Here is a 72,089-nt window from a genome sequence, read left to right on the forward strand (position 1 = left end):
ACACCGCATTTGATGGATCCATCAACATAGCAGACAGCCCATGCAACAATTATGTTGCACTGGCGTCACACCCAGCTTCTTCAGGCTTTGGCATTGCTCCATCTTCAAAACATTCTTCTAGTACCTCTTGTGTGCATCATTGCTGACTACGCGTAATAAAATTTGTATGTGGAGGGCTTTCTCTCACAGAGTGGCAATATATGTGGATAGGAAATTGGGTGAACAACAACGGATGAAATGGGATGGAATTGGGCACAACAGAACACTGCATTAATGTCATCCTAGGAGATGAATGGCGCCCGGTGGCCGATTTTATAAGCTTGAGCAGCGGAGTGGTAGGTGGGATGAGTGGTGATCAAGCGGCGTGGTAGGTGAGAGCAGTGGTGGTAGGCGGGGGACTTTTAGTCCTGGTTTGTAACACAAACCGTGATTAAAGGTACACTTTAATCCTAGTATGTAGTACAAACTAGGACTAAAAGGTCTTTTTTATTTCTATTTATTATTCCTACATAATGCCTTGTTTTTATTTCTTTGATTTTTTATCTACATATGCATTTTAATCCTACACGAGTTAAATTTCAATCCATACAAACATAATTATGATATCCATACAAATAAACCTAATAAACATAATTAACTTGCATACAAATATAATTAAAATATCCATACAAATAAATCAAATTAAACATAACCGTTCGAATAAACCTAATTAAATATAACACTACGAATAAACCTAACTAACACATGGATCCTAATAGGCTGCAACCCTAGCCTGTCTCCATTGCCAGTAGTGTATGACTCATATTGTGTAACCATGATCATTGTCTATGTAATGTAAGGCCCGCACTAAAACACTCTCCATTGCCTCACAACATAGAGAACATTGCATCCCATTGATGTAGCCTACTGATGGACTATCGATGGCTTGGTTCTGCCTAAATCTCACGCAATACTGGATGCTAGCTGTCGTCCTCTATCCCATCGCTTTCACAAAGTCCTAGACGTACCCCAGTCGCTTAATAGCTTGCGTGAGAATGGGCTGCAAGCCACATGTAGCATAGGTGAAATCATAGAGCAAAATCTGCAAGCGGACAAACAAAAAAATCAGGAAGCGATCATATAATAATAAGAATAAATAAACATTACTCTCATATCATACACGACGTACCACATTCATTTGGTTGAATGTCGCATGCCTTTCGCTTACTCGCGGCACATCCAGACTATGCTAATGTAAAGTTTCTATCTTGAAGGACGAGAAATCAGACATACAGTAGCCAGTTCGCTCAATTGCATGCAAAGAAAGCAGCACGACATCGATCTGGGCACCTATCGTGGTCGGCGACTGTCGTCCAGTCTGCACAATGTCCTGGCACACCTCATTATTGTACCTAATGGGGATGTTGAAGGTGAGACTGCTAGTCCATAACTCGCATCCTTCATCATTCATGATCTCACTTGTCGTTATCTCGAAGATGTCCCACACCCCGAGCAGCCATAGTGCTGCTTGCAGCCACTTGACTGGTTTTATAGTCTGTGACATATGCAACAATCATGTTATGAATGAATGTATACATGCAAAAATTATATTAGCATGCAAAACTTAAAATATTCTATACTATTAATGGGTCTGGGTGACGTGGAACGGTCCTATCTGGCGATGGCGCGAATGGAAGATCGCTAGGGTGGAAACCTGGTTCCTCCGCCATTCATCGTAACTAAAAAACTAAAAAACATCCCAATAAATATAGAATCCCCATATAAATATACCATGCAACAATATATATTAGAGAAACATATAAAAAATAAATCATCAATATATATATATATATATGCATGCCAAGTAAACTTAAACATTTTGCAACCATTTTGCACCCTACTCATGTTGGGACATATTTTTTTAACGATTATTAATTCTCATCAAGAACTAATGTTGCTAACAAAGATCTAGAAAACTATAAGTGTTTAATAATGGTTGGAAGAAGATTAGAAGATTAAGTTGCTAACCTTTAGAAAATAAGAATGGATGGAAGAAGATTCTAACCTTTAGAAGAATGGTTGGAAGAAGATGCTTGACGGTGACCGGCAAGAGCTGCTCTTGCTCCCCCAAGCAAGAACACACACACAAATTTTGAACTAGATTGCCTCGGGCTGGTGGCTGGGACCGACGAAGCGACCGAGATATATAGTGGGGACCTTTAGTCTTGGTTGGTGGACCCGATCAGGACTAAAGGGTGCACCTGTAGTCCCAGCTAGAGTCCCCTCCTGCAAAAGCCTGCGGCTCTAGCCGTTGGCTTGCATCTCTGGCCGTTGGGCAGCGGACTTTAGTCCCGGTTGATGGCTCCAACCGGGACTAATCCTTGCTTTAGTCCCAGGCCCAGAAATAGCCAGGACTAAAGCCTAAAATCGAAAGTCTGTTCTCTACTAGTGTCTGTTAGCAGGTCCCACCATTAAAATAAGAATAAATACAATCAATAACACTTTCCCTTTTCCAAAGATTTGTCATTATGTGTTATAAGTGCCTTTTACCAGTCATGTGCTTTGGAATTCCTATGTTACAAATTCCATTGTTCCTAACATCTCCTCCTATTTGTTTCACCTTTCTTTCCTGCGCGTTTTCTTGTTCCTATGTTTTTCACGCCTTCCTTTCCTGTGTGTTTTCCTATTCCTATGTTTTTATTCCTTTGTTCCAAACAGACCCTCAGTATTTTTCAAATGATCCTGTTAAATAACATTATCACCCTTGAACAATGATATCAATGTCATGAAAACCTCGTTGTCCCGCCCAATGTAAGGATCAAATAGCTTGCATGTCGATAACAAAACCAGGGGAACCGTTTTTGCATTACCGGTTTACAACTACACTTAGACAGTGCTAGTTAGAATAAGCCATGCATTGTAGGTAATGCATAGTTAACAATTCATTTGGATAACACTATAGTGCAAGCAACCACAAGCAAAGCCTTTTCTCGAAAAGATTCAAGTATGACACTTTGCTTTGTCATCGGTGCATGCATATGCCTGATTAGAATGTCATCTTTCATCTTAGTTTATATAGTCCTAATCTGGTTATTATTATAATATACATATACTAATGAACCAATGGCCCTTCCACGTTTTGTAAAGTTGGTCATCACTGTTGTCCCACTAGAACCGATCGTGCATAACAACTTTCTAACCCCTAACTCCCACCCCTCACTGCACCCACACCCTTGGTTTCATTCAAACACATTCGAGACCATACGTGGCATGGACTTGTAAGCATACTTTATGCATTTTTTCCATAAGCATACTTTATCTATAATCTACGATTTTATATTAAAGTACAAAATTTTCTTTCTTCATCCCCTCAGTACATCATTATCTCTCGTTCCTACCATTCCTCCATTGTTATTCTCTCGTTTGGTTTGGAGTTGCAAAACCTTCACGGGTGCTTCAGTCCCTTGGTTCGTCATCTCTCACTTAAGTGTGGCTGAACCCGAGCCTATGCACAAACATGTGGCTAGTCTTCCACCTTTTTTTAATCTCACAGTAGCTGTAGACAATAACCCCCTAATTAAGATGTGTCAACCTCTAGTCAAATTCTCATATGGGATTAATCTTTTGTTGCAGCTAGCATTCATTATAGGCCTTAGGATTTAATTAAAATGAGGTTAGCCAAATCCAATAAGATAGCTAGCTCTATGAGATCACACAACAACATGCTGTACATCATATTGCAATGCGCGGGCATGTTTGCTAGTTAGCACATATCTCAATAACACGAGGAGAGAACAAAGACCGCAGACTAGCCATAGGCTTGATGGGTAAGAAGAGGCCCTAAATTAGCTATTTCGGTAAACATATATAGCATAGTTCTTATCACTACGCCAGATTTGCACATCACTGCCGGCCTCATCACTGCCGGATTTGTGAGAACCGGCAATGATGTACCTTCACTGCCGGTTATGAGCTTGAAAATGAAAAAATGATTGGTGCTAGGCTAAAACCGGCAGTGAAGGACCACATCACTGCCGATTTTTGGCTTAAACCGGCAGTGTTTTGACAGGCACTCATCACTGCCGGTTTAAGCAAAGAGCCGATAGTGATTGGGCACTATCACTGTCGGTTCTAGCCAAGAACCGATGGTGATAAGCCTACAACACAAAAGGCTGCAGTCATCCTCTCCTTCCTCCTCTCTTCCACCCCAAGAACAGAGGTGCGCGTTTGGACCATTCCCTCCATTGTTGTGGCTGCTCTTCACCATGAAGCTAGTGCTTGGATTTTGAAGAATGGCTTGATCTTTTTGCTTTAAGGTTAGTAACAAACATCCACTCCTTTGATTTTATTGCTTAATTAGCTTCGTTTTGATGGCTACATTGCTTGATTCTCATTCTAGTTCTTTCTCCATTCTAGAGAGCACTTTTCCAATTAGACATTTGTGCAAGGCTCAAATTGTGGTGAATCCATCATCCAAAAGGTTGGTGTCTATGAACACATTTAAATTCCTAGCTAATTATTCTATGGTGGTCAAGATCATCATTGTTAGTATGTGATGCTATAATTAGTTCTTAGAAGTAGAGTAGAATAGTTGTTCTTCAATATTGTGCAATAATTGTTTTTTACTATGATTTTCAATTTACAGGGCTGGGGCTACCAATTTCAATTTTTCAATAATTAGTGTACAATAATGTTTTCCAAAAATGGTACTTTCGAGCTATAATTGTTGTTCATGAAGCTCGATTTCTTATTAATTCTTTGTAATTACTGTCTCGGTATTTTTTGTGCAGAGATGGATCGAGAGTGGATGCATCTGTCCTGAATGGACAAGCGGTACATGCATGGCGTCAGCTAGTTTATCATCGATGCCAAAACCCATGCTGGGAATGGGAACCCTGTCTTCTACCCATGCAAAGATTGCAAGAGTCATAGGAACTTTTGTCAAATTGAGTCTATACGATAGCACTTGATTACCAGGGGGTTCATGCCAAACTATACGATATGGACTATGCATGGCGAGGTTGGTGTGAATGTTCTGCTGGGAAACAATGATGATGTGGACATGCCTGATGTACCCATCCACGATGCTGACGAGGAACTCGATGTCAACACGAAACCTATGGCCACAGTTAATAATGTGTTTAGGAACACGCTAGCTGATGACACCGAGGATAACGATGACATTTCTCAGCTGCTACGTAATGTAGAGACCGGATGTCTTAGTGAAAGATAGCTGAGAAAGCTAGAGAAAATGAGACAAGATGGCAAAACACCATTGTATAGGAATTGTCCAATGATCAAACTGGAAGCCGACATCATGCTGTTAGAGTTCAAATCGACAAACGGATTGAGCAATAAAGGCTTCGATCAGTTGTTAGGTATAATAAGGAAAATGCTCCCAGAAAGAAATGAGTTGCCAGAAAAGACATACTTGGCTAAGCAAATGATCTACCCCATTGGCCTCGAGGTTGAAAAAATCCACACGTGTTCCAATGATTGCATATTGTACCGTGGAGAAAAATACAAAGACTTGGACAAGTGCCCCAAGTGTGAAGCTGCACGGTACAAGGAAGGGCCGTCAGATGAGGGTACCAAGACCAGAGGAGGTCCCATAAAGGTCGTTTGGTATTTCCCTATAGCTCCCCGGGTGCATAGGCTGTTTGCATGTGCAAAGTCAGCCAAGCTATTGTGTTGGCATGGCGAAGAGCGTAAGAAAGATACAATGATGAGGTACCCTGCCGATGGGCATGACTGGAGGACTGTCAATACTATGTTCTATAAGGACATCGGTGGAGAGGTACGGCACCTTTGGTTTGCTTTGAGCACAGATGGGATGAATCCTTTTGACCAGGTTAGAAGCAATCATAGCACCTGGCCAGTGATGCTCTGTATATACAACCTTCCACCTTGGGTCTATATGAAGCGATCGTACATCCAGATGCCACTACTGATCCAAGGGCCAAGACAACCTAGGAATGACATTGATGTGTTTCTAGAACCAGTGATCGATGAACTAGTGGAGATGTTTGAAAAGGGTGTGCCAGATGTTTGGGACGAGTACAAAAAGGAACATGTCACGATCAAGGGAGTACTTATCACCGACCTGCCGGGTCGAGGTTTGTTGTCCGAAGAGAAGACAAAAGGCTATACTGGATGTGTCGAGTGCTTGGACGACACCGATGCGGTAAATCTACCAAATAACTCAAAGATAGTTTATATGGGACACCATAGGTTTCTACTTAAGGATCGCCCTTACCGTAGGAACAGAAAAGATTTCAACGGTACTATTGAGAAACACTTAGCTCCAAAATATCGAGATGGGCCTGTGATACTTTGAGAACTCAACAAACTAGAGGTTGTCCTTGGGAAGGGGAACAATGCAGTAGCAGCGCCTGATGGGAGCATTTGGAAGAAAAAATCAGTTTTCTAGAAACTACCTTACTGGCCATTTCTGAGTGTACGCCACTGTCTTGATCCCATGCACATCACTAATAACGTGTGCGCTAACACTCTTAACACCTTGATGGACACCGGGGGGACATCGAAGGATTCACTAGCCACACGCCTGGATATGCAACACTTGGGAATCAGGAAGGAGCTGCATCCTATGGAGCTAGAGAATGGCTAGTTTGAACTTCAGGTTGCATAATGGACATTGAAGAAGGAAGAAAAGCGTGCACTTATTTATTTCTTCAATGAACTCAAAGTCCCGACAGGCTACTGTGCGAACCCGAAGAGGCTAGTGAACATGAGAGAACTCAAGTTCAACTATGGCCCTATGAAGGCCCATGACTATCATGTCATTATGACTTAGCTGCTCCCTGTTGCCCTACGTGGTATCCTCCCCCAAAGGTCCGCGCCCCAATCATAAAGTTTTGCTCGTTCTTCAATGCGATCTCAAAAAAGGTCATTGATGTGTCCATGCTAGAGTAGTTGTAGTGGAACATAGCCGAAACTCCCGTTAGGCTTGAGATGTATTTCTCGCCGACTTACTTTGATATCTCATTGCATCTGCTCATTCATCTTGTTGACCAAATTAGAGCCCTTGGCCCAATGTACCTGCATCAGATGTTCCTTTTTGAAAGATTGATGAAAGTTTTTAGGAGGTATGTTAGGAACAAATTTAGGCCAGAAGGGAGCATGGTTGAAGGATGGTCAACGGAGGAGGCCATTGAGTTCTACACATATTATTTAGACATCAAAAGGGTCGGAGTTCTAGAATCTCGTCATGAGGGAAGACTACTTGGCAAAGGAACGATCGGGGAGAAATCTGTTACAGTAGACGACCCTGTTTCTTTTAGATAGGCACAGTTCGCTATTCTCCAGCAAGCTAAGGGTGTGATGCCATACATTGATGAGCATAGGCAATCGCTGCAAACTCTATATCCGAGCAGGTCATAGGCTTGGCTGGATAAAAACATAAGGAGGAATTTGTCAGCTGGTTGCGACATCACTTGCTTGGAATAAAGTTAGGTAATCAACTGGATGCCTTAGCTAAGGGACCTTCGAGTACATATCTTAAGTACCAAGGGTATGAGATCAATGGATTCACATTTTACACAAAAAAGCAAGATGGAAAGAGCACATACCAAAATTGTGGTGTTCATTTTGATGCTCACGACGAAAACGACAATGTGCAGACGACATACTATGGTTTCATAGAGGAGATATGGGAGCTAGCCTACGGTCTGTTGAAGGCAGCTCTTTTTCGCTGCCAGTGGGTCCGGCTCGAGGAAATCAACACTGATAGCGAAGGGTTCACTACCATTGATCTCACTAAGACCGCATACAGAGACGACCCCTTCGTCCTTGCAAGAGATGTTATGCAAGTCTTCTATGCAAGGAACAACAAGACAAAAGGAAGGCTAAAAGTAGTCCTAGAAGGGAAAAGGAAGATTGTCGGTGTCGATGGAGTGACGGACGAAGAAGACTACAGGGGCTATCAGGAAATGCCTCTATTCGGGGCGAACGTACCCCTACCTATCCTTTAAGAGGGTGACAAACCTGCTTATGTACGAATTGATCACAATGAGGCCCTCATTGTTGATGCACCGAAAGATAGTTAGATTATTGTTAACTATGTAATCATTATGCAGACATTGTATCAGTAATTCGCACTGAATATTTAATTTATATTTTGTGCGCATCTCTACAATATAATTATTGACTATGTAATCAAATATTAAGATGATGTTCACAAATACTATTACTTGATAATTATAGACCATTAATTAATTATTATAGAATTAAATAATCAAGACACAAATTTTTGTGTTATTTTAGAATGTAAACTAACTGCATTATTTCTATTAATAAATAAATAAAGAAAAGCAAACTAAGCGAACTCCCTATCCTAGCTCAGCGGTTAAGGCCGCGCACTCTGTAGTCTGAGACCCGCGCTCGAATCCCAGGCGGGCCAAACTTTTTTGATTTTGCATTTATTATTTAGTAGTGCATTACGACATGATAAAAGAAAAAGAACAACTAATTCTAATGTAATCCCTATTCTAGCGTAGTGGTTAAGGCTTGAAACTAAGAACTCCGAGACCTGGGATCGAATCCTAGGCTCAAATTTTTTTTATATTTTTTATAAAAAGGCTACGAGACTGTGATTTTTTTTATTTTTTATTAAAAGGCTGCAATGGCGGCAGGGCCTTTCACTGCCGGTTTTGGTTTTAAAATCGGCAGTGATAGCGCTGCGATGGCAGGCTCCACTGATAGTCATTTTTAATATTTTTTTACTAAAAGGCTGCTGAAAGGTCCTAATGGCTAGAGGGGGGTGAATAGCCTAATAAAAATTTCTACAACAACACTTAACAAAATGGTTAGATAATTACGAGGCGAAGCAAGTGTTGCGCTAGCCTACTCAAAATGCAAGCCACTTACCACAATTCTAGTTAAGATAGTATCTATTCACACAATAGCTATGACACTACCCTATGTTAGTGTGCTCTCAAAGACTAACTAAAGAGCCACACCAACCAAGCAAGCAAGCTCTCAACAACTAGCTACACTAAAGAGCTTGTCAACTAGTTTATGGTAAAGTAAAGAGAGTGATCAAGATAGTTATACCGCCGTGTCGAAGAGTGAACCAATCAATCACAAGGATGAATAACGATGAAGACCAATCACCTCGGAATCAAAGGATGAACACAATGATTTTTACCGATGTTCACTTGCTTACCGGCAAGCTACTCCTCGTTGTGGTGATTCACTCACTTGGAGGTTCATGCGTTGATTGGCTTCACACGCCAAACCCTCAATAGGGTGCCGCACAACCAACACAAGATGAGGATCACACAAGCCACGAGCAATCCACTAGAGTACCTTTTGGCTCTCCGCTGGGGAAAGGTCAAGAACCCCTCACAATCACTACGATCGGAGCCAAAGACAATCACCACCTCCGCTCGACGATCCTCGTTGCTCCAAGCCATCTAGGTGGCGGCAACCACCAAGAGTAACAAGCGAAATCCGCAGCGAAACACGAACACCAAGTGCCTCTAGATGCAATCACTCAAGCAATGCACTTGGATCACTCCCAATCTCACTATGATGATGAATCAATGATGGAGATAAGTGGGAGGACTTTGGCTAGGCTCACAAGGTTGCTATGTTAATGAAAATGGCCAAAGATCTGAGCCATAGCCGGCCATGGGGCTTAAATAGAAGCCCCCACGAAATAGAGCCATTATACCCCTTCACTGGGCATAACAAGGGCCGACCGGACGCTCCGGTCCAACTGACCGGACCCTAGAGCCATAGCGTCCGGTCCACTGATTTATGCCACGTGTCACTCTAAGTTAAAACTGAACCGTCAGATTACAACGGCTAAGTGCTGACCGGATGCTCCGGCTAAACTGACCGGACCCTGGAGCCACAGCGTCCGGTCGAGTACAGTAAGGGTCCAAATTCGTTTTTTCTCGACCGGACGTGTCCGATCCACCTCGATCGGACACAGCCCAACGTTCGGTGCTATACCCTAGCTACTGTATCACCAAGTTAGCGTGACCGGACGCAGGCAGTCAGCGTTCGGTGCATTCAGATCCAGCGTCCGGTCACTTGATCAACGCTGGCATCTCCTCTGTCTTCTTCACCCTTGCTCAAATGTGCTAACCACCAAGTGTATCACCTTGTGCACATGTGTTAGCATATTTTCACAAACATTTTCAAGGGTGTTAGTTCTCCACTAGATCCTAAATGCATATGTAATGAGTTAGAGCATCTAGTGGGACTTTGATAACCGCATTCCGATACGAGTTTCACTCCTCTTAATAGTACGGCTATCTATCCTAAGTGTGATCACACTCTCTAAGTGTCTTGATCACCAAAATAAAATAGCTCCTACAAATTATACCTTTGCCTTGAGCTTTTTGTTTTTCTCTTTCTTCTTTTCAAGTTTAAGCCCTTGATCATCGCCATGCCATCACCATTGTCATGTTATGATCTTCATTAGCTTCTCCACTTGAAGTGTGCTACCTATCTCATGATCACTTGATAAACTAGGTTAGCACTTAGGGTTTCATCAATTCACCAAAACCAAACTAGAGCTTTCAGCTGCAATGGTGGCAGGGCCCTTCACTGCCGGTTTTAGTTTTAAAACCAATAGTGATAGCGCTACGATGGCAGGCTCTAAACCGATAGTCATTTTTTATATTTTTTTACTAAAAAGGTTGTGATGGTGGTAGGCACTTCACTGCCGGTTTTGGTTTTAAAACCAGTAGTGATAGCTTCTATCACAGTCGGTTGCTCAAACCGACACAGAAGGCCCAATTCACTGTCGGTTTTTAAACTAAAACCGACAGTGATGTGTAGATGCTCCTTACATGCCAATAGTACTCCTATGACCACAACAGTTGGAACACTGCTTCCACCTACCCCGACAACTTTAGTTCAGAAATAAAAATATACCACGATTGCTGGCCCCTATAAAATGGCCCTCGGCCAGGAGCTAGCCTCTCCATGCATGTTGGTTTCAGCTAGGCCTTATCAACCATGATATAATGTTTTCCTCTCACAACAAACCACATATATCGTTATGCATCGTAGTCCACCAAAATGGTGCACACATGAGGCCACATTCACTGTTGGTTCTATTTAAAAACCGACAGTGATGTCCATGCCCCCCTATATAAAACAAACTGCTGGCCACATACATCGATCCCACCCACCCACGAACTCTCTCAGTCTCATTTCTCATGTTTCACTCTCACTTCTCAAGACATCCATTCTCTCTCTCTCTACGTGATTTGGTCATGGCTCCTACATTTTTCAATGGTATTGATATGTTGTCTTCTCCAATATTCTATCTATATTCATTTGATCTATATTTATATTCATGTTTCTTTGCATTCTACATTTATATATTCTTATTCCTTGCATTCGATCTATATTTAATTATGTTGCCACATTTTACTTGGAAGAATTTTTTTGTGCATATATTTTATGTTCATATTTTTTTGCATTTTATCGATCAAGTGGTATGAACAACAGACCTCCCCCACCATAAGAACCAGGTTTCCACCCTGGTGATGAGCCATTCGCTCCTAATGTGGCCATTCCACGGTTCCCTGTTCCAGCTATTGTATGAAATATTTTCCAACATCTTTTGTTTTTTTATGCTAACAAATAAGTGTAATTAGTTTAATATCATTGTTGCATGCATATATGTCGCAGACTATATCCCCAATAGATTGGCTGCGAATAGCACTTAGCTGGTTCTTTATCTCGGACATCGTCGAGAACACGACATCTAATGCAAGTGGTCGGCTATGGACGTGTGAACTTAGTTTTTTCATCCCTATGAGGGGTTCAAATCATCGGAACCATATCCACAGGACGGGAATACAGAGTCTAGACGTGATAAGCGCCCAATTAAGTGTCGTGCGCATCTGTTTAGAGGCACTTCAACGTATTTGCTATGATGTGCCTGATTTCTCGCACTTCAAGGCACTTGCTTTGAATGCTGGTGATATCCCCATCCTGCAAGCAAGCGAATGGTTTGCGAGCTACAACCATGCGGATGTGGTAAAATGGTCACTTATACCTGAGTCGTGGTTATTTGTTGTTTATTATTGTAATAACATTCTCTATTTTTTTTTATTTTTCTCCGCATGTAGATTGCGCTACAGGACCTTACCTATGCTGCATGTGGCTTGTGGGCCATTCTAGACCAAGCTACAGAGCAACTCGGGTATGATTGGAACTTCTACAATGGAAACCTCGGCTAGCTCACTATAGAAGGATGCCAGTACTGCATAAGGATTACTAACAGGGGCAGTGGTCGTTTAGTAGGTTATATCTATGGCCGACCATTCTTTCGGTATTGTGAGGCACGAGAGAGTGTACTCATATGTGCATTGGACTTTATTGATACAAGTGGATACATAATCCGTGACATCAATTACCATATATGGCTACAGAGGCATGTTAGTGTGCGTGGACCGATCGATCCCGACAGTGATTCTAATAGTAATTAATGTTTATTTAGCTAGGTTTTCAAGGTCGTAGCTTAATTGGGTTCTAATTTTAATATATATGGCTTTGTGTGTTTAATTATTGTCATGCATGTAATTCGTGTAACATTTGTTGGACAACTAGAAATATACATTCCGGTGTCGTATTGGTCTCAAAATTATTCTTAGGCTTGCACATGCCATGTGCGAAGGAAACACCTAGTTTGAGATTTTCAGAGATGGTTTGCTACTTTCTGAGGTTTAATTGAATTTCCACGCGACGACACCGTTTAATTATAGGTTGAACTGAGTCTACCCACAAAAAGATCTGGAATGGTGCCAAACTTTTACATAGGCTCTAATGTGCCCTAGGGATAAGAATTTTGTGGAGGTGGATGAAAAAATCTATTGGGTCCAAGATGAAATTCACCCTCTTTTGTCTCATTCGGCACAGAGAAAAATATAATAAATAAAAAATGATCAGGAAAACCTTAGATCCTGTGTGGGATCTTAATTTAGGTGTACATGCTTGTCAAAAAAAATTCAAGCCATTTCAAAATAGGCGGAGTATACATGCTTCACAGAGGTACATGTGCCCTTTCATCGAACCATGACTATACACATAGGTTATCAAGGTTTCTGTGGTTCATAGGAATTCTGGTGTCGTATTGGTCTCAAAATTATTCTTAGGCTTGCACGTGCCACGTGTGAAGGAAACACCAAGTTTGCGATTTTTCAGAGATGGTTTGCTACTTTCTGAGGTTTAATTGAATTTCCGCGCGACGGCACCGTTTAATTATAGGTTGAACTGAGTCTACCCACAAAAAGATCTAGAATGGTGCCAAACTTTTATACAGGCTCTAATGTGCCCTAGGGATAAGAATTTTGTGGAGGTGGATGAAAAAATCTATTGGATCCAAGATAAAATTCACCCTCTTTTGTCTCATTCGGCACAGAGAAAAATATAATAAATAAAAAAATAATCAGAAAAACCTCAAATCATGTGTGGGGTCTTAATTTGGGTGTACATGCTTATAAAAAAAATTCAAGCCATTTAGAAATAGGCGGAGTATATATGCTTCACAGAGGTATATGTGCCCTTTAATCGAACCATGACTATACACATAGGTTATCAAGGTTTATGTGGTTCATACGCATTCTGGTGTTGTATTGGTCTCAAACTTTTTGTTAGGCTTGCACGTGCCACATACGAAGGAAACACCTAGTTTGAGATTTTTCGGAGATGGTTTGCTACTTTCTGAGGTTTAATTGAGTTTTCGCGCGACGACACTGATTAATTATAGGTTGAACTGAGTCTACCCACGAAAAGATTCAGAATGCTGCCAAACTTTTACATAGGCTCTAATGTGCCCTAGGGATAAGAATTTTGTGGAGGTGGATGAAAAAAATCTATAGTGTCCATGATGAAATTCACCCTCTTTTGTCTCATTCGGCACACAGAAAAATATAATAAATAAAAAATGATTAGAAAAAACTAAGATCCTTTGTGAGATCTTAATTTGGGTGTACAAGCTTGCCAAAAAAATTTCACGCCATTTCGACATAGGAATACATATGCTTCTACTTATTCAGTATATAAAAGAATTTTTTTAATATATATAAACATCACTATCGGTTTCAAAAAACCGGCAGTGATGAGAAGAAACCGACAGTGATGCTGGTTATCACTGTCGGTTTATTTTGAAAACCGACAGTGATATATATAAAAAAATTGTGCCAGCCCTCGGGTTTGAGCTCGGGTCTCGGGTTACAGAGTTCAGAGACTTAACCGCTGCGCTAGTATAGGATGTGTGCCAAGGTTTATTTATTTTTTCTTTTTGACCTTTAGACCGCTTAATTAATTATAAAATTAAACCAAAAAAATTGGGCCGCCTGGGATTCGAACACGGGTATTGGGGGCTAAATTGCGGGGTCTTAACCATTGAGCCAGTAGGAGGTATTTGAAAGAAGTAGAAAAGACAACTTACTTATGCTGGGACCGCTATACGGCAATCACTGCCGGTTTAAAGAATGGCCCGGCAGTGATATTTCTACATCACTGTCGGTTTAGACTTATAACCGGCAGTGATGCTCCCCCATCATTATCGGTTTATAATTAGAACCGGCAGTGATGAGGTCTGGTATAAAAGCCCAACGCGGGTTGAAATTATCCAAATTTCAACCACACGCCAACCGTTCCTAGCCCCGCGCTCCTCTTCTTCGACGCCGACGCCCGTGCACCGTCTCACGCCGGAGCACCCGTCCACCGCCCCCCGCGCCGCCGTTCCTAGCCCTGTGCTCCTCTTCTTCGACGCCGACGCTCGTGCACCGCCCCACGCCGGAGCACCCATCCACCACCCCCACGCCGCCGTTCCTAGCCCCGCGCTCCTCTTCTTCGACGCCGACGCCCGTGCACCGCCCCACGCTGGAGCACCACCGAGGCCTTCAGGAGCGCGCGGACAGCTACTTTCCCACCCCCACGGTGAGTGTGTGGCTCACTGCCAGCTAAGTGTTTGATGAAATGCCCCACGGTTGTTGTCTTCCCAATAGCAGCCGATTCCTATTCGATTGAGTTACATGCTGATACTCCTTGGTTTAGCTATCCTTGTATGTACATGCTGTTACATAAACCAGTTAGTTTTTCCCTGAAGAGATTATGCTACCTACTGATTTGTTGAGGACCTAGAAATCATGGCCCTAAACTGTTTGTTCCAGAAAAAAGTTAAAAACAACTTTTAAAATTGGCTATCGATTGAGTGTTAAACTGTTACTCCTTGGTTTAGCTATCGATTGAGTGTCAATTAATTTTGATGGAATGTATAGCATGCTTAAAAAAGGCATCTATAGATGTTTGTTCTAGAAAAAAGTTTAAAATAACTTTTAAAATTGGCTCAGCAGCAGCAGCAAGTATGATTACTAAACCACATTGATCTCCGAATAATAAACAGTCCAATTATTGAGGTAATTTTTTTATCATGTCAAGGATAAAGAACATTAAATAGATTTGATTTGGCCATATAACTTGAATAATAACTCTTGTTCAGTGAGTTACCATTACCACATGCCTAATTTACTTAAATGTATTGGCAACCATGGCATGGTATGTAGTGCATATTGGTCACATGCCTGGGATTTATCGAACCTAGGAAGATTGCTATGCTCAAGTCAATCGTTACCCTAGTAATTTGCACAAAAAATACAACACAGAAGCTAAAGCTTTGAGGGCCTACTATAGTTATCCGGCCTACCTTACAAACCATGGGCAACCGGCCTACTATGGTCCAATAAATGCAAACCATGGCTATCTGCTGGCACTGGAGATCGAAGAGAAGCCACCCGCCGGAGATGTGAAGATTAGGAGAATTGCTCCTTGGTCTTAGAAAGATGTCATGCTTTTATTTATGGCTATGGTCATCGCTTTTCTTATTTGAAAGTTGATGTAGGCTTAGTTTCGTAGAACAATAGGTGGACTTTGTTGTATGTGGTCAATCAAACAATGAATTTGTTCTAGGTAAACATATGCTATTATTTGACTTTGTTGTATGTGGACTTATTATTAGACTTTGCATTAAACATATTATATATATGAACATATGCTATTAGTAGTTGTCCGCGGCCAAAACTAACCATGATCGTGTCACAGCCATGACTCATCGTCGCTTGTTACCCCGTCGCCGAAGAACAGATCGGCAACAAGAAGCGGCTGATATTGTTGGGACGGGAGAGCCGTATGATCCGACAAACGATGACAGTGTCAATCAGGTCAGTGAGAACGAGCAGCCATAGACCCCGTTCGGCCTACTCGATCTGGGTCAAAATGACCAAGATGGCTAGGTAACTCATCCAGAGGATCTCCCAGGTAACTGAGGAGGTGAGGCAAGGGACTCGCACTTCTAATAGGAAGAAAGACGTGCTCACCCAAGCACTTGGAACCAAGGAGCACCCTAGTCGCACTAGAGGAACCAATGTTGTTCCTTGGAAACTAGCATTCTCCCAAGAATCTAACACTTACCGGAGCCGCTCGAGGGGTAGAGCAGAACAGGAGGCAGAGTATTTGAGGAGACTAAAAGAGATAGAAGACAGAATGGAAGCACGAATTGAGGTGACCGTTGAAGCACGCGTCGAGCAAATTTTGCTATCCAAGGGGTCAGTAGTACCACAAAACCCTACTCCTACTGCCTTTAGCCCACAGTTTAGGGGTCGCAGCAGCTGCGGATCGACCCCGCTCGATGAAGAAGAGGCGAATGTGCCTCATTCGGTGGACGACATCACTGAACCTGTCAATGTCAGGTTGTATATCCGTCAGGAATGGACAAAGGACAAGGTGGTGCTCGGCCAGGCCTGGCCTGCGGGAGACGGGACAATTAATGGCCGCCCAATTCCACTAGGGTACGCTCATGTCACCATTGACAGAATACTTGATAAGAAGTTTAACAAGATACCCATTGAGTACCTCGTAGCGGAAGACAGACCAAAACTTGGTCAAAACAAGGGCTCTCAAGTGGCCTGGCGTAAGCGCTTCATTAAGCTTGACCATCAATTGTCCTCTGATGATGAGGACGACTGCGAGTCTTCACCCACCCGCAATGATCACTCACCATCTCCCAACAGAGATCACTCTCCTCCTCATCCGGAGCCATCACCCCCGAGAAGACAGAGGTCTCCTTCTATTCATCCTCGTCCGACTCCATCTTCATCAGCCCCGAGAAAAGAGACTCCTCCTCCTCCTCCCCCTCCTCCTCCATCTTCATCAGCGTCGGGAAAACAGAATTCTCGTCATCATCCTCCTCCTCCTCCTCCACCTCAGCCCAAAACAAGATCAAGGACATCCTCACGGTCGTAGAAAAGGTCCTTGGATTTGGTTGCTAATGCTCCCAAAGTGGACCAACAGAAAAGAAAAAGGCCGTTCAGTGGCAGTGTTACCACCTTGATGAAAGAAAAATTTACAGCACACATCTCGTAGGAAGATTGTGTTAGTTTCTTTAATCTCTATGCCTCACTACCTTCATTTTTGTTGAAGTCCGAATTTAAAAGGCAAACACAGAATAAATACGCTACAACAAGAGACGAAGAAATACACAATAAAGATTTAAGGAACATACAGAAATACGTCGAAGACAACTCAGGATTAACCATGGAAGAGGCCGCGACCATCTATTATGATGTACAAGGGACGGCAACACTGGCAATGAAGTATGAAAGGGGTAATCTTTTGGTTCCCGATGAGGAGTATAAAAATCTTACAACATATATGCGCCAGTTGCATGAATATTACATGGCTCAAGCAACAGAGATGGGCGACTTTGGTTTTGAGGTTATTATCCGTTCGCCACATGTTTTCCATTATCTTGAAGAAGAGAAGTTCGATGTCGAGTGGGAGTGCTTGTTTCAGCTATACCAGAAACGCTCTCTTGATGTTCAAATGTTGATGATGTGGACTATGTAAGTACCCTACACGCACGATATTACAATTAACTACTCTCTCAAGACAAATTGTTAACTTTTGAGCACTTCCCATGGTTTTATGTAGGTGTATAGCAAAATTTTGTATTGTAAAAAGCAAATGGGATTACATAGGCTTCTTGGACCCCTTGCGAGTCAATGAGAGGACATGTCTAGGCCTCTATGGATGTGACGTGGAAGACCTAAAACAGAGATTGATTGCTGTTTTCGACGAATTCACGATGAAGAAGAAAACCCACATACTTCTAGCCTACAAATGCGAGTATGTGTTCTCGGCTTTTAATTTTATGCCAATCTTGCCAAAAATTTGATCGAGGTGTGGGACTCGAAGAAAAAACCATTTCGTCATCTGGATGCACCGGTGACAGTGCTAAATGAGTAAGCAATCCTAATAACATTATTTTCTAATCACACATACCGCTTTCTAATGTTTCTTCCCTTAATGTTGCTCAGTGTCCGAAGAAGACATCGGTGGGACATCGGTCCCATTCAAGGTTGTTGAAATGGAGGGGAAGTACCTGTCACAGCCGGCGGGAAACAATGAATGCGGGTTTTATGCAATGTGGGCAATGCTTCGCTACATCAGCGGGAAATCGGAAGAAGCCGACAAGTTGGTGTGTATAATCCATATTTCATTTATGTCTGTTAATAATTCAACAAAATAATTTAATGTTCCTCTTTGGATATCATCTTTTTGAACGACAGCGCAAGAAATATAACCACCAAAGGTTGTTAGACATGGAGATCGTCGCGCTGTAATCGGAGCTCGCAAAATTCATCTTAGCCGAGGTATTGGAAAAAGATGAAGTATTTTCTATTGCACAATCCGTGAGGTACAAGAACCAGTATGGCCTAGAGTGGCTCGCCAGATTATTGTAAGAAGTCTGAGAAGCATGTGTGAAGTTCAAGAACATTTCTTTTTTATTTTGAGGAATCGAGATGTGGATAAGAATATTTGAATTGTAACCGTAACATTTGTAATGTTTAATATTGATGTACCTGTTGTCTACGTAGCGTATATAAAACAAAACCCGATTCCACGAATAAATATAAATTAAAATCAATTATAAAACAATAAATTGCGAACATGACATCACTGCCGGTTATCAGAAAACCGACAGTGTTGTCGTAAACATCACTGCCGGTTAGCAACAAAACCGGCAGTGCTGGCACTGCCGGCTTGAGCCACAAATCGGCAGCGTTGACTTAGCCATCACTGCCGGTTCTTGTCACAAATCGGCAGTGATTCTTACTACAACACTGCCGGTTGAAACACAAACCGACAGTGTTGTTGGAATTGGAACTGAGCTCTACCGGGTGGTCTTATGAACCGACAGTGTTGATGGAAATGAACACTGTCGGTTGTGTAAAGAACCGGCAGTGAAGTTGAAGAACACTGTCGGTTTGTAGGAACCGACAGTGATAGCTTACCCTCATCACTGCCGGTATGGTTGTGCCGGTTCAAAATCCGACAGTGATGGAGTATTTTGAACCGGCAGTGATGTGGTATTCTGATGTAGTGTATTATTACGGCTCATAGTCAACCTCAAATCATGTAACATATAGTCTATCACAGAATATGATTAAATCATAGTTCACAACCTCAAATATTGCATAAGTATATTTACAAAGTTTTCACCCAGATGCGGTAACTACACAGCAATAACCTCCGACAAATAACAACTTTCATGGCACACTAGTTTCCTCCTAATGCTTCTTTTGTATAGTACATGTCTGAACACATATATTGGCAATTCATCTCCTCACATTTATTGTAAGCATGTATGTCGTTACGAAGAACATCAATATTGACAATTTGACAAAGGAGAGAAAATAGTTAAGTATGCATAATGCACAACCAATGCCAAGTGGAGAGGGGTGTCAAGTGGAGAGTACACTAGGCCAGTCAAAAAGGAGGAGAAGATTGGATGATTGTATTACAAAAAGTTAGAACCCCAATATATATAGTAATGGTAAACCACTTAGTAAAGAGTTACTATAATCTCGTAAATTAATATAGTAATTATCGTAATTCAAAATGGCTACAGAATATATATATATATATATATATATATATATATATATATATATATATATATATATATATATATATATATATATATATATATATATATAGTTATTTTGTAGCCAGCTACAAAATAAGATGATATATATACAGAATAAGTTATTTTGTAGCCAGCTACAGGGTAGTATATATATATATATATATAGCCATTTTTAGTTACGATAATTACTATATTAATTTACGAGATTATAGTAACTCTTTACTAAGTGGTTTACTATAACGTTATGGTAAATATCTCCATGTGTTATAGTAACCCAACTATCGTAAATATGTGTTGACATTATCGTAAATCAGTATGTAAAATTATCGTAAATGAAAGTGGCTACAGAATAACTTATTTTGTAGCTGGCTACTGAATATACTCTCCATATATATATACACACACGTTCCCTTTAGAGGCCCAATACACGGTTCCTTTAGCATATTTGACTTGTGCAAGTGGCATGTTTTGTTAAACAATCCAATGATTTCCATCTGTTTTTTTTGTTGGGAACTACTCCTCCATTTTCAAATTATAAGATATTTTGGATTTTCTATATTCATAACTTTTTCTATGCACTTAGATATATATTGTCTAGATACAGAGTAAAACTATATATCTAGAAACACCAACGTCACATTATTTGGAACGGAGGGTAGTATATGTTATCACATTATGTCTCTGATCAAAAGTGTTTAATATCATACTAGTATTTCACAAAGGATGTGGCATGTATAAGTTGACTTGTGCAGAATTGCTAAAAGTTTAAGCCACAGAATGTTCTGCAGTCAATCTCATTCCCTCATTACGTGGTATATGACAATAAGCACTTCATATCTGCAGGATTGCAAGTTGCAGCAAGAGTCAATTCTGGTCGTGCATTATTTTTTTCTCCATAAAACGAATTGCTTGACTAGATATCTGTGAGACCTAACTCATGAGTGCTGGTTAGGGCTGGATAACGAGCCGGCTCGGCTCGTTTCGGCTCGGCTCGTTCTGGCTCGTTAAGATAACGAGCTAGCTCGGCTCGTTATCCTAACTAGCCAGAAAGCTAGCTAGACTCGGCTCGTTATAAGCTTGAGCTGGCTCGTTAAGCTCGCGAGCCAGGTATAAAAAATACACAAAATATAATATTTGCATTTATCTAAAGTTTGAGAATAATAATAATACAAAAGAAATGCATCTAACAACCTTAAATCGAATAAAAAAATTAATATGCACTAATATATATACAAGTATAATAAAATACTATAGTATTCATGCATCTAACAACCTTAAATGCTACTTTTTTTCCTAGAAGCTTAGCTCGTTTAGCTCGCGAGCGGCTCGCGAGTTGGCTCGAGTTGGCTCGTTATAGCTAACGAGCTAAAATCTTGGCTCGGCTCGGCTCGTTATCATAACGAGCCGAGTCGAGCCAACCACGAGCCGAGCGAGCTAACGAGCTTCGAGTTTTTCGTGCTGGTGACATCAAATCTCTTGCAATCATGCGTGCGAGAGTATCAAATCATTATGAAAGACATGCAACCAACAATTGTACAGCTTTCAGGCCATCAGTGCTCCTCCTTTCTGTTTTCGTCAGTTGTGCATACACTGGCAACACTACATCATCATGTATCAAAGCTGTTCATCAGCTCATGCTCCTTCCTCAGGAGTGCGATATCTAAAGTAATGGTTTCAAAGGCGTGTTCTTTTTGGGCATAGACAACTCTATCAAAACCGCTTCTAGAAATAGTTCCAAAGATGACTTGGTTCTAGAAATTGATTTCTAGAGCTGGATGACACAAGCCACCATTAAAAATCTCATTTGTTGATGTAAAATCAATTATAATAGCATTTATACATATTTATGCATGTAAAAATCGATTATTGGAGTATATATATATATATATATATATATATATATATATATATATATATATATATATATATATATATATATATATATATATATATATATATATATATATATATATATATATATATATATATATATGGAGTAAGAAGAATCAAAGATACATATTTATGAATATAATAAGGGCACCTGCAGTGGTGGGTCGACTCTCGACAGGTGAGAGGGCCACGTAGCCAAAAACTGAACCATTAAAAAGTGGACTCAAACTTCTCCAGCGGTGTGGGCCCATACTCGACTCTTCATGTCGGCAACATATCAGGTGCAAACCAATCAACCTGTGTAAATTTGAAAACTACCTATCAGGACTACTAGATACTGATCCAATAGATAGGGTGAGACGGTGAGGAGGCTTAAGCGCAAAAAAAAAGGCCGGTAGGTGGAGGGCTTAAGCGCAAAAAATTCACACCTCTCACTCTATCATTGGATCAGCATCTAGTGTAGATCCTAAATGCTAGTTTTTAAGTTTACAGAGGTTCCCTTCGTGTCTCCTCTTTCTCTGCCGGCAACCTTTCCCCTTCCTCTATCCGCTTCTCACCTAGGGCAGCGATGCTCCTGCCCGCTCCTCGCCCATGGCCGCGGCCAGCGAGGGCCGGACAGGCTCCCCCGAGCGGCGGCGCGGGTCACGCCCGGATGAGGTCTCCCGAGTGGCACTGCGGGTCACGGATGGACCAGCTCCCCCGAGCGGCGCAGGTCGCAGCCGGACGGGCTCCCCCCGAGCGGCGGCGCAGGTCATGCCTTGCCTGGACGAGCTCCCCGAGCAGGGACGTGGGTCGTTCCCGAACGAGCTCTCCTGAGCTGCGCCATGGTCCTCGAACACCGGTGGCAGAGGGGCCCAAGCAGCGCGGGCGGCGGCGGCAGGCGAGACCAAGGGCCCGCGCGGCGTGACCGATGGTGAACTCTGCGGCCAAGGAGGGCCCAACGGCGCGTCCTCGATTCATTATTCGGATGAACCGATGCAAGACCTTTCATCAACTCCTCTCTGTCTCCTCAATGAGTCGGCGTTCTCCGGCGATGAAATTGACTCATTCGAGTTCCACATAGGACCATGAGAGAAGCCCTAAAGTCAATTACACAAATTTATGTAGGTAAAACTCAACTGAATTAACCCGGTGTTCGTCTAATCAACCGTTTAGCCTGTTTCGTACAGTTTACCTCCGTTCCATTTGTGGCGTTTAGACCATTTTCCTCCATGTTTTTACCATTTAAACTGTTAATGTTGAATTTCCATTTACCTTGTAAACAAAACAGCTCACCACCGTTTACCATTTAGCGGCTGTTTGGGTGAACACTGGTTCAGTTAGTTACGCATTAAAAAACTTCATTTCTGCAGTTATTTATATATGACATTGTGTTAAAAGTTAGTCCTTGCATTGCAAAAGGTTTATCGGAGCTATATGTTATTTAATTTCATTTCTTTCATGACTAGTTTCTTACAGTACTTACCAAAACTATAATTAGTGAAGTTAATCTTTCAAACTAATTAAGCATTGACCAAAAACTATATTCAAATTTTGGATTCCATAAATCTTATTTCTCTTTACTGTGTCTTTGCTAACTAGCTTGTATCAAACTTTTAATACTGAATTTAAAGTGTACTCCCAGAGACAAATTCTATATATTGACTACTTGCTCACTGCTATATGTTGACGTCAACCCATTATTCTCTAAAAGCCTAAGAAGGAACCACTTGCTCACTGCTATTTTGTCGTAACATATATATGTGCTAGTTGCAGAGCTCCACTCACTCCTATAAATAGGGCCAAGTTGCTCGCATTCTCCATCAACCACACACGCATACATTCAAGCCCAGATTTGCCTCTCTTTCTAGCTCCCACTGACCATTCTGCAATGGCTTCTCAAGTGACAACGGTGATCTTCTTCGTTGTCCTCCTAGCATCATTTTCACCTTGTCTAGCTCGAGATAGGATGATGCTAAGTGATCACCATGCACAACCGAAGAGCAAGAGTACTGTTTCCTGTACTAGCCCTGCGGCCAGTTCTATAACTAGCACCACCTCACCTCGGCAGTTGGTACAAGAAGTGGCAGTGCCGTCACCGCCGGCGGCGCCAGGAACAGAGGTCGACCATCCGGAGAACAACAGCTGGATACCGGAGGGATCGGTGCCGAGCCCCGGCATCGGCCACCATCCATAAATGACGTTTCGCGTATGCATGTATGTGTATGTGTAAGGTACATACAAGTCTGAATCTAGCTTATACGATACCTAAACTAAAGCTAGGACTCTCTCTCTCTCTCTCTCTCTCTCTCTCTCTCTCTCTCTCTCTCTCTCTCTCTCTCTCTCTCTCTCTCTCTCTCTCTCTGTGTGTGTGTGTGTGTGTGTGTGTGTGTGTGTGTGTGATCGATCAAACGTTTTTTTTTTCTTGTACTATATATTGTGAGAAAAAAGTTATAAAGTGAATACAAGATGTAAATGTATATGATTCTGCATACTTGAGTTTTCTATTAGGTGCCCAAAGAGTGCCCGTGTATATTTGCTATACTATAGGTGATGGTGAAATCAACAGATTGCCCTGGATTTGGTTTCTATATTGGAGTCATATGTCCCATTGGCACCACTATTAAATAAGTAACGTTTTGAAGTTATCTGAAATTAATAGTGTTAAATTTTGACATACTACTACCTTTTACCATAAGGGTGGCCACAACCATGTAACCACTTTAAATTGATGTGATGGAGAGAGAGTGAAAAAACTTGGAATTTTGGTGGCATCTAAACAAGGCCTTAGTTTCTATAATAACCACGTCAGCAAAAAGCTCTTTATAGAAACCGCAGCGCACAATGCATAGATTATGGGTCTGATAGGCTGGCTAGTTGTTGTAGACTTGTAGTAAGACTAGCTAGTAACCATTAAAGCTATATTTGTATGGGTCATCTACTAAACTTTCTAATTCCACTCTTTCCCCATGTCATCCTCTCTCTCTCCTATCCTGGTCTGAAACCACTTCAAACACTGTGGTGAAAGGACCGAATGGTCCAAGAGGGGGTGGGGTGTGGTTTCGGCTTCAAAAATTTAAGGAACAACTTTTGATTATGCAAATCTACTCACCCCTGCATGGTTAAGACCTAGGACTAAAAAGATCACACCAAATCAAGTCCTTAGGGCCACAAAGATCCTTAGTAAAGATCACTCCAAGATAAGGTTTGAAGCTAGTATATGACTAAGCACATAATAACATGGAGAATCTGTCATATTTGCCACATAATATTCTTGCACCTAAAAGAGGAGCAAATCACAAGATAATACAAAAATTGAAATGAAGCAAGAACAAGAAATAACCGGATTTTTCCTGTGGTACTAGGTTAATGCTACCACCATCTAATCCATGTTGGAGCACCAAAAATTCACCAAGATTCAGTTACGCTCCCTTGAGCTACCAAAAATTCACCACGCCAAATCTGTGGGTTTCAAACAGAGTACACACCTCTAGGAGCCTCCCCACAAAGTATCCACCAGAAAGCACACTCTCCACGAAGTAGTCTTGACTTGAATTCCCTCAAATCTCTCCCAAAGTCCATATATATGTGTAGTGTACGTGTTCTGCAGTCGAAGAGAGCTCCAAATGAGTGAGGGAACACATAAAGGGTGGGAATGAGTTGCCAGCCATGGGTAAAAGTCTGAAGATGGAAACATTTCTTGATGGTTTGCCCGGTTCCACCTAGACACATCGGAAATAAGGTCAACCTATCTTGGAAAGTTCTCTAACAATTAGAAAGGACTATTTTGAAATATGCCCCACTAGATGATCCACCATGGGCCACACAGGCACCACTAGTTCATAATGTGCCTACTCAGTACCATGGCAACAACTACAGCATACAACCACTAGATAATATGGTGGGTGACAAACTAGCATACCGGCCCAAGAGCATTCGACTCTCGGATCTGTTATGTCATATTTCTTGAATGCTTCAGGGTGCAGGGCCTAGAGAAGTACAATGTGCAGTTAAACCCTAGCACATGGCGTGAGGACTACATACCAACTCCCCTCCAGATTAGTGAACGACAACAAATTTGTGGCCCATCCAGTATCTACCACTATGCCTGACATGACTTAGAATTGGCTCTAAAACCTCCCGATAGGTTCTATCTAGGACTAGGCTGGCCTCAAGTGGCTCATCGTCGACAACTTCCAGGGGACCTACACTAGGCTAGCCAACTTCTAGGATTTTCAAAAGATCAAAGCTATAGGCAAAAGGACAGCGAGTCCCTAAGGAATTACATCTAGCGTTTCTAAAAAAGCGCAACAAACTCCTTGATTTCTCCAAGTCCGACCGCCTCGTGGCCTTTAGTCATGGCACCTTGTGCAAGCACCACATTCGTCGCTTGAACCACTTCTGTCTACATTGCAGTGACTACTCAAGTGGTTAGCTCTGCCCAAGTGGTTCGAGCGCTCAGAGTTGGGTTATTTTTACAAGGTCTAATGGCCAATCTACTTCACCTTTGAGATGTTCGCCAAGTCCAAAATCCAATTTATATTTATATCTATATCTCTTATAATTCTAAACCCCACTAGAATATTTTCTTTACATGCAAGGTGTCCACCTCAGCAGTCGACTATCACTTGCAATTAAAGTCCACTAGTACAAGCAATTATGATATGCATGTCAGCGAAGACACATCATTCACTAACATATATTTAGTTATTCACATCAGCGTATCACGCTATCCACTAACATTAGTTTATAATAGTTAATCTCTTCCTAAGAACTATATAAATAGTTAAATTTCATTCTAAATTAGTAGTTCCTGCAGCAACGCGCTTATAATCCTAAGTCCCACTAGAGGTTCTATCTCGATATGCAAGCTGTCCACCTCAACATCTCACTATCAGATATGATTAAAATCCGCATCTACAATTATGCCATACACGTCAGCGAGACGCACATCATTCAATAACATACACTTATTTGTCCATTTGCACTAAGCACGCCTGTAGCTTAGCGGGTAGAGCATATAAAAATATAACAAGTCTTTTATTATCCCCTAATGTTTTAAATATAAATAAAATATATTAATTATTTCCATATTCAAAGCCATGTTTGTTCTAATACGAAGAGTTTTTAAAATGTAATAAGTGTTTTAATGTCCCCTAATCTTTTCTAAATATAAATAAATATATTAGTTGTTTCTAAATTCAAAGCCATGTCTTCTTGAGACATATACCTGGACCATGTTATTATTTATTACTATTGTTCCATCAAGCAACAAAATGCCTAAAAATAACTAAACCATATATGGCACATGAAGACAGCAGGGCGACATCACCACAGTCATAGACCTTGTTTGATAGAGTGCTGGGGAAATCATATCTGATTAAGCTTTCAATTATTAAAGTGGTTGAAAAGTGCAATGTTTGGTTGCTAGTTTCAGCTTATTTTAATCATAATCAACTTAAACTATACCAAACATGTCCATAGGCTCATAGATGAGACCGTGGGCTCACAAGGAATGCGAAAAATTGCACTGGAGAAGGTTTAGCCACACTGGTACAAATTATTTTTATAGAACAAAATCAGTATACATAGGGTTAATTAGATCATAGCATTATCAATGTCACGCTTCTAAATTTACAATTCATCATACAGTGACACTGCCATTATAATTCGCCATGTACTTAGAGATATGCCACTACCTATGCCTGTCGCGGCCTTGAGCCCACGTGCAGGACGTACCAGCATGCACACCACTACAGTTTTTTATGGCTCAAAATGGCCCCGGTAACTTCCGCCCTCTCTCTCCACCCCAATTACAAGTGGACCCATGTCACCCTTCTCCTTCCCTAATCCCATGACCATTTTCGATCTAGACTTTAGTGTGTTTGTTCAAATCTTTGGCAGCAACATTGCAATAATAATACAATGCACACGTGTAGCTGTGTACTAGTCATCATGCAATGTACTACAATGAAGCTAGGGCCCTTCGTCCATGTAACTGATTCGTCCACATGATGGTGTGTGGCTCAATGGCTAAACCCAGGAACTCTGGGTACTGTACAAATATAATGTTCATCTCATACTACCAAAAGCAGAAGTAATGACTCACATCACGTAAAAAAGCTAGAGCTCCAACGACTAGGGGCAAATCTAGTGGTGTGGTGGCAGTGGGGGCTTGAGCCCCTAGTGCCACTAAGCCCATAGAGCCCCCAAGAAATATCCTCCATTGATGTACTATGTAGGAGGGGCAGCAGGAGGTTACTCAACTAAGAGCCTTGGGAAATTAGACAATGAAATGGCTAATAGTTACTTCATGGAACTCATTAATAGGAGCATGATTTTACCATTTCAGACATTAGTTGATTGTACAAAATCAATGGACTCCTCCAAAGTCCAAAATCTCATATGTGAAATCACCATCACAAAGTCATTGCAAGAAGACATCGTTTTCAAACCGGAGGAAGGCTATAGCTCGTCTTTCAGTAACTAAAAAGGGCGATTAGAGTGAGTTTGAGAGCATTGTTGACCTTCTACGACTACGATTGCTCTCAGTGTTTTGGAGGTTTAATTCACCTTTTATTGCTGAGAACATGCGTGTGTTTAGGTGCTAGACTTATAAAACACATATAGTCTACGATATCATGGACTTGATCATATAGTGAAGCTTGTTCATCTTAGATACCTTCCTCGACAAGGATGTGGTGATATTGTTCTCCTACCAGATTTATTGGGCAACCTGACACATCTCCAAATGTTAAACATAAGTGATACATACATCACAACTCATCTAATAAAATCAATCACCAAACCTCGGAAGTTGCAGTATATCCATAACTAAGATGGCTCACATGATTGCACAAGTTGGGAGTAACTAGCATCAATAAAAAGAGTTGTCTACTATTTTTTTAGCCGTTGCCAATCTGGTACTAGGGGGGCTCAAGCCCCCCACCGCCACCTCACTACTAGATTCGCCGTTACTCGTATCACTAGGTATAGAAGCTCCTTTTTCACTATGCTCATCAGCTTTCACTAAGTACAGATTGCTCCATGATTTCAAAGGTCATTTGATATCAGTAGTGATGCCATTTTCAATCGCCAAGGTTATCAACAACGATGAAGCTACTAGGAGAATCGTCAACAGGGAAATGGAACTTAGGCCATAGACTTTTGCCTATGTGCCCCGCATGGCCATCAAGTCACATATTCTAACCAATTTCATGGCCGAGTGGACTGAAATCCGGTCGCCACCCGCTACACTCGACCTTGAATGCTAGCTAATGTACTTTGATGGATCTCTGATGCTTAATTGCATGAGGGTTGACATTCTTCTCTTCTTACAAAAAGTATAACACTTCAAGTACATATAACTACACTTTAAGGCAACCAATAATTCTGCTGAGTACAAGGCTCTGCTATACCGACTCTACATCGTCATGTCACTCGTCATTGGACCGATGGGCTCCTGGACCTTCGAATCCAACAAGAAGGTTTGTACAGACCCTCAGCGTGTCCCAACAATAAGCATCAGTATTTTTTATATGTTTAATTGAAAAGCAATATTTGCATTTTTGGTGGAGGGAGTCTTGTTCAGGTATTATCTTTGTCTTGCATAATATAATATTGATCATTTTCTAATACTACAAGCGAAACAGTTCTGAGTTTATTTTCCGAACTTCAAAATACTATGGTTATAATTAAAGTAAGGCACTACTGAAATCTCTGGACCTCATTTACTTTCTTCTCTGTTGTAGGATATGGAGATAGTTTTCATTTTTAGTCGTAATTGATACAAGGATCAATATGTCATCAGTATTATAAGTACGCCATCATAGACAAACTCAAAATATCATTACAATTTGTGGAACCCTTGCCCTACCATTTATCATGGTTGCTTCTAGATTTTTGTGATCCAGAGAACAAAAGTAACAAACGCCAAGTAAGCGAGTTCTGCAGTAAAGAAACTAATGACACCTTGACCTACACCTGGTAATGCATCTATGCAATTCTTATGTAGGAACCTCACTTATCTGAACCATAATAGGATTGCCCTCCATTTTTCACCACCTGATATGCATGACTTAGTTTTAGAAACAAAAAAATATATAGTGTTGTTGTATACCTCGCCTCAAGATTGGGTACTGCCATATCTTTACCGTCTTTTCAATATGCCTTTTTTTTTTACTTTTCTGCTATGCGTTATGGAGCTCTATACTAACCACTTCTTGTACCACATCTGTCATTTCCTAAATTCTTGTACCACATCCTATCCATTTCCTGAACTCTTGCACCAGATCTGTAGCAGTACTTGCTCTCAGTCTAAATTGGTTGCACTTCCACTAGATATATCATTGCATTTAATTGATCAAAGATTATGCCTACAATAATGTACCTATAGTTAACAAATATTGAGATAGGAAACAGCTCATTTAGGCTAGTCTTAGTGGGAGTTTCGTTTGAATTTCATTTGCATTAAATAGGTTGCCACATAGGCATTTTTGATGACATGTCAGTGTATTTAAGAAGAGATAATAAATGACACAATTATCAACTCTCTATTAGTCATGAAATTAAATGCCTATGAAACTATAGAGCATTGAGAGTGGATGTTTCATCAAGTTTCATTTCAATCTACATGACGTGACAGTCTTGGAAACAACACTATAAAACTATCCACTAAGACCAGCCTTACAGTGCTTCTCCTCAACATAAATTACTTTATTAAGCATGCAAAACAATATCTATGTTCTCCGTGGATGCAACTTCCCTTTTGCCATCAGATGAACTGTTCTTCATGGATGCACCTCCCCATGTTATGACTGGGTCTCTTTAGCATCAGGGCTCCCAGCCTCGCCTCGTGCACAATGGTGCTGCGGTGCACACCAGTCAGCAGCCTAGGTCATCCGTTGCTCTTCATCCGATTGTGAATCAATACTGTATCCACATCTAATTTTTATCATATATCTATGTTTCCCGTTAGAATGATTGTTACTATTACCACCATACGATACCTGTGCCTGCTAATTTCTCCGATGAGAACCAAGGCATGGCAAGTGGTATGAAAAGACCATATGATGCCACTGGAAATAGAAACCACTGTTAATAGAAAAAGCTAAAATAGGCATGCGATACACGAGGATACGTATGGCTTCGAATATAGCACATGAACACGATGACCAGGCGCCCGCTGCAGATCGCGCATACCATTCTAGTTCAAAGGTCATCTACCAGCAAAATTGCAAATTAACACGACCATTGACATCACCATCAGCACAAATATGAAAACAACCATAGACAATTCTCAAGACTGGTGAATTGTATGTGCAGTTCAGGCAGTGATCAAAGTGACAAAGCACATGCAAAAAATACTCAGGTACAATATGAGACGACAAATAATCAGCCAAAATTTTCACTCAGCCAATCACAGAAGATGACACCCTTCTCTAAGCCTTCCTGGTTGCGATCTGGGATTCAGCCTGAAAGAAGAAACCATTGACCAAAATAGCACAACATTAATCCCTTGCTTGGAATCGAATAAAATCAGGCACAAAGAGTATACAACCACATACCTCTTTCTTCACGGGCTCTTCCTTCTCCGACAAGATGAGCTCGATGTGGCACGGGGAGGACATGTAAGCTGCACCAGGTAGGTAAACAGGATGTTACGCTGCAAATAAAGAACCGTTCATAGCATATAGCAAACTTAAACATCAGATAAGACTTACGGTTGATGCGTCCATGAGCGCGGTAGGTCCTGCGCCGCTGCTTCTGAGCCTGGTTCACTTGAATGTGCGACACATAGAGGGTATCCACATCAAGACCTTTTACCTGCAGCGCAGAAATTCACATAATTAGCATAATACTATGAAAGCAAAGATAGGTCTGACAGAGCACAGTAGAATTGTAGACCTCAGCATTGCTCTCTGCATTCTTGAGAAGGTCTAGAATGAATCTAGCAGACTTGACAGGCCAGCGTCCCTGCCCATTTGAGTGGCGAGACTTAGCCTGAGCAGTACGCCCAACACCACCACAATACCTGCGGAATGGGATGGCCTGCTTGTGGGCAATCACATCCTCAAGGTACCTCTTGGCCTTGGTGAGTGACAACTTCCTGAGGGCAAAAGCTGTTTCACGGGTGTTCTGCAAGTATGACGAGCATTAACGAACACCAAAATATGCCCACATCGTATCCAAGAACAAATAACGTCAGCAAGTGAACAATATTGGGTGCCATCATTATGGATGAAAACAGAAATTATCACAACCATTATCACACCCTAGCTAAGAAATATGTGAAAAAACAAATGTGCCATCATTTACTGAACCAATTGACATGGAGTTGTCCAACACATGGACAGGACCAGCAGTTCACCCAATAACAATGATCATGGTGTTCCTAAAGTTTACGGGGATACTGCTAGTATATAGCACAGCATCCTGCTTTTTTCTTTAGGGTATTCAACTACAGAGACAAATACTACAACCAGGAATGTCACCTGCAAACAGTAGAGCACTGTGCAGCTGCGCTTAATGATATTATCAACGAGAAAATTTCAACAAAGGAAGTCTAATTTTCCTTTAGCACACAAACACAACCATTTACTTCAACATCTGACAGTTCATTTGGCAGCATATATCCCACAGAAGTGGGAAAATGCATGCCATTCAACCAGAGCAGCTTGCACGGCAGCAACAAAGAATTCACCAAATAAACAAACAGGCCAAAATGGCATCATTTACAAATCTAATTGGAGCCAAGTTGCAACACCTGGTCCACCTAATAACAACAAAGCTGGCATTCTAAAGGTTTACCAGTATATGTAAGCACATTCTTTTGGCACCTGATGCCTTAAGCTGCCGCAATCACAGAGATTCACTAAAAGAAGAAACACAAGTAGACATCACTTACTAATCTAATTGGAATCAAGTTGTGAAACCTGGTCCACCTAATAACAATGAAGCTGGCATTCTTACCAGGATATGTAAGCACGTTCTTTTGCCACCTGGTGCCTTAATCAAATAAACTGCTGATCAAAGTATCACACTCTAGCTAAGAAATATGTGAATAAACAAATGTGCCATCATTTACTGAACCAATTGACACGGAGATGTCCAACACATGGACATGACCAACGGTTCACCCAATAACGATGATCATGGTGTTCCTAAAGTTTACGGGGATACTACTAGTATATAGCACAGCATCCTGCTTTTATCTTTAGGGTATTCAACTACAGAGACCAACACTACAAACAAGAATGTCACCCACAAACATTAGAGCACTGTGCCATATTGTGTGCCATCATAGACACAGAAATTATCACAACCATTATCACACCCTAGCTAAGAAATATGTGAAAAAAAAACAAATGTGCCATCATTTACTGAACCAATTGACATGGAGTTGTCCAACACATGGGCATGACCAGCGGTTCACCCAATAACGATGATCATGGTGTTCCTAAAGTATCCGGGGATACTGCCAGTATATAGCACAGCATCCTGCTTTTTTCTTTAGGGTATTCAACTACAGAGACCAACATTACAAACAGGAATGCCACCCACAAACAGTAGAGCACTGTGCAACTGCGCTTAATGGAGTTATCAATAAGAAAATTTCAATAAAGAAAGTCTAATTTTTCTTTAGCACACAAACATAACCATTTACTTCAACATCAGACAGTTCATTTGGCAGCATATATACCACAAAAGCGGTAAAATGCATGCCATTCAACCACAGAGCAGCTTGCACGGCAGCAACAGGACAAAATAGCATCATTTACTAATCTAATTGGAACCAAGTTACGACGCCTGGTCCACCCAATAACAACAAAGCTGGCATTCTAAAGGTTTACCAGTGTATGTAAGCACATTCTTTTGGCGCCTGGTGCCTTAAGCTGCCACTTACAGAGATTCACTAAAATAAGAAACTCAAGTATACATCAGTTACTAATCTAATTGGAATCAAATTGTGAAACCTGGTCCACCCAATAACAAAGAAGCTGGCATTCTAAAGGTTTACCGGGATATGTAAGCACATTCTTTTGGCGCCTGGTGCCTTAACCAAATAAGCTGCCGCAATTACAGAGATCACTAAAAGAAGAAACTCAACTAGATGGAAATTCTACGAGGGCTTAGGAAATACAGCATTAGTCAGGTGAATTCACAGTACCGTGCTTCCAAAAGCATTTACATATCATACTAAGACAAAGAAGACAACTGCAAACAGCATTACGGAAAGGAACAATAACAATAAAAAAAGGTGGGATATGATCGGTGATACCGGTGAGTTGAACGGCATACACTACTTGAACAGTAAAGGGGAACTTTCTACTATACCTATGCTATAACCGAACGCAGCACAAAAATAAAGCAAACAAATCATGAGATCTCTTGAAACAGGATCTCGGTCGGGAGGCAGGTAGGGGGATCTCTCACCTTGAAGTGAACACGGAGGTCACGGCCCATGGCCTTGGTGGCTGCAACGAATAAAAGAGAACCACACGCGAATCAGAAAACCCGCAGATGCACAAATGGACATGGAAATCCTCGGTAAAGAAGCTTACACTTGGTGGGGTTGGTCGGCTCCCTCGAGTACTTCACCTGGAACCAGAAACAAGAGCCGTCGCACGTCAGGAGTTGGTAAGGGCGAGGCCAAATGCATGGCTGCAGCGCAGCGAAGATGCGACAAACGCGAGAGTAAGGACGAGGGAGATCTCACCATGGCTGCAACCGGCGAGCTGGAGGGCTCGAGGCGGAGTTGAGATGCTCCTGCGGCGGCGGCGCGAGCGGGTGGAAATGGAAGCGGCGGCGGCGGGAGCGTGAGAGACTCTGTATATGAAGCACGGCAACTACGAGGGGAAACCCTAACGGCTTCGTTATGGGCCGAGCCGCCCGCGCGGCCACTATAGGCCCACATTAGTCGTGAAGTTCACGTTCGTCAAGTTTACCCGGACAACGCCGAATCGTGCCGAATCGTAAAAAAAAAAAACGACGCCAGGAAAAACAAGAGCAAATTCCGTTAATGCCATCAGATATTTTAACCCTTCCTTTAGTACCATCGAAATTTCACAACTTTTCTCTTTTTTTCTCGAATACGTAAAATATTTACGTATCATTGTAATTAAGAATAAGAGTTTAATCATACAAACAACGTGCTTCTGACGAGCGTCCTCGAAGGTCTTACAGCCGTCCTAGCAAACAGCTCCAAGCTTCGATAACATAAAAGGTCTACAACCGAGCTAAGAGTAGCGCTGCAACCTATGAAGCTGGGCGCCTCTGTCGCTGGCTGTGTGATCCTACACCTGCGTCCGAGAAAGAGCTTTCTACCTGCCCTGGTGTTGGTCGCGGGAAATAACACGTCTAGAGCATCAACTTGGCTCAACGTCAAGTTCCCTATAAAAATGGCGTCGTATGCTCTCTTGGACGTGGAAAAAATTGGTGCCGCCGATGGTGCGATGCCCATCCTCTTCATGAGAAGTACCTCACCCCACTTGGAGGTTGGTATGTGCGACAACGGCTGAGCAGCAATCCGCCTGATGAGAAGTACCTCACCCCACTTAGAGGTCGGTACGTGCGACAATGGCTGAGCAGCAATCCGCCTGCTCCTAATTGGCAGCAGGCGCTTTGTTACCGTCTTCTGCTTTGGAGGACTGGCGATCAATGGCGACTTTCTCTTACACTGCACCTCCTCGGTGAACCTTGCGAGATGTCGAGCAGCCTCACATGGCGTGGGCATCGCGTCGCTGGGGGTGCGTGTGGCCATAGTGATCTCATCTTCGACGTCGAGTTGTCCCACCCGAGGCGGCGTGAGCTGTGGCAGCTCCTGCACTAGCGACAACTGAGGCGAGTGAGCAACCGTTGACAGAGAACGGGTATCCATAAATGATTCCTCAATCCCCAGAGAGGCAGCCTCCAGAGTAGGTTGGCACTCGGGCGCTGGTTCACTTGTTGGTCGGCTCACGACGAGCGAGGCGACGAGCTCCTCTAGCATTAGGTTGACTGAGACAACCCATGTGGGAGGCTCCACGCTCGCGCATAGCGCCAATTCCAACGGATCTGGCTCGGGAAAGCAGAGTGCGGCAGTAGAAGTAGCTACGTTGTCGGCGTGGTCGACAGGCGCAACTGTACTGATGTCCTTCGGCTTAGTCCAACGATGTTGGCTTCGACGTCATCGTCTCCCACCAGCGCTCCCCGCAGCCCTCGGTGCGGCACCCTCCGCGCCACCATGCGGCGCGTGCTGAGAGGCTGGGGTCGTCTCGAGCAGAGTGCGTGGCAGGTTGGCACACTTCGTCGCTGAGGTCGAAGCATGCGTAGGCTGCCTGTAGTCCTTGGCGAAGTGTCCGAAGCCGCGGCAGCGCAAACAACGTCGTGGCAACCAGCAAGTCGCTAATCGGTGCGAGTAGAAGAGACAGTTAAAACATCTATCACAGAGCTGTGCAGGGATCTTCTGAGCCTGTATGCACAGACCTAGGTAACAACGAGGCTCAACCGATGCGGTCGTAGGCCCCGTCTCTTGCCGAGGGAGGATCTCACGCCACCCATCAGCGTTGGGGGCGGAGACCCGTCCACGGCGGCCGAGGTGTTGGCAAGTAGGGACGCGGCCTTCCACTGGCCGTCGAGGTAGGCCATACACCAGCTGTGGGCACGGCTGGCTATGCTTTCTCCATCTTCGCTAATGGCCAGTGCCTGCTCTAGCTTGCTTTCGCTTGTGGTTGTCAGCCTCTGATCGCTCCAAAGCAGCTTGGACCCTTGGCTGGGCGAGGTAGGGGTTTCGCCGAACGCCGAACAACATCCAAGTAGGTCGCTACATGCTGGTCGTCATCGGAATCCTTGTTGTTGGCGTCGTTCACCCAACGACGGCACTTAGAGCGTCCTCTCAGTGAGCTGCTTGGGTAGAACGGCGCCGTGGCCAGCGAGAGGGAGGGGCTGGCTAACGCCGCAGCAGCCTCCTAAGAGCCCATAGACCCAAAAGGATCGGTCTTGGACCTCGACGGCGCAGAAGCACCAACACTGGCGGGGATGGATCCACCCACATAGGATCCATCTCCCTCCGTCGCTTGCGGTGGCTGCGGCGGCTGTGCAGCGGGCATGTTGCCTCTGGCATCCTCTCTAGCGCAGCTTCCATCTCCGGCGACTCCATCGGCGGAGCTGGCTTCTCTGGCGATGACGTGAGGCAGGGGATGAATGGGCGGGGTGGAGGAAGGCGGGGAAGGGGAGGGAAATGTGCTCGTCGGCAGCGGGGCGGCTATCGATGCCCGCAGTAGGGTGAGGGAGACGCAGCCATGGGCGACGCCTTAGGGCTAGGGCCCGGCGACGGCTACAAATCCGACGGACATGGATGCTGGGGAGGTGCTCGTGGGGTGGAAGGAGAAAGGGGAGTGGAGGGAGCAGCTCGCCAAGGGGAGGGCGGTGCGGGCACCAACACCGGGGAGGCAGCCGGCTCCGACGCCGGCGGGGAGGGGGCGCAGGCTAGGGGCGGGAGGAGTCACCTCGATGTACGCCCTGTTCCACCAGATCGTTTTCCAACAGTGTGTTGCTGTGAAGCTTCCACTTATTAGCATTTCTTCACAACTTTTCTCACTGACATCAGGTAAAATTTATGTTTCCCTCGCTCCTTGCGCTGGTCACCTATGTCCCGGTCACTTGCACTGCTCACTCCCTCATCGTCCGTACATCGCCGTCAAACGCGCAACTGACCCTGCCATGCCCAATAGGGCGCACATGTCGTGGTGCCTAGGAAGTCAAGGGCACCACGAGTGCTCGCGCGCCTCCGGATCCCACCACGACGACCGGAATCGATCAGCCCCTGCCTTTCTCCTATGTTGCAAATATATGTTTCGTGTGTTTAAGATGTTTCAGAGGTATGTTGCAATTGTTACATATAGATATCGTTGTTAAAGTAGACCGAGATGTTGCACGTGTTGCATATTTTTACAAGTGTTTTCAGTGGTATGTTATAAGTGTTTTGAAAAAATATTCATCTGTTTCAGACGTTTGTTGCAGCAAGTGTTTTATCTGAATGTTGCATTAGTTTCACACACATGTTGCAAGTGTTTTATCTGGATATTGCATATGTTTCGTACACATGTTGCAAGTGTTTTATCTTGATGTTGCATATGTTTCACATATATGTTGCAACAATAGGTTCCAAATATTTCATCTGTGTCCGATGTATGTAGGATCCAATGTTTCATGTTACAAGTGTTTTATGTTGGCATGGTGAGTGATAGGCGCACGGCCCGAGCGCAGGGAATGGGGCACAACAGAGCTGTGGACCTGCGGACGGGGGGCAACGAGCTGGGGGGGGGGGGGGCAACTCCTGGGTCCCACCCACGTGGAGAGAAAGGAGAGGGTCAAGGGGAAGGAGCGAGGCAAGCAGGGGACAAGGTGCGCATGTGAAGCGGGGGTAGGCTGCGCGGCCATCCATCCGGATGCAAGGAGCAGCGGCGTTGTGTCGAGGGCGGGGTGCACGTGTGAGTCGGAGCGAGGTGGATGGAGACAGCCTGCATAGATGTTGTGATGCGCGCGTCCGTTCGGACGTCCGGACGCTAGCCACGGCGATATACGGTATTATCCTTGGAGCGGCCAGGATCGCGGCATCATGCTGAGGGGTCTTACGTACGCGTGTGCAGTGCGTACCCAAAAGCGCACAGAAGGTAGCACAGTGCTGCGAGAGGACAACGAGTTGCACGCCTCTGCCACGATAGGTCATGTTTCCACGTGGCGATTTCATGAAGTTACCAACTCAACATCTCCCCTTGCTCTCTCTTATATCGAATCATGCAAGTTCTTTGAACCAGATCGAACGGGTGCATGGATTGAGGAAGAACAGGAACCGACAGTGCACCACATCATCAGCAAGCACTTTTAATTATGATGAGTTTTGAAACTTAGGGAAAATATGATGGTGATGTGTGCCTCACATATTTGACCAGGTCACAAAAAAGTTCACTCCCGTGCACCTGGCGCACACAGAGATTGCACGCGCTTGCTGGCCTATAAATACATGGCCAAGCCGCTCACATTCTCATTGCAAAACACACAAACACATTCGTCTCTCACAACTAGCACCAATAACAGGAGTAGCTAGCTGGTCTCTGGATATAGCTAGCTTACCCAAAGGCTCTCGATCTTTCAGAGTTCTCATGGCTTCCTCACACAAAGTTGTGTTCGTGCTTCTCTTGTTGACAGCATCGTCGTCCGTGCTACAAGCTAGGATGGCGCCAAGTAACAAGCATGCGGCACGAGCAGATCAAGCGCACGTCAAGGAGAGCTTACCGAGCCCTTCCCAAGAATTGACAAGAGATATGGCACCGCCGATGCCACCCGCACCGACTGCCAGTGCCAGCAAGACTGAGATCGCCGTCGCCAAGCGTTGGGGGACGACGCAGGCCGACGGGTCGGTGCCGAGCCCAGGCGTAGGCCATCAGCAAATGCTACAATAATCGTCTGCCCAAGCAAATGTCTATATATGCTTATACAAACAAAATAAAGCTAGGAATAGCGACCTAGCTATATATTGCTGGAATTATATATGTATGCATACCGAAAGCAAGAATGTGTCTCTATATATTTATATCTGTATATGCATGTAAGGTAATTTGAGTCATATATGAAATGGACTATATATTAGCATTTCCTAACATAGATTCTCATGGCATAGATAGTACAAGTGGACAACAACTCACAAGAATGGTGAAGTGAGGATGAGTGCCAATATATAATGTCGTTAGGATGCCTAGAGATCCTTACCTCAGTTCTAGGGTGTTGCATTTGAATTCCTTAGACAGATGTTTGTAGTAGTACCGATGGAATTATGTGTGTTTCTTGTAAAAACAAAGACTCTCTTCTTCTACCATATTGAGTCAACATCTCAAAGCTTCTTTTGCCCTTTTCATTTTCATGAAACATATATACATGATACATGCAAACTCTAGCCCCACCTTAGACAGATGTTTGTAGTACTACCCAAATGAAGTAGCGAATGGGCCTATGGTCCAGTGGTAGGTCTGTCCAGTGGGACGCTACCCATTAGGGTTCAAATCGGTTATCGCGCCTTTTTCTGGATTTTTTCTAGAAAATTTAGGGTACACGCACGCATGCGCTGTCACGACTCGGTCTTGACACACCTGAAATCATCAGCATCATGAGCATCATTGCAATTGAAATCCAAATTTTAGAAACTAGACTGCACTGAAATTTGCATTCAGTCTGCTCACTATTGATTTGACGGACAATCCACCAGCACTACCGAACTATCCGCCACATCATCTGCACTGTTAGTTAAACTTCGACACCATCGGACGGGCCGACAGAACAGCGGACTATCCGGTATACCAACCCGTGCAGTAGATGTGAGGTGTCACTTTAGGATCTCACTTGGCCCCACTTGTCATAACACATGTCCAGCTCGTAGAGCACCCAAACCAGAAGCCTTACCAGCTCACCCATTCACTCTCACTCTCACTCTCTCTCTAGTTCATCCCTCTCTCTCTCTACACTCTCTCACAGACTCAAGCAAGGAGAAGGAAGGGAAGGAGAAGGAAAGGAGGGGAGGATTGAAGTTGCAGCAGCAAGAGAGGGCCATGGAGATCACCTAGAAGCTCTCATCCACAAGAGGTTGGGGTTGAAAGAGGGAGGAGCCCTCTCACCTTCACCACAAGGAGCTAGGAGGAGAAGGAGCCAAGAACAAGAAGATTTCGAGTCACCAAGGGGGAGATCCAGCTTCTCCAACATCTTGGAGAGCATCTCTTCTTCCTTTTGCAGCCCTTAGTATGAATCAAACCAAGCAAAACCTAGATTTCACTTTCATGAGCCAAAACCTAGGAAATGTCCATTTATGACCTAACTCTAGTTTGCACCCAAAGTAGATAGATTCACCTAGCTATATATGCTCCATAGAACACTAGAAACATACCTAGTGATGGTTTACATATGCAAGTACCATGGGTGAAGATTTAGATTTCACATTGGTAGAAATGTTCACTGCCAGTGATCTGACAGAGAGTCCGACGCATTCGCCAGAGTGTCTGTCAACACTGAATGTCTGTCAGTATGCACTTAAATCGAACACATTATAATTCACTGGAGTGTCCGACATATTTATTGGAGTGTCCATTGCATTATGATTTAGAGACAGAGATCCCAGGCTACAGATTTGGTATAACGGAGTGTTCGTCGATTTCACCAGAGTATCTACTGAATTATTAGCTAGAGTCAGTAAGAAACTCGGGTGTGACTAGTTCCAACCGGACGATCCATCACCTCTGGTGGAACATTTCGATGAACCTGAACACTTAGCAACATCAGTACCTTACAGACCAAACCTGACGGATGGTCCGTCAACCTGACAAAACATTCCGTTGAATTATAGCCAAACCCAGAGAGAATTCTCAAAGACACAGACCTAGTACCGGAGAGTCCCTGCTCAGTCGCGGAGAGTCCGAAGAACCTAGTGTTCTATTTTCACTAAGTCCCTGAATCACCGGACGGTCCGACAGTTATACCGGACTATCCGATGATTCATGTCGACAGTCCAATGATGTATACTTGAACACTTACGCATGCATAATCAAACTTTAATTAAGTAATATGATTGCATGACATCCCATAGCATGTACCTTATGCATTTGCACTCATCAAGCATCATGCATGTATAGGCAATGAGATTCCCGTGGAGGTCGTGGTGGAGGATGAACCTCAAGTGGTGGAAACCGATGAGCCAAGTGATGACGTCCAAGGCAGGCCTCTATGCATCCCTATGCTTTGCTAAATGCATAATGAACTATGGTTATCTATTGCATCAATATGTTACTATATGACTAGATCAACCAAGAGTTACCTACTTGAGCTATCATACCTTGTTGATGCCACAACACTCAACCATTGCTTGAATTTCTTTATTAATTCATGCTTAGTATGTTTAGATCCTAGAGTCGAGCTAATGATGGGTTTCTCATTACTCGTGCGATGTTAGGCATGATTGTCCACTAAGCAACATTAATGGATAATAACCTAAAACTTGACCAATGATGAACTTGTATTGATGAATGGTCGGTGTGGGGTTGGATCATGGCAAGAAGGTGGTGATTTCTTGAATGACATAGCTCGCTAACCGATTAAGGACCGTGTATCCATGATAGCAGGTAAGAACATAAAATTATACAGACCACTTGCCTTTTATGGGAGTGGCAAGCCAAGTAACTGATCGCGACCAAACTATCCATGGAACTAGAAAGAAGGCGTCGCTGATAGATGGTGGTAGCATTAACTAGGAACCAATCGAACCTTTCATGTGATATTCTGGCCAGGTTAGAGGAAGGTTGAAGCATCGAGGTATCCCTTTTGTACCGACGGGTCTTATGGGCGATATCCCTTGTTTTGAGTGGGTTAACTTGTACCCCTCTGCATATTGTTTATTTGAAGGCAATAAGTTTTAACTTCTATATTCAGACTAGTGTTGGTTTTGGAATTCAGGACTCGTGGGAGATTGAGTTCCAACTTGCTAATTTCTTAATTTATTTACCTATGCGCGCTATGCTTGCAATGCTAAGTCCGAAGATTCACCTGTTATTTATGATTCAAATGTTTTTATGCAAAACCAAGCATTCCTTGCTACTACCTAAATGCATGATCCTTATTTAATATATTGAGTAAGTCTTGCAGAGTACAATTGAGTACTCACCCTGTATGATTTTAAGTTTTGTAGGTGATGTAGCTCCCCTACATGGTTTCTTCTATGCTCCTAAGTCCTAGCCGGATCAGGAGTGGTGAAGGAGTTCATGTTTCGTAGATGTGTGGATGTGGCACACACATGCATCAGTTATCAATAAACTATGTTATGTTAAAATACTTCCGCTAGACTTCGATGTAGACATGTGATGCGTGACCATGTGTGATGAACTAAGTTTGTGAACTAAGGCTTGTAAACTTAAGTACCTTTGAACCGGTGATGTAACCTAAGCTTTGTTGTGATGTACTCTCTCTCTTGGGATGATCCTGGATGATGGCTGGTTGCTATGTACATCTTATGGGAGGTGTACCAGGATGACCTACTAAGGGGCGTATCCAGTCTAATAGTCCTTGGTGGACTACCATATTGGGTACTCACTTAGGAGGGCATTGATCCTGACAAGCGCGTTCGGTGAGGCTATAGAGAGCCTCCCAATCTCTTCGCACTGGAGGCTAGCCTGCCAATCTCTTCTTTATGTGTGTACGGACGTGCATGTGTGTGTGCGTGTGGTGTGAGTGTGGAGTATGTGGGTTGTGTGCGTCCAAGTTATACCCGATAAAAAAAATAAAGCATGCAAACTCTAGCCTTATGGCCACCTTCCAGAAAATGAGCAGAAGATCCTGAGATTAATAAAGTCACCACCATAGGGGCTTAGTTGTCAACACTAAGTTTTTTCCGCCCTTTTCTTTTAAGAGCATTATTGAATTTGGTCTTTTTCTTTTTCTTTTTCACATGGTGAAACTATCACCATGCATGGGTAGGCATAAACCCATGATGTCACGCTCGTTCCCTTGGCTGGCTCTACGTGCTCCCCTAGCATAAATTGTGCAACTAGGTCTCATGAGCCTTTTTGTAACCGTAGACGATAAAGAAAATCGCAATATGATCCATGCAATTGTTTAATAATATATAGTGGAAAAGAAAATTGGGTATTTTTTGTGAAAAATTGTTGTCAACTAGAAATGATTTGAAGATTTTTTTTGTGTAAAAGAAATGACCTGAAGAATGAATAGTAGAGTATGTACTTTACTAAAACGTGACTGGAGGTGTCATCTAGTTACACTAGGTGAATACTCTGCACGTTGTCACATGAATTTAAGGAAGTTAAACCCCGTTCGGTTTGCTGAAACTTGGCTGAAAGTGGCTGAAAAACACTGTTCTGGTTGAAATGTTATGAGAGAAAAATACTATTTTAACTGAAAAAAGAAGCCGAACAAGCCGGATATAAGGTAAGCCGAACGGGGCCATTACGTGTAACCATAGAGGGAAGAATCAGATGTTAATATAGTAGTAGCCCTTAGAACAACATATAGGACATAACATGATATTTTGCTAGGACTAACTTTTGCCAGCACTAAAATAGATTAGTTCCATATACTAGTATAGGGAACATTTTTATAGGCTCCAGTTAAAATTTTACTAGCATCACTTCAAAATCGCCTATGTAAATGTTTACACTAGTAGTTGGCTTTAAGGTTGCTGGTGGTATGCTTACACAAGCCGCTAGTGTAAATTGTTTTCTAGAATTCATAAATCATTTTCCAGGATTCATAAACACCAGTTTAAATCATAAATTGGATTTACATCAACGGTTGTCTCAAGCCTACTGCCGGTGTGAAGAGAATTTGTACTAGTGATAACCTTAAAAAAAGCACCAGTAGAGATGTATTTCCACTAACGATTCATAGCCCTGGACCACAATTCTATTACTACTAACATCTGTTCTTTAGGATCACTTGTTTTTGGTATCATAATTTTAGGATCACTTGTTTCTGGTATCAATTAGGATCACTTGAAGAAAGGACTATCACAAACACCATTTCCGTACTAGTGATAGTCCTTGTAAAATTTTAGGATCACTTATTTCTGGTATCATAATTTTTCCTTTGACTTAGTAATGAAAAGATGTCGCATAATAATAATAATAATAATAATAATAATAATAATAATAATAATAATAATAATAATAATAATAATAATAATAATAATAATAATAATAGTAATAGTAATAGTACTAATAGTAATAGTAGTAATAGTAATAGTAATAATAATAATAATAATAATAATAGTAATAGTAATAGTAGTAATAGTAATAGTAGTAGTAGTAGTAGTAGTAGTAGTAGTAGTAGTAGTAGTAGTAGTAGTAGTAGTAGTAGTAGTAGTAGTAGTAGTAGTAGTAGTAGTAGTAGTAGTAGTAGTAGTAGTAGTAGTAGTAGTAGTAGTAGTAGTAGTAGTAGTAGTAGTAGTAGTAGTAGTAGTAGTAGTAGTAGTAGTAGTAGTAGTAGTAGTAGTAGTAGTAGTAGTAGTAGTAGTAGTAGTAGTAGTAGTAGTAGTAGTAGTAGTAGTAGTAGTAGTAGTAGTAGTAGTAGTAGTAGTAGTAGTAATAATAATAATAATAATAATAATAATAATAATAATAATAATAATAATAATAATAATAATAATCTTTATTTGCAGCCAACACACTAACTATAAGCTATTTAATGAAAAAATGAAGTAAATTCGAATAGTTTGGTTAAACCAACTCCTGGATATAAATTTACAATAGTATGTTTGACTCCTTAATTAAAGAAAAGGACAAATTATAACTCAAATATATTCACCGATATAGACTCAGTCTCATTGCCACACAATAGATGAATAGAAGTGAAGTGTGGTCAGAACAAAAGCAGATCAGCCAAGAAGGAGAATAGGGGTGATGAATCTATAGTCGAGGCTAGAGATGATAATAGGGACCCAATCTTCGATTCCCCGTGGGGAACTCCCCTATTAAGAAATGGGGATGGGAAGAGTTTTGTCTCCACGGGGAAGGAAATGAGAGAGATTCCATCCCTGTCGGATCTAGTGGAGGCAGGGATGATTCTCTATCCCCCGTTCTTGTTTCCTTGCATCCCTATTTACAGTCCATCAACTCTTGGTCCAGTACAACCCACCAACACAAATACGCCTAGCGCTGGCCCTAATCCCTAAAGGACCATTTACCAAATACCACCCGTCCACCCCACGTCTCTACTTTCCTAATTGAGTAGCAACGAAGTCATCGCCGCCGCCACCAATCAGGAGGAAGGCGACAAATCCATCACCACCATGGATAGAAAAGAAGAGGGGGAGCCCATCCATGTTGTGCAAGGAAGAAGAGGATGGATCCTTCCCTGATGGCGCCATAAGGAGGAGGGTGAACTATCATCGCCACCCCTAGGAAAACCATAAAAGGGAGGGCAACTCTACCTCCACCCCTCCACCGCATTGGGAGAGGACGATTTATTTGTAGTGAATAAGAAAGAGGAGGCTATCTCCACCACTAGATCAAAGGAGGACCTGAGGAATTGGAGAAATCAGGTTTGAACCTATCAATCCCTTCTTCCCTAGTCCTCCTACACCTTGAGTTCATCATCTCTGCTCTATGTTGTTGAAGCGGGGATGGAGATCCCCGCGTAGGGGCTGGGATGGGGGAAAGTTCCACAATGATGGTTGTAGCTAGGATGGGGTTGGGGAGAATATCTCCCAATGTGGACAAGGATGGGGAGTCATCCCTAGATGGAGAATTCTCCATTCCATCCCTAGTTGAGGCAACTAAGTTTTGTTTCTTACTAAAAGGACGACGATACTAGTGACCTCACTAGCAATTGAAAACTTCTAGAGGTGCTCTTCTTATCAACCTTGTACCTTGTATAATCCAAAACCGAAGATTCAACCAACGCAAATTGAGCACCCTTAGGATACCGAATACCAACATTAGGGTGAACTTCAAATATATCAATATCCTTCTGATGGTGGTAAAGTGTCACTCTCTAGGTGATGCTTGAATTCTTGAACACATTAAAACACTAAACATGGTATCCAGTCTTGATGTGGTTAATAGAGTAGACTTCCAATCATTGACCTATATTGCTTTTGATCTACCAGATTACCACCATCATCCAAATCCAAGTGTCCATTAGTGTCCATGGGTGTTCTAATAGGTTTAACATCCTCGATCCCAAACTTCTTGAGTATATCCTTCAAATACTTTGCTCGGCTAACAAATGTACCATCTCTTAATTGCTTGATTTATAGCTGAAGGAAGAAACTTAAGTTCTCCAATCATAGACATCAAACTCACTTTCCATCATTTCTCCAAAATCTTCACAAAATTTGATTTTATTGATCCAATGGTTATGTCATCCATATATATTTGGCACACAAATGAATCATTTTCAATCCTCTTACTGAAGAGAGTTGTGTTAGCCGCCTTTCCCATCTTGAAAGCCTTTGAGACTAGGAAGTCCCTCAACCTCTCATACCATGCTCTAGGTGCTTGCTTCAATTCATAAGGAACCTTGCTAAGCTTGTACACATGGTTGGGTCTTTTGGCATCTTCAAATCATGATGTTTGTTCCATAAAAACTAAGTCATTGATTTTCCCATTCAAGAATGTGTTCTTCACATCCATTTGACAAAACTTTATGTTGTGAGAGGAATCATATGCAAGCAATATCCTTATGGCCTCAAGTTGAGCCGCTAGTGAAAATATTTCACCAAAGTCGAAGCCCTCAATTTCAGTGTAACCTTGTGCAAATAGCCTTACTTTGGTTCTCACCACAATACTATCTTAATTTTGCTTATTTCAGAAAACCCACTTAGTGATTATCACATTGTAGTTCATGGGTCTTTTAACAAATTCCAAAACTTGGTTGTAAGTGAAACTGTTGAGCTCACCATCATGCATTATAGTGAGGGCTTGGATTGATCTCTTATGTTGGCACTTAAGAGATCCAGTGGCCTCTTAGACCAAAACCGTGTGTTCAAAACACTATCTAGAGTGACACTCCAGTGTAGTCTCTATTGTATCCATTGGAGAGATCTACTGTATTCCACAGAGTACAAAGATGCAACTTTCAGCCAATGGATAGCTTCGGTGACACCCATTGCAGGCTTTCGATGACCCCTTTAAAAATCTCCCATGCGCACAGAATCTTGTCATGTGTCAAGCTATTCTCTAATGAACCAACTCCAATGAGCACCGAAAGAATAGGTGCTCTTCACCCAGATACACATAGTCTAGCAACAACATCTAAGCTTCGGTGATCAGCCCTATAGTGAACACTAGAAATCTAGTTGCAATCATCGGACGAATCCGGTCAGGGCACCTTTACTCTCTAGTAATCTCCATTGGAGAGTTCTAGTGAGTATATCCATTGAGTGCCCCTTTCAAACCTTTTTTCAAATGTACTAAATCAAATGGATTCCCACAGGAATACCAATATCTTTAGCATCAAGTTAGCATTTTCAAAGAATTTTCAAAGGTTTGAACTTGCTTCCTTACCGTCCCACTAGACCTAACACATATGCATTATTGCCCACCACCTAGTGGCACTTAGACAACCGTATTAGCAAAAGAATTTCTCTCTTTATAGTATGGCTATTGTAACACCCTCGGTGTTACGCCCTAAACAAATTACTAAACCATGTCATGAGCATCATGTTTATATGATAATGCAAGTGATGGAATGAATAGATGAAGTATTGCAACCTAAAATAATCAATAAAAATGCTAAATGAGAAGTTATTCCATAACTCAGGCAATTATCAAGTATGGTTTTAAACCAATTTTTATGGAACAAAATACTATAGAACATGTGTGTGATGCTTAAATAAAGTTTGAAGTACAAACTTTGTAGATGACAATGAAATACTTGCTGTGGAAAAATAACATTACTAGCTAACATTTCTAATAGCCTAAAAATAGAACTTGAAATCAAATTTGGCTCGGGACCTAGAAAAATTCTCAAGTCCAATAACAATATGGCAATGCTATGTTGGTGAATTAATTCTTCAAATTTTAGCTAAAGGTCAGTGTTATGTTTTTGCTCCTTATGTTAGCCTGATGTACCTCCTTCAGAATGGTTAAGGTGGTTTAGCCACAACCGAGTTGGATTAGTGTTGAGAGACGCTTTAAAATCTGTGCATGAACATAGTCTCGGGCTGCCTGACCTGTGCGCGCGGTCACCACGTGCGGCCACTCTACGTCGCCGTGTCATGCTCGTTAGTGCTAGCCAGCTGAGGCTGACCTGGCTCGGCCATGGCTTGGCTATGGTCTGGATGTGGCTAGCCGCCACGCCTGCCGCTGGCTACCTGCCTGGCCAGATGCTGGCCACTGCGCCCCGACGGCCACCGCTACTGCTCTACCGATCTGCAGCCCCACTTGCTACCACACTGCTACCCTCCCTGCCTCGTGTTGTGGCACAGCCGCTATGGCTACTGCTCACCTCACCGCACACGTGGCCTTGTCCCTGCTGCCAACACCGTCGCCTCGCCATTTATGGCACTGTGGCCGCACATGTCATGTCTGGACATGGGAGCGCGCATGTTCCCTCTGGCCATGATGGCCCATAATGCTTGCACGTGTGCCAACTCGCTAGTGGCCAGTCATGCCCCGCCAAGGCAAGGACGAGCTGAGCTATGACCTACCCCCCTTCTCTCTTCTCTGTTGTCATGGTGGACTGAGCCATGCCATTAAAACAAGCAGGGAGAAGTCACCATCGCCTAATTTGTCGCATCTCTAGCTCTGCCACCAAGCCGCCTAGCCTACCGTTCCCACCCTGCCTTGAATGGTGCCCGACCGAGCTTCAATTTTGGAGCTTTTCCCCACCACCGTGCCGATAAGGCCGAGTCTGCCCATCACCGAGGGTAGCTCCCATCTGACCACCTTGAGCCAAAATTGGCTACATCGCTATACTTGCCTCAAACCCCTATTCGCCCAATGCGCCTTAGCCAAACCTCTACCGCCTCACCGTCATCGCTGACACGACCATGCCGCCGTGGTGCGCCGCCGCATAGCTTGGCCACACGTGGCCAGCCCTCCACCGTCGTCCTCTACTCTAACCATCGCTTCGGCCTTGTCCATGGTAGCTCCTGATGCTTGCACGCTAACCAATTAGGTCTGTAGCTGCTCTAGCTCACCGGAACAATGGCACCGTGCGTGGAGTTGCCGAGGGTGCGTGTGAGGGAATTCCAGGAAAGTCAGGGGGTTAAGTGAGAAAATTTGAGAGAGGGGGAAATAGTATTGGGGCTTAGGTGTGATTCGGAAGAAAATCAGGGACTCTTTTGCAAAAATGCCAGTGCGCGGGCTTCCCCACCGTGGGCCAGCATCACGTGGGCCACGGAAGCGGGCCGCTGCGCGTGGGCCGTGTCGCATGGGCCGTGCGTGTGGGCCACGCGGGAGATTGGTTTTTCTTTTTTAGGAATTTGTGAATGGTTTTCTAATTTAATTCTGAGCTAATCTTTGGTAATTAATATAAATTCATGTAGGTGTCCAAAAATTATGAAACAAATTTTGCTAGGTTCCTAAAATTGTGATCTATCTTTTGGTGTATTTAGTTCATGTTTATATGTGTTAACACTAGGAGCTATTAAATCATTTAAAAGTGCTTCATAATATTAAGTTAGTTATTGTAGGAATTTTTGTGGTGAATTGATAATAGTTTTGATCCTAAAATTTTTACATAAGTTCCATTGTATTGTTATGTGCTCACTGTAATTTTTGTAGCTTTAGAATAGACTAAGCATTAGGGTAGTTAAATGCTCTTCATTTCAATGTACATTAAATCACTAGTAGAAATAAAGATATATCCTTAAATTGTCAAACTAAGGGTTTGTTAGTCGAACCCCACACTTTGCTTGATGAAAAGGATAGTTAGCTTAGTATCTTAGTCATTAGAGCTATCTTAGTAGCTTAGTATGCGTATTCTTATTTTAAGAGTTGTTGTTGCCAGAATGCTAAGTGTTGCATCATCATCGCATATATGTAGAGAACGAGTTGGCAGAGATCATGACCACCGGCGATCATGAGTTCGAGGAGATCGTCGAGGAGTATGAGGAGGAGATTCTCATGCAGGAAGAGGTCCCAGAGCCACCACAGACTGACTCAGCTAACACCGCGCCTGCCCAAGACAAGCCCCGGTGCATAATCTCTATTTTATAATTCACCATATATATATATGTGTTGTGCATTTATGTTACAAGAATTTTATAGAAACCACATGCATAGATATACCTGCCCTAAGAGTCTTACTAGTGTAGGTTTGAGTAGATGCTATGCTTAGGTCATCGGTAGCGTGAGTAACCTACCGTTGCTCACAATAGGGGATTATTATTACTCTCAAAATAAAATGATGAAAGGAAAAATAGAGATAGGGTAGGGATATGGTATGGATATTGGTGGGTGTAATAGGTTGTGTCCCACAACCAACGGGGCTTAGCTTGGTTACACTGTTTTTCCTGTTCATGTCGATTAAGGACCGTTCGTTGCTGTGGATGGTAGTCAGGCCATAGACTTATTATTCTAAGCACATAGTTGCTTATGGGAGCGAGAAGGCTCGTTACGCTCTTGTCGTGGGTTCTGGCTCTTTCTAGACTGACTGATTGGAGGTGGGGGAAGGTGGAGGTCTCAGTACCATGTTGAGACTGGGTCTCAAGCGTGGGGGCTTGGAGTCCAAGTTTGGATGGAGATCTGGACCTCGTGATAGGAGTGGAATGGGTTGGTCTTGTTTGTGCCTGGGGTACAAACGGGGCATGTGTTTTGGGGTACCCAGCTGGGATACATTGGTTAGTGAATCACCGTTTCCGTGAGACGGCACGACTTGGCTATAGTCTAGCACCGTAGTAAGAACTAGAAGATGAAAGATGGTGAAATGATTCTCATTGCTCATCCCTTGCTTGAAAGTAGAACATGTGCTTACCTAGAATGGTTAGCTAATGAAGTAATTATGACGGCTAATAAAACTTGACTATAAGGATGAACTATTAGTAATGCTTTCCACAAATAAAAAGAAAACAACAAACTCATATTGCCTATCATATCCTTGAGAGTCGAGAAACTATTCCCACTAGTCAGGTAAGTCTTGCGAGAACATTGTGTACTCAGGGTTTATTTTACCCCTGTTGCAGGTGTAGCTTGAGAAGTAGCTGTTATGTGGAGGATTCTTATGGTGGGCATAGACAGATACTTGTATCGTTTCTGCTAGATGTTTATTTTCATTCCACTGTTTAATTATCGCACTCTGAACTCTAGTATTGTAATAAATAATTTCTAAGAACTCTTGTTGTATAAAATGGACTAAGTATTGTAAGCTCATACTCATTATTGGATTCTGGATGTAAAACATGGATTGTTTCGAGTTCTTCCTTTGGAGTGTGCTCGACGGAACAATCCGATGTAGCTCACTTTCGAGGTGCTTAGTGTCTAGTGGAAGACGAGCACCTCTAAAAGCATGTTATTTTGGGTGGTTCTGCCACATATCCTAAACATGACCATTCACTTCTATACACACTACGGTCGGTTAAAGCAAAACCTTACTTGGTTGTACCTTTGCCTCTCGGCTTTCGCTCATCCTTCTCATCCATCCACCATCTTCATCTCTTCAACATTACCATGTTGAGCACTTGTATCTTATGGTCATAACCATCTCCACCATGCTTCATGCCTTGTAGACCATAGTTTAAACTTCTCTATAAAAGTATTAGTCCACTAGTTGTCACTCAATTACCAAAATCAAACTAGAGCTTTAGTTCACTTAGATATTTATAGTAATGGTTTCTTATGTCAATGCAATTGTGTGTAAAAAATGTAGGCACCCTATTCTACCTGCAATTTGTAGTGCAAATGCTATCACTACAAGAAATAGGTTTATACATGATGGTTCACTGGTGCCCTTCTAAGAAAACATCATAGAATTCTATTGTCTATGATGGTTTATTCTGCAGGTGATTTATCTATGACGACTAGTTTAGTTGTCATCATGGTTGGACGTCACGAACATTTTTTCTTCCCTCTCCCTCCTAGAGGTCAGCTCAGTAGCGATGAGGCCCAAAAGAAATGACTTGCAAGGCCAGCTGATTCCTCCCTGGTACCTCTCTCCAGTTCCCCCACCAACCCATTACCCATACATACTCGGCCATTCTATTGTCCATCGCAAATTCCAAACCTTAACCTTTCCTTCCTCACCCAGCGGTGGCGTGAGTAGGCAGCGTGTTGCATCCGTGACCGCGTGAGCAGGGGCTATGGGCGGTAGCGCGCACTAGCGAGGAGGAAGTGGTGCGGCACGACGCATCCACGACCATGCGAGTAGGGGCTGCGGGCGACAGCGCGCACCAGCGAGGAGGAGGCAGTGAGGAGTGAGCGGCGCACGTGGTAGCGAGGAGGGAGCGACACGTGAGGCGAAGGCGTAGACAGGGAGCACTAGAGCGGCACTCGTGGGTGGCCCCAGTGAGTGAGAGCAGTGCGATGGTGGCACCGCGGCAGTGGCGAGCGGGGAGCGACGCGATGAATCAGCTCCACTAGCGTCAGATCCATCCTCCGTGAGCTGTGGTACTTTAGGTCACATAAAATTAGTCAACCTTACAATTTTCCATAGCTATGCTCTATATCAAGATGTGTTCAAAGTATTTTTCTCTCTTTGCACTAACAGGTGAAATCTTGAGCTGAGCTTCTGAATGCTTGTTGACGGTAGTTAACAACCATTATAAACCGTCAATATAACATGCATATGGGCATAAATATACTCACCAACGAAGGTCTAGGGGTTTAAACTAACAAATTGCATGAGTTTTGGTGAATCTATATTTTCTGCAGGGTTTATCCATAAAACCATTAAGGTGGACCTACATGTCAGAATTAATCACGCTTATCCATAACAAAACGGACACCATAAGACTTGAGAGGACTCCACGTCGAGGCAGAGGCGCAGAGGCTGCCAGGTGGGGCTAGCCGACCCCACCTGCAGGCCGTCCAGCCCCTGGGCCCACCTGTCAGCCTTCGTGTCGCAATGTCGGTTCTCCACCGCCTCCTAGGTTGCATCTACACCGTCCTTTAAGTCGGTTTGATCCAAGGACTCACGTTGGATGCTTTGCCCTATATATACCAGCCTCTGCCACCCCCTAAGGCATAAGTCATTTGAGAAGACAGAAACCCTAATTATCCTTAGAGCTCCACCATATTCTAGGGCATAGCTAGTTAGGCTAGGTCTAGAGGGAGGCAAGCAGGCTTCGCTTGGATTCCTGATCGTGTCGAGAGCGTGGCTTGGTATAATCTCTGTACCCCCTCTCTTTTATATCTTCATTACTTTTATATGCTAGTTACAATTGTTGTGACAATATTAGTATTTATCTTATTCATGTTCTTCGTTATAATGTTTATTGTTTACTTTGATCATATACTTAGTATAGCGAGATTATCATTATATCCATGCATAAGTTCGTATAGCGCTCGCTCTAAAGTACACGGGGTGAGTGATCAACATTATGTAAGCGTGGTGCTTATATGTTCTTTACCTATGGATACACCCTATATTCTAGGTCATGTGGTAGATTACGGATGTAACACTCCCGTGGAGTCCTTTATAGTCCACTCTCCGAATATAGGTGCAAGTAAGGTCCAGTTATGAAGGAAGAACAAGCTCTGTCTTTAATCTTTCTTAGTAATATCCCTTATGTGTAGATATAAATATGACCTTAGCCATGACTACTAGGTGTAATTGCACTAATCAATGTATGCTTTGATTTGTAATTAAGAATGACTTAGGAATTATTCATCTAATATTCTACTTGACCATGCTAATGCCATAGAAAGAAGTACTCTGAGTGATTTATCATTATCATTTATCAATACTTATCATTTATATATCTTATCCTATGACTTATCCCTGTTATGAGTAGAATATTGGTTATGGTTTACTTCTCCATCAATAGTATATGTTATCAATACATGTCCTTGCCAGACCTTCCCTGTGGTAAAAATATAAATAACGATACCTAAAATACTCCCGGGTGAAGTGTTACAATGGTATAATTATCTGTTCGCTTGTAGATTTCTTTCATATATATATATATTCATATCTATTTTTCCTAGTCACATAAATTAATAAAGAACTATTTAGTATTATTCTAGTAGTAATGCTACGTAGCACCAACAAGCATTTCTCACATCACCACTAGGGATGACAACCTGGTAAGTAACGTTAAGAGATGTAGGCATACATTAGGTGAGTACTAAAACAAGTGACAAGTTAATAAATACCAACAATGCTTTTCGGTTGATTTTAGTGTGTGCGTTCATCTCTGCAGCACCCGTGCACCACTCTTATGTGCTACTCTGAGTCCGATCTACATTTGCTTTCCTACTTTTATTTACATGCATAGTTACCTGAACGAATTAAGATCCACATATACTTTTAGTTTAATGGTGATTAACTTGTAGCAACGATTCAATTTAATTTGTATTTGTTAAGCAATAATGCTAGGAGGCTTTGCCTATGAAATCTGAGAATTGAAATCATTAGTAAGAAAGAGGAACTGCACCCCCCATTCAATGGTTCTGCATGTGCTTATTTGATTCTTAGTCTAGGATTTTCCTTGTGCAGCCAATAGGATCAAGGTTGATTAACATGTTTATGAAGATTAATGCAAATATGAAGATTGGTTGCCATTGCCATGCTGAGTCTATTTTGTCTGAAGGTATAGAAAATTCAGTCATTTACCCTTCAGCTCTACCTCAATATTCTAAATATATAGAATAACAATTTTTCAAGTGTATGTATAAGTTGATACTATACAGTCAAATTATTTTCTCTGTGTTTATACATTAGCTTTTCAATCCAACAAGGGATGATGCCGTAGCCACCAACAAACATATATGCAAGTCAGCCAACACCTCAGTCCATTACTGTATAAGTGTATATATATCAAATTTAATCTACAAGCTGAATTTACAAGGGCTAGATATGTGGATTGGACATATTGTACCTCTACTTGTTGTTTCTCAAATTTAATCTACAAGCTGTTTCTATTATATTTAGATTCTCATGCTCTACTTGTTGGCCTCTCAAAAATATATGCATTGAACTAGTTAACTAGTTTCAATGCTTCGTAATAAATAGATGACATTTCTTTTTAGGATCTTTGCTAGCAAAACTGACTTATCTATATTCATTTGATTTTCAGGTAGCACATCCCAATTGAAGTGCTCGTAGATACTAAAGTTTAGTTATTTTAGACTCCCTAGAGATCAAATCTTTGAGTTCAAACTTAGTTGTTGTCATAGCCAAACTAAATGGTTGTGAGCTAGGCCAATTCTTAGTTTGATGTTAATGTGACTGCTGTGGCATGCTAGTACATAAATGAATCAATGTTTGTTTTTATGATTGATGTATCTTATGAGCTGTGATGTATGTTAATGCAGTGATGATTTGGTACTAATTTGTGATGTTTCATTTTGTCACTATGGTTTGGATCTGGGCTTAGATATGGGCTGGTTATAGGAGACAGACAACTAATCCATAACGACCACAAATATCAATATGTGATGGCTCAATTTGGTTCAGTAAATGTATGACACGAGATACATGACAATTTTTTCAATCGTCATGACAAGTTAACTGTGACGCGTTTTCGACTGCTTGTGACCAAAGTAATCCGTCATGTATAACCACAATTCTTGTAGTGCATTTATTATCTTTTTCTTTTTTAGCCTCAGTTATTGTTCCGCAACACGCTTGTTGAATATTAATATGCCCAGAAAAAAGTTGAGGAAGCACGAGTTGCATATGTATGCACACGCGGCATTGGCTGAGCGTTTGCTATGGTGCCCGAAGTTTCCACGCGGCGTGTTGTGGTAGCCCGAGCCAGCAACACTCACAAAAAATTTTGGCCGAAAATTAAAGAGACAAATAATAAGTAACATCAGTAGCTAGTGCTAAAAAATAGTACACTTTTGTAGGACAGCTTTAGAGGGCGAATGTAATAACGGTGATGTGTACTCCACTAATTTTGAAAGCCACAATGGAAAACGTACGTGTCACCGCCACGCAACACACACACTTGCTGGCCACCGGCCCCCTCGTCCTCACCAATAAATACATGGCTCCGTTGCTCACATTCTCATCGCATCCAAGCTCATAGCAGTCCATTCAGCCGCTCATAGTCTCTCACAAGCAGCCAACACGCTCTCTTGTAGCCTTCGCCATTAATCACATTAACTTGTGACCTAAACCATATGGCTATCTCACACGCTGCCATTGTGATCCTATCCTTACTACTGTTGGCATCAGCACAGTCTCTCGTGCACGCAAGGATGATGCCAAGTGATCATCCACGTGTGTATGCTGAGGAGAGCAGTGCAAGCACCGGTTCTTCTTCGTCGTCGATCTCCCAAGACATGGTACGAGTGTTCGCGGCTGCGTCAACCACTCTTGAACTGGCCAAGAACAAGGCTGAGATCGCCACCGCTAACCGCAGGCGGATCATCCAGGTCGTCGAGGGATCGGTTCCGAGCCCCGGCATCGGCCACCACAATTAGCTCGCCTTCTATACCTATATATACACACAGTAGATATATATATATTCTACATACACTGTCTCATACTCTCATATATGCGCATAAACTAAAATGACATGTGAGCTAGCAGCTTGTTCTACACATGTATATGATGTATACATACTTGATTTGTAATCGATCTTACTAAGAGATGAATAAATGAATGAATATATGCAATCCTTTGAGTTCTAATGGGTTTGATGATATTGATGTGGTTGGAATATTCACCATTTCTATTTCCACGTGGGTCGCCTGCTGTGACAATGAGTGTGCAGTAAGCCAGAAACCACCTGACTACCTGATAGGATTGCTGCTGCGTTGTTGAAAATTCCAAGTGGTGCCAAGAAACATTCCCTATTTTAACTAGATTATAGCAGGTTACTTATTTGAACTTGCATCAGCTTGCTCTTCTTCTTGAATTACGTCTTGTTGCGTGCTTGGACTGTAAATATATACTTAGCTTGGTCGTGTTTAGATCGATAGCGCTTGATATAGAGTTCATGAGCTGGCGGTAACAACATGGTGACGTTTATGCCGAGGTTGACTAAATGACAGGCTTGGGTTGGGTGGGGGTTGTGGGGTGGAGGCAAACTTCTTTGGCTGCCTATACTTAAGACACCAACAATAAACCGCACATTATTCCGTACCAGTTTGTAATAAATACTTCGTGATCATGAACATAATGACACGCTTTTCCTAACTCAATTTTTTTTTAAAAAACATTGACCTCCAATATCGATAATTTATATAAGTAGACAACACAATTCTTTCATTCACAATCCATTATGAAAAAGACCTTCATAGTGTTATGTGACTCTTCCCATTGTATGATGAATGAACGTAGATCGTTTATGCATGCTGGATGTTCAATTGTAATGCATCCTTGGCATCTCCAAGGTAATGCCATATTTCCCAGAATATGGTGCAGCAAAGGACGTGGAAAAATTATATATACCAATTGGTGTGTACACTTTGCACATGGGCTCAACCCTAACTTGTCACTAACATATATGAGGCCAGAGAGGGCTTTGTATAAACTCGATGTAATGTGCTTGAAAATTCATTAAAATCATCCTTCATCAACAATAAAAATATGTAGAGTAATATTATGTAAATTAATTGATTTTTTCTTCAGTAGTATAATAAGACAGTTAATTATAACAAAAAAATGCAAAACGTTAAAGGTGGCCTATACTCTTGCTATTAGTGAACCACCCATGCTATTGTTGCAGTTTCTGTAGGGTTTGCCAAGATTAAAAAATCTATGATTGAAAATATTTTCACCCTTCAATTTTTGTTTTGACTTTCTAGGTTGAAAATGTTTCTGTTTTGACTTTCTAGGTTGAAAATGTTTTTCTTCTACTCACACAAAAAAATGTTTTTCTTCCTTTGCAGAGATAACCATGGCTTTGTTTTAACATTTTGTTTGGGCAGTCTACTAAATTCATATATGCATGAAGAACCAATATGCGAGTTGATAAATATGATGTATGATAACACTCATAGCATACGAGATGTTCTTTTTTCGGCGAGGTATGACATGTTCAACACCAATAATTACGTCGTGGCATATTATGCAGATACATATAGCTAAGAAAATTCGTTAAACAAGGCATCATTTATTGCATAAAAACATTATTTCCTTATATTTGATGGATTATTTTACCAGTTAACAAATTTAAGAGAATAAGACAAAAATTCTGATTAGAGAATAAGACAAATATTGTATGCTTTGGTGTGCCAATAATGCAAGTTCTTGTTCAGAAATAAGTGGCAAATTATGCATGGTCAAAAGTGCATGCATGGTCCACTAATTGGTACAAGAGTTAACTGATTCGGGGCAGACACTTGCCAACGCACCAGCAGGCCCCTGAGAAATCACTATCTGTCAATCATAGCAACCAAACTCGGGCCGTCCAAATTGGCAACCAATTGCCAGGTTTCGGTGTCCTATGAAGTGCCTTACATCCAGGGTTTAGCTAGCCGACATCACATATTGATCGCCCATTTCTCATTGGATTATCCCTTTAACTAATTTTAGCATTAAGCATGCGTATAGCATCACTTGGTTTTATTCCTTTTTATTTTTTAAGTGATTTTGTGGGATGCTGCTAACCGTCGGAGGTGGGTCTTTTGTGCTCTGCTTACTATATAGTCGGCGTGCTTTCTAGCGGATGATTGAAAGGCGTCATCTGTCAGAATTATTCCATTCCTCGTGACAACATGGTGATCATTATCTCTCATCTTTGGCTTGTGGCTTATGCATTGACGATTACAGTAACAACTTATCCATCTTTGTGTTTATTAAATTTAACTGAGGCATTTGGCAATTGCAATGACTGTTACAATAATTAACATTTACACTTCTGAGTCAATTCGTACATATTTGTCCAATGGATAGGGAGAATATTTGTCTCTGAAAAGATCGTGAAGCCTAAGATGGGAGGGGTGAACTAGACTTTCTCAAAAAACACAACCTCTAATTTTAACTTATCAAACATATGTAAGATATTCATCTAAATGTGCACTATAGTTTTGCTATCTCTACTGCAAAAGAGTTACGCAATACAAGTTCCAATCCTATTATCTTAGCAAGGTAAACTAGAAAGGTAAGCATAAAACCTAGGAAAATAAGTTGTTGGTATATTTTAGACGCACACAGATTAATCCGCAAATGCACGGATACCGATGTAGCATTTCACCGGAAGTATTCCAGAATATTGAACCCAAGGAAACGTGTGTGAGATTAACTAAATCTAACTTAAACAGGGGTAGGAACAAGGTTAAGGATAAACAGGAGCGTAGAGAGGATTACTAAGGTTCTCTTTCTCTAACTTGGGCAAGCTATGTTTTCTAGTGTTCAACCGGGAACATTACTAAGAAAAGGCACAAACAAAGTATGCTATTCCGTATTAAGTGGGTCCTACTTGGCCTATAGACGAGAGATGGACTACAAAGGACTCAACGAAACAGAAGATCACCACGATGGGAAGAGGAATAGTGCTGACGACATGGACGACAGCGACGATGCCGCCGCCGCTGCTGCTTTGAGATCGAAGCCATCGAACGTGTCGGACATCGAGGTGACCAACTGACCATGGCGGAGAGCCATGCCAACCTGAAGGTGCTGTCCCGGCTGGGCTGAGGCAGGTGCTGCGCCTAGTCGCCGGGCTGCAGGGCCACCGCCTTGCCGTGCTGCACCTCAACGTCACCAGCACCACCCTACTGCTGCTTGTCAATCCCTTGCGCCCTGCTTGTCGATCCCTTTCGTTTCAACCCATCGGCAGCGATGCAAACCATTCACCTGAACCCATTAGTACCCATGGGTTGGGAATGTATCTGGAACCTGAAAAATCATAACTCCAACTAAACCTGCTAAATCCATCACCTCCTTAACCCCAAGCCAATCCAGCCCACAACGCAAGTGAAAACCATTGTCTGCAGCCCAAAGCCACTTGACATACAACCCAAATTGTTTAACCCATTCTAGCCCAAACCATTAGCAGGGTGACTCTTGGGATCCCTTATGAAGATCAAGTGTTTAACCCAAAATCCGCTCTGAGGCAAGAAGAAGTTCGACCCGAAGCGGGTGGAAGGAGAGGTTGCGCGCCAATTGGTGAGGTCTCTAAAGAGCGAGGTCGAGCCATTCAGAAGAGGCCCAGAGGGAGGCCACAAAGATTGAAGAAGCATGAAAGGAGAAATAGCGCCATGGAAGAGTTTCTCATTATTACCTAGGATGGCAAAGCCCCGCTCCTTTAGTCCAGTGCTTGGTGTTATGTACTAAAAATGTTTTTGATGATTTTAATTTGTTTTCGCTGATACTGATGGTACTGTAGTAGTACTGTCAAATATATCTATATTTTGCAATGGAACATATGTACACCTTGTTGCACGATCATTTTAACGACCTGTGAAGATTAATATATATAATGACTGCGGAGATGCATGTTGTTCAAAACGTGGTCTCATAATAAAAGAAAGAAACATACAACTGGTTCACACATAGTATCATGCATTGGAGCGGCCAGGAATCGTGGCATCGTGCTGAGGGGGTCCTACGCATGTGCAGTGTGCCCAAAAACGCAGAAGCTAGGTAGCCCACAGTGCGAGAGGAGGACAACGAGTTACACGCTTTTGCTCACGATCGGTCATGTTTCCACGTGGCAATCTCATGAGCGTACCAACTCAACATCTCCCCTCCCTCTCTTATTGAATCATGCAAGTTCTTTGAACCAGATCGAACAGATGCATGGATTGAGGAAGAACAGGAAACCCCGACAGTGCATCACGTCATCAGCACTATTATTATTACATGGACAGCAGCTAGCACTTTTAATTATGAGTTTTGAAACTTAGGGAAAATGTGATGGTGATGTGCCTCACATATTTGACCAGGTCACAAAAGTTCACTCCCGTGCAGCTGGCGCACACACAGAGATTGCACGCGCTTGCTGGCCGCATATCCTGCTTCTGCTTCTCCTCCCCTCCTCGCCTAGCTATAAATACATGGCCAAGCCGCTCACATTCTCATTGCAAAACACACAAACACATTCGTCTCTTACAACTACTAGCACCAACAGAAGTGTAACTAGCTAGCTAGTCTCTGATCTGTCGATAGATAGCTAGCTTACCAAGGCTCTCTTTCAGAGTTAGTTCTTATGGCTTCCTCACACAAAACTGTGCTCGTGCTTCTCTTGTTGACAGCATCGTCGTCCATGCTACAAGCTAGGATGGCGCCAAGTGACCAGCAGCATGCACGAGCAGATCAAGCGTACGTCGTCAAGGAGAGCTTACCGAGCGCTTCCCAAGAATTGACAAGAGATATGGCACCGCCGAAGCCACCCGCACCGCCTGCCAGTGCCAGCAAGACTTAGATCGCGGTTGACAAAGCGTTGGGGGACGACGCAAGCCGACTGGTCGGTGCCGAGCCCAGGCGTAGGCCATCAGCAATTGTTACAATAATCTGCGCAAGCAAATGTCTAGATATACATATATTATATAGATAGAAAATAAAGCTAGGTGTACCTAGGACCTAGCCATATTATTGCGGGAATTATATATGCATATATCAAAAGCAAGAATGCCCATGTATATCATCAGTATGTGCCTATCTATAATTCTTAAATATTTTTCCAGAATTCATAAATCATTTTTCCGGATTTATAAACCGCAAGTGTAAATCATTTTCTCAAATTCATAAATTGGATTTACGCTGACAATTGTCTGAAGCCTACCGCCAGTGTAAAAAGATTTATACTGGCGATAATATTAAGAAAACCGCTAGTAGAGATGTATCTCCACTGGCGATTCATAGATATGGGCCCATGGTTCTATTTCTACACGCATCTGTTCTTTATGAACCGCCTATGGGGAAAAAATCACTTGCGTCAACAAAAATTGTTTCTATACTAGCGAAAGTCCTTGTTGTAAAATTTTAAGATCACTTGTTTCTGGTATAAATCATAAAGGGTTTCTTAATTTTCCATTTGACATATAATGAAAAGATGCCGCATAGTGATAATACTATGTGTAAAGGACCGTGACGCCTAAGAGAGGGTGAATTAGGCAACTTAAAAATCTACTCTAAATTATGGCCTCTAATTCCACCATAGCAAAACCTATGCAAAAATGTAATCTATCTAAACGTACAACTACGGTTTTGATAATTTGTTGCTATCTCTCCTGCAAAAGAGTCTTGCAACCTAGGTTCCAACCCTATTAACTAGCCTATCAACTAAGCTAGGAAAGTAAAGCAAACAACCTAGGTAACAATATAAATGCGGAAGGTAAAGATGAGGTAGAGATGCAAACTCCCGTTGACGACTTCGGTATTTTTACCGAGGTATCGAGAAGCGCTCAAGCTTCCCCCTAGTCCTCGTTGGAGCTCCTCACAAGGGCCAAGTTCCCGGTTGGGTAACTCCGTGGATAGCCCCGGGCCTTCCCCACGCGCAAGTGGGTCTTCGGTGTGCCTTTCAGCAAGCCTCTCCCGGACCGCTCCCCACCGTCTTCACTATCAAGCTTCCAACCGAACCGTTGCGGGCCTTGTTCCCCTCGGTAGACGGTGGCGGCCACACACAAACACGGTTGGTGTGATCTCGTAAGACTATAAGCCCCTCCAATGTACAACAATGGTGCGCGTAAGCACCGAATGATAAGAGGTGTGCAAACCTCACTAAACACTAGGCCTAAACCTAGAGCAAGCACATAAGCATTGGTATAATCAACCTAAGTACTTCGCAAAGCACCTACGCTAATCACCTAATGAATCACTAAGCACTATGCAAGTAGAGATCACTAAAATGGTGTATCAACATCTTTGGTATGTTTACTCAGCTCTCCACTCCTCAAATGGCCGGTTGGGAGGTCTATTTATAAGCTACAAGTCAAAACTAGCCGTTGGGAGCAAAAACACAGCTTTTAGCTAGCGACCGAACGCGGGTCACGCCTTAATCGGACGCGTCCGGTGCTCCCAACCGTTGGAGCGCGCACGTTGATCAGACTCTGGGCCGAGTCTGGTCTCACTCAATCGGACATGTCTGGTCGCTCTGGCGCCGCTCTAGAACCTTTCTAGACATGATCAGACGCTACTTCTTGGTGCATCCAGTCATCCTGCCGTCGCGTCCGGTTACGCTGAGAACGTTGTCGTGATGATGAACAATGTCACCTGTGCGTCTGGTCACTGCTTTGCTCAGCGTCCAGTCATCGCGTCGGTCACTGTGGTTGCACGGGCAACGATCGTACGCGTCCGATGCCTTAGTGGCAGCGTCTGGTCGTCTCTACCGAGCCCCTTCTTCATTCGTTTCTTCGCGATCCTTGCGTCTGGCTTGGTTCCCATCTTCGTGTTTGGACTTTGCTTGATATCTTGGGTCTTCTCTTGTGCTTCTAGGGTCTTGCTTATGGTGTTGATCGTTGGATCATTATGTCGCCTTTGTCCAAGTCACGTCTTGCACCATATTGAACTATAAAACAATAACTTGCAAATTCATTAGTCCAATTTGATTGTGTTGGTCATCAAACACCAAAATCCAAAGTAAATGTGCCTAGGGTCTATTTTCCTTACAATCTCCCCTTTTTGGTGATTGATGACAACACGACCAAAGCAAGCAAATAATAAAAATTTTGGAATTTAAAATCTAACTACTTGCTAGGATGCAATGCAAAGGGCAAGGTTATATGATGCTAAAAGATACCACATGTAAACATCTTTGAAAACTTATCTTGCCCTTGCAAATGTCCCCATGTGGCATTATGGATTTAAGCCTCTCCCTAACTCGATAATCCACTATCCTCCCTTTCTCAGACCATTACCACTTGTAAATTATTATGATCGGGCTTGCTTTTGGTCTTATAAATTCTCTCCCTTTGGAATCAAACACCGAAAAGAAAGATATTAGTAGCACAAGGGACGGTCAAATTTTATGATCCTTTGAATGTGGAGTGCAATAGATCACAAAACTTGACTCTCACATTACATAGACTAAGCTCCCTCTAAAAATATGCATACATATGGTGGAAGGCAAAGCATATGCATAATTGGCAAATTATTGCTCAAGGGAGTTTAATCTATATAATGCATGGAGAAAGCATATAAATACTAAATTGAAATCAACATGACCATATTGGTTTAGAAATACCACATGTAGAAATCAATTTGATTGTCACCACTTGCAATAGGTGGTGGATTTTTGAAGCATAATGCTTAACTCCGGGGACTCCATTTTCCTTGCAATGAGACTACTACACATATGATAAGCTTGAAATAGTGTTAGTCTCAAAGCATTCAACTTGTAGAGAAACCTCCCCCTAAATTTGTGCATACAAGCATGGAATGCTTGTAGGAGACATGCACATTGATTTTAGAATTAAAGATACCACTTGAAAGATGATATCATATGAATGTGAGAATCATTTTCAAAAGTGATAATCAGGGGAAATTATCTACAATTTGGATTTTGGCACATATTAGATAAACAACTGTAAAACAAGCTATGTGCTGTGCTCCTAAGCAATTTAAACCATGTAGGTTTGCTCCAAGGGTAAGAGTGATACCGAGCAAGCCTACCATATGATTTACCTAGTGTATGCATGACAAGAGATTAAACATGCAAATGCAAACCTAGGCATGAAAAGGAACTAGATGCTAATTGAGATTACAAGAAATTAAATCTAGTTACCTAACATGGGAAGGAGAATTTGGGTCCATAGTATTCACTAACCCACTTGGCAATTACCTTGACCATCATAATGCACCCCATGAAATGCACCAAAACAATGCCAAGTCTCCAAATTCCCCATAGTCCATCGGACTTCTCACTTCCCATTCGGGATCCAAACCTTCTTAGTACTCTTCATGTTGGAAATGATCTCCTTTTGCACCCAAATGCATTTGGCCCCATTATTGGCTTGCTTGTTCACCTTGATGGCCACCATCTTGTCATTTTTCTTCTTCTTCAAGAGATAAGGTGTGGAGGCCTTTTTGTCCACCTTGTTGGTGTAGGTGTTGGAGAGCTTGCTTGTTTCCATTTTATTTTTCTCTTTCTTCTTAGCTCCTCCCCCATTCTTCAACTTGCACTCATAGGACTTGTGGCCTTTCATGTGGCACACATAGCAAACCACGGTTTGTCCTTCATCAAGCTTCTTCACTCCCTTGACGGTGTTATCTTGATGAAGTTGGGCTTACTCCGTTTTGCCTTCTACTTGAGTCAAGTCCTTGGTAAGGCAACTCACTTCTTGCTTGAGTTGCTCATTCTCCATTGTGACCTCTTGTGTGCATGTATCTACAACAACTTTCTCAGCACAAACTTGGTTGCACAAGGGTGAGTCTAAACATAAATCATTGCAAGAAGTAGAGGCATCCTTTTTAGGCATATCAAAGATTGAACTTTTTTTAGGTGCCTCGGTGGGGGTAGTATCGATGGCTTCAAGATTAGCAACTTTATGAGTTAGCTCATCACAATGCTTGCACACGATTTCCATTTTAGCAAGCAAACTTTTATAGGCATCTTGTGAGCAAGCTAACTTTTCTTTTAATTTTTTATTTTTCTTTAGAAGTTGCTCATCATTGATTGTGCATGCATTTGTTGTTGCACTAGCCTCAAGTTGCTCAATTTTAGTAGATAGTTGAATATTGAGATTAGCAAATGTCTCATATTCTTCAAGCAAGGTTTTATATGCTTCTTGTGAACTATCTAGCTTTTCTTGCAGCATTTTTAGCTTCTTTTGTTGACTAGTGCAACTTTTAGCATATTTAAGATTTTCTTGCACAAGTTGCTCATAAGAAGGTAGTTCATCATCACTATCACTATTATTGTCACTATCACTAGGGATAGACTTTTTGTTACCTCGTGCCATAAGTCACACTCGTGAAGTGCTTGATGATGAGTGCTTGTACCCTCACCTCTTGTGATGGTCTTCTTCTTCACTTGAAGAATCATCCCATGACCTTATTGATGTGGGGGCTTTGTCCTTGCACGCCTTCTTCTTTGTCTTAGGTGTGGGCTTGTTTGGACAAACTTCCACAAAGTGCCCCAACTCGCCGCATCCATAGCATCCTTTCTTCCTTTGCTCATTTCTTTGATTGGTGAAAATGAAATCTTGAATTTAGATGGGCACACCCTTGACATTGAGCCTTTGAATCATCTTCTCCACCTTGTTAATAAGTTTGATTGATTCTTCATCAAGGTCAGAGGTGGAGGAGGAAGATTGATCATCATCACTTGATTCTTCATCATCATCATCCTCATCTTCTTCTTCTACTTCACTTGAGGAGCTTGAGCTTGTGCTTGTCTGTCGATCAAATCTGATCGGCAGTCTACCGAGGGGTATGCCCATGGTAGTAGATAAATTGGTAGAGGTACGCGTGAGGAAACCGGATGGTGACATAGAACGCAAGAGACAACGATTAGACAGGTTCAGGCCATCAGCTTGACGTAATAACCTATGTCCTGTGTCTTCATGGATTGTATTGCATATGATTCGATTAAAATGAGGGGGTCCCTACCCGCCTTATATAGCTTGGGGGTAGGGTTACAGATCAGTTATTTCCATTTTGATCGGTTTATAAGATAAGAAGTTACAGATCGTATAATATCTATCATATCTGAGCAGATTTCATCGATCACCGATAATCTTTACATTGCCTTGTGAAGTACGTCGTCCTGCGGCATACTTCGTGTGGCATTGTCTTGAGAGCTGGGCCACAACCGGTGGCGTGACCCATGCATTGTCTTGTGGGCTGGGCCTCCCCTAGCGACTCAGCCCATGTGGAGCCTTGCGGGTACCGGGGGTCATACCCCCACAACTAGTCCCTGAGCACCTTGCATCCACTAAGCAACATCATCTTGCGTCCATCCGAGCTGTCCAACTTGCAGCAACTCATCAGGATCAGTCTTCTAACCAGTTTAAATAGGGGCTAAGCTATTGAAGCAAGTGTCCGAGCAGTTCGAACGAGCGTCTGAGCTATCGAAGTGGGTGTCTGAGCCGCTAAGATAGCCATCCGACTAGTTTAACTGGGCGTCAAGCTCAGACTCATTCGAAGTCGTGGTTTGCCATAAGGATGTAAGGAGCTTAACTAAAAATTTTTAAGTCTTGGTCCGTGAAGTGTACACACTTAAGTGCCAATTGCAATGGTCCTGACGACATGGTCATCATGGCAGAGCATAGGCAGAGACTTGATGGAGTTGACACACCATGAAGAATAAAAAGTACATGCATCGCAAGGTGCATTATACACAATGTAGTCCCCGAGCCTGCTGGAAGATGATGAATGAATCTTGTAGCAGGGTCAAAGAAAAATATGCAATCCCCATCATTATCAAAAGATCGAGCAATCAATGAACCCGTACATTCATCGCAAGGTGAAGTGTACACACTTAGTCCCCAAGCCTGCTGGAAGATGATGAAGGAATCTTGTAGCAAGGTCAAAGAAAAATATCTAGGCGTAGATGCATAACGAATTTTGTTGACCCAGCGCTGAGTCTGGAGATTCATTTCATCATTCCGCATTCCATGCAATTTAACGTCATGGCCCACATTGCGCATTTGGTGGCCCATCAGCGTGCGGTGGTTTTGGGAGGTAATGCAGTGGGTCAGGCGTGGTTTCCCAAAATCCCTTTAAGGAAAAGGGTCAGGGGTCAAACCATTATAAAGTGCCGTAGGCCCGGCTCACATTCTTCACCTTGCTCCCGCCTCTTTATCTTCTTTCTCACGCCCACACCACATCACCCAGCAACTGCTCCACCATCTTAGCAACCACAAGCTCATAATCTCCCACCATTCCTCTGATCTATGAGATGGCACCGAAGAGAAGCTACATCAGCTTGAGCAGGGCGTCGCGTGAGCTCAATCGCACTGAGGAATAGGTGAGCTCCATTAGCAATGAGGCGGTGCTCAACTAGTTAGTGGTCAACAGCATGCTGCCAAACAGGGTGATGGCGGGATGGCGTCCTGCTCGCGGTGAGAGCTTTCCTACCCCCCATGGTGATGAATTAGTCGTGTTTGAAGATTATTTCTATCATGGATTTGGTGTTCTAATCCATCTGTTCCTCTATGGATTGATTGAGTATTACATCATTAGTCTTTGCAATCTGGGCCCAAACTCCATCCTTTGCATTTCTATCTTCATCCATTTCTACGAAGCCTGTCTTAGCATTCTCCCACATTTTGATCTCTTCCACCACTTTTTTTTGTTTGAAATCTCATGGGGGATCTGGATCTAGGGTTGTGGGTAGTGCATACTTGCAGCTACAGGATGGGATGGTTGGGCAGTACATCGCTACCCCATTGAACACAAACGTGAAGTATTGGGCACAACGATGGTTCTACATGCCACAGGTGGAACATTATGTGGCGTGCAACATTGATCAGATTCCTGTGAGCAACGCCAGGTGGTCGGAGAGACCTAGTGCTAGTGGAATGGAGCAGGTGAGGGAGCTCCTAGCATTGATTGACCAAAGGAGAGTAGATGGGTCATAGTGGCGACAAACTTTACTTTTCGGCGTTGCCAGCCTAGCAAGGAGAGGGCACACCCTACGCATGAATTCTAGGGGGATACTAACGGGGCTTGAGAGGTGCCCAAGAGGAAGTCAAGCAGAGGATTGGGGTGTTGTTTAACCTCACGGGGCATTGCAAGGTTGACGACCAGTAGAGGGCCTTCAGTGTTGGGAACCTCCAACTAGCGGTAAGAGTCTTTGTATTAGTTTGGCCTAATTCCTTTTTTGTTGCGATGTACTCACTCGTGCTCTTGAAGATCCATGGGTAGGATCAAGCAACATACTTGTCAGCGGTGTTGTCGGTGGACTGGCTGAGGGGTGTTGAAGACTAGCCGAGCAGTCCCTAGCATCGAGCCAGCTCAGGGGCTGGTAGGGACAGCTCGGATGATAACGACAATGAAGATGGAGGTGAGCGGACATAAGATGTCCGTGAAAAACTTTGGAGGAAGCGGCCTACTAGCGAGGAGTCATCCCTGAAGAGAAGGAAGACGGCGGGATCATCCCATTGAGAAGAGCGGACGGTGAACATCGACGCTCCCACTCAACCCCAAAGATGGCGAATGGTGGTGTCAAGCTCGTCGGATGATGATGGGTTGGCAGCACCACCATCTTTGAGGAACAGGACGTCACCACCTACCATGCTAGCCAGAGCGGAAACCCATGAGATGCAATGGATGTGGCAAGCCATGGCCATGATGTCCGGTGTTGTTCGGGTGTCGTCAGCGGTGATGACTCATGTGGCGCCAGCCTCAATAGCCTAGGCACCTGCTGAAGCCCCTAAGATCATAGTTACACCCCCTACGGTTCGATTAGTGAGTTGATGGGTAGCAGGCAGGGGTGCCGGTTCCAAGCTACGCAATGGGAGTCATAGTTGTAAGTACCTTGTTTACTTGCTATGTTGCTTCGGTATGGTAGTTTCCTTCTTTAACTTATTGTTTCTTGTTGAAGCGCGGAGTTGATGGAGGAACTATAGCCATCAGCTGCAAGGGATGAAAGGCATGTGGGGGAGGCTGTGGCTCCCCCACTGACCCATCACAGATAAGAGTAGATCCAGTTGCCCCTACCTCGGAACAAACAATAGCTACAAGGCCAACCGGCCCTACTACAGGAGAACCCTCAACAGCTAGACTGACGTCGCCTAGTGATGGGTTGCACGACGAGGGCGATCCTGCTATGGAGGAGATGCTAGATGTAGTGGCGACGTCGAGCAACCTTGTGGGAGCAACTATGGAGCCTACAGGGGATGTGCCGAGCAGCGTGGCACAAGGTCCGCCCATAGCTACCGAACAAGCACCGTCTGCGGGTGCGTCAACAACGGAGGCAGTGCTCGAACGCCCTATCCGAGCACGGTGGCAGTCAAGGAGGGATAGTGTCGGAGCCCACCCTACTCCCCAATTCCTCTACACCATCAATCAACATGGCGAAGAGTTTGAGATGCTAGAGGAGAGGGAAGCGAGCTCGGAGGAGAAAAAGCTGAGGGCCGATCTAGCTTCAATGCTAGCCCGCATTGAAGTAAGCATGAGGGAATTTTTTTAGAAAGAAAGGGTCAGCTAATCTATTTGCCCGCTGTAGAATGTGATGAAGGTGTCCGAGCAACACCGATGGTAGCTTGAGGAGATGGCCTTGGTGCTGGAAGAGAACAAGAACTTGTAGGCGTCATTGGACGACCTCCAGATGTGCCTGCTCTGAGAGCGCCCCCACAGGGAGGACCTAGAGGTGAAGGTTGAGGCATTGGAGAAGGAGCGCCAATAGATGGAGGCTTGAGGGCCAGTCGATGGCCAAGTAGCTTGGCCGTAGCGCCGATCGAGAAAAATGTTTGGCTCGGAATTTTGCTTTGCTGTTATTTAGTGCTGTGACACATCTGTTCGTTGTGCGTAGCAATGGAGATAGAGCTCAGCCTATCCGAGGAAGCTATCAGCAAACTTCTGGAGGTGAAGGAGAAAGTGGAGGAGAGGGCTGAGAAGGCCATTGTGGACCTTTGTCATGAGTGTTTTTTCATGCAGTTTTAACTTGAGAGACCTTAGCCATGTGTTTAACATGTAGTTGTGTCGTTTGTAGAGTATCAACATCAGTCCCAAGCGCAATTCCAAGTGCTCGTGAAGTAGGTAAAGACTCAAGATGATAAGCTAGAGATGATGATCGTGGGGATCTAGCCCATGCTAGACTGCATCGATCTAGAGCAACCCAAGGGGGATGTCTGCCCGGTGATGGGTCGCACCGATCGATCGTGTATCATTGCTAGACAATGTGGGCGGACTTCAAGGAGTTTGCGTGCAGCATGGCCCATGGAGCCATCATCCATGCGCTCATGCAGCTAAGGTCACACTACCCTTTGGTGGATCTCCAATGGGTGGCGACTGGATACGCGCAGGGTACGAACATGGAGAAGATTGCCAGGTTGGAAGACGAGGCAGAGGAGCCAGCGAAGAGGTTGGCCAAAGATGTCAAGTTGTTTGTTGAGGGGGAGAGCAATACTCCATAGATTAGGAAAAACTCATGTAGGGTACTTGGCAATTTTTGCAGAATGCTTGTAGCTATAGTATGTTTATGTTTATATTTGATATAAACCATCCGAGCAGTGGTGTGTAGTTGAGTCCCCAGCCCTAGCTAGCCTATTAACTGTAACACAAGGCGCTAGGGCCATGTGCGTGTGGGAAGAATAGGGCATCACGAAGGAACCATTGCTGACCACCTATGACACAGAGGGCGGACGCTCATGCATGTGTAGGGAGAAGTCAGAGATAGGGTCATTTCTAGAGGCGTCCGAGCGTCAACATGTTTGATTAGGTATTAGGCGTAGTTGGCATGTCATCTTTGAGATATTATATGTAGAATTAGAATCGCTTAGCGAAAAAGTGTGGAGAAGACAATATGGAGAAACATCAGTGTAAAAAACTTTATTGAATACTTAAATATGAAAGGTACATATATTTGAAATGAACGCTTCAGGGGTAGAAACATCTAAGCAGGTCGATGTGCCAAGAGTTTGTCACGTCTCTTTCATCCATATCGCATAGTCTGTAGGAACTTGGTTGCGTGCTGCCTTGATGATGAAGGGGCCTTCCCAAGGTGTGGAGAGCTTGTGCATCCCATCTGTCTTCTATTTCCTATGGAGTACTAAATCTCTAACCATGAAGAATCGATCATTGACATTGTGATTGTAGTATCTGCATAGGCTATCGAGGTATT

General features: G+C 42.9%; 1 protein-coding gene and 3 non-coding genes across 4 annotated transcripts; all 4 read right to left on the reverse strand.

The window, feature by feature from the left end:
• Window positions 1-31,119: 31,119 nt before the first annotated feature.
• LOC136513158 (large ribosomal subunit protein uL22) lies at window positions 31,120-34,711 on the reverse strand. Its single transcript, XM_066507148.1, has 7 exons — window positions 34,548-34,711; window positions 34,393-34,429; window positions 34,265-34,305; window positions 31,736-31,966; window positions 31,552-31,654; window positions 31,396-31,463; window positions 31,120-31,302 (listed from the first exon to the last, which is right to left on the reverse strand). The coding sequence occupies exons 1-7, from the start codon at window positions 34,548-34,550 to the stop codon at window positions 31,270-31,272; spliced, it is 516 nt and encodes a 171-aa protein (XP_066363245.1). The 5' UTR covers window positions 34,551-34,711; the 3' UTR covers window positions 31,120-31,269.
• Window positions 32,129-32,273, reverse strand: LOC136514663 (small nucleolar RNA snoR74). The gene has a single exon (XR_010773805.1). It is a non-coding gene; the product is annotated as a small nucleolar RNA snoR74 (small nucleolar RNA).
• LOC136514664 (small nucleolar RNA snoR74) lies at window positions 32,898-33,042 on the reverse strand. Its single transcript, XR_010773806.1, has one exon. It is a non-coding gene; the product is annotated as a small nucleolar RNA snoR74 (small nucleolar RNA).
• LOC136514665 (small nucleolar RNA snoR74) lies at window positions 33,194-33,338 on the reverse strand. The gene has a single exon (XR_010773807.1). It is a non-coding gene; the product is annotated as a small nucleolar RNA snoR74 (small nucleolar RNA).
• Window positions 34,712-72,089: the final 37,378 nt, after the last annotated feature.

Source organism: Miscanthus floridulus, chromosome 16, assembly GCF_019320115.1.
Source record: "Miscanthus floridulus cultivar M001 chromosome 16, ASM1932011v1, whole genome shotgun sequence".
Taxonomy (NCBI): domain Eukaryota; kingdom Viridiplantae; phylum Streptophyta; class Magnoliopsida; order Poales; family Poaceae; genus Miscanthus; species Miscanthus floridulus.

Excerpts from the sequence above, each read along its gene's own strand:
- LOC136513158 (XM_066507148.1), bottom strand. Across the intron at positions 34,306-34,392 it reads GCCGACCAACCCCACCAAGT|CCACCAAGGCCATGGGCCGT; the intron begins GTAAGCTTCTTT and ends TATTCGTTGCAG. Across the intron at positions 31,967-34,264 it reads ACCTCCGTGTTCACTTCAAG|AACACCCGTGAAACAGCTTT; the intron begins GTGAGAGATCCC and ends TCATACTTGCAG.